General features: G+C 39.5%; 2 protein-coding genes across 2 annotated transcripts; both read right to left on the reverse strand.

Moving 5' to 3' along the window:
* Positions 1 to 31,744: 31,744 nt before the first annotated feature.
* Positions 31,745 to 32,513, reverse strand: LOC147617769 (18.1 kDa class I heat shock protein-like; the record flags this gene model as incomplete). Its single annotated transcript, XM_086775501.1, has 2 exons — positions 31,745 to 32,160; positions 32,279 to 32,513. Coding segments are annotated over 2 exons (510 nt in total), but the record flags the coding sequence as incomplete, so codon positions are not given.
* Positions 32,514 to 37,176: 4,663 nt separating this feature from the next.
* On the reverse strand, positions 37,177 to 38,046 carry LOC147617770 (18.1 kDa class I heat shock protein-like). The gene is made up of 2 exons (XM_086775577.1): positions 37,703 to 38,046; positions 37,177 to 37,585 (listed from the first exon to the last, which is right to left on the reverse strand). Exons 1-2 carry the CDS (start codon positions 37,914 to 37,916, stop codon positions 37,311 to 37,313), a joined length of 489 nt encoding a protein of 162 aa, XP_086631703.1. The 5' UTR covers positions 37,917 to 38,046; the 3' UTR covers positions 37,177 to 37,310.
* Positions 38,047 to 62,655: the final 24,609 nt, after the last annotated feature.

Consider the following 62,655-nt stretch of genomic DNA (forward strand, 5'->3'; position numbering starts at 1 on the left):
TTAAAATAATATAAGGCCAGCCAATGAGAGTGCTTGGATTCTAGATCCATGTAGCATGGATCTTTTTTTGTCATAGTGGTCCCCACAATTTCGAGCTCAAAAAAGATGAATAAAATATATTGGCATAAAACTCAAAAATAGAAGAATATTAGGCCTGAATACCACCTACCAAAACGTATGTCAAAAGGAATATCAAGAAAACAGGCCATACTGATTGAAAGCTAGTCTAATTGAAGACTTTCTCCATAGTTTGAACTTAGTTCTCTTCGTTTTCGAACTCTCTTACAACGTCACTTATTTCTGTCATATCTGCTTCATATCTGCTTCATCTTTCCTCCTTTCCTCTCACAACGTCACTTATTTCTGTCATATCTGCTTCATCTTTCCTCCTTTTCTCTCACAACGTCACTTATTTCAGTCATATCTGCTTCATCTTTCCTCCTTTTCTCTCAGCCTCTTTTTTTTCCATCTTAATAGTCTCATAAACTTTGTTAAGCTATGTTTTCTAATCATGATTTCTTCGTGATTTTATTTTGTTTGTTATGTTCGTTAATCTTCCTAACCATGATGTCATTTGTGAAAACTTACAGGATTATTTTTCAACTTGACTACAAGTGCAAGATTCACAACATTTCTTTAAAGTGTTGTTTTCATTATTTAGATTGTTGAGCTAAACGAAATGATAATAATGTTCTTTTTTCCCTTTGTAGATGAGCTTTTTGTAGATGAGCTGTAGGAGAAAACACATTTGTAACATTGAAAGTGTGGAGCTTTTCAACAGGAAGGATGTTGATGGGGCAGCTACATCCCTCAGCGGTTTAGGAAGTCAGATTAGATCACGATGAGACCCAAGACTCAAGGAGCATTCAAAGTAAAATCAAAAGACAATGGTGATCCTAACAAGCATTGGAAAGGTAGGATCGTGGAGTTCTGTAGGCAGACACATGGTGCAATGGAGGTCGTTGTACATCATGTTTATATGCACATGGACATAATGCTACATCACCATGATGAAAGTATAATATCTAAGACAAGTAGTAAGATTCAATAAGTTGTCTTTGTGTCGCTCAATTTTTTCCATCCACTCACATCCATTCACATCATTCCTACATCCATTCATGTCATCCTACATTCATTCACATCATTCCTACATCCATTCACATATTTCCTATATCCATTCACATCCATCCACATCATTCCTACATCCATTCACATCATTCCTACATTTATTCACATCGATTCACATCATTTCTATTTCTGATTACGAATTATCCATGTTTTCTCGATGCATTCATATGAATGTTTTCACATTCCTTCTAAAATTTCTCAAAATAAAATATGCTCAATATTCTTATTTTTGAATAAAAGATTCATGGAATTTACAAAATCAATTATACCCATATTTACTCTTTTAGTATAAATACTAATCCATTTATCTAAATGGAAAATTTTCATAATTCTCATAAATTGATTGATTCTATATAATTTGTGCATAATCTTCTTTATTTTTTTGAATATTGAATAATGCTCAAAACTTCACTTTTAGAATAAAATTTATTTATGCATGTACATATATATAGATAAATATAACAAAAATTCCTCCTTTCTCTATTTAAACAATTATGCAAAATACTATAAAATGATTTTTCATAAATATAACAAAAATCATTCTTTTAGCATAAAAATGTCTATGCCTAGAATATGATTTTGCTTTATTAAATTTATGCATAAAAATAAGATTTATCTTCTTTCTGGAAAATTTTGCCATAACTTTGCTGCAACTTCTGAGAAAGTTTAATTTTAGAACTTTAAATGAATATTCATAATTGAAATATGATAAGAACTCCTCTTTTAAACTAAAATTTATTTATGTATACATAACTTATAATTATAATCATAATTACAAGCATAATTATAATTAAATCTCTTGATTATTCTTAAATATCCATTTCTCATTTCCAAAAATGTTAGCATAACCCTCTTTCAACTTAAAATAAATTAATATGATTTTTCTTAATCATAAACAAGCTTAAAGAAATTATTTATCATTATTAACTATATTAAAATCATAAAAATATCTAATCTTTTTCTCTAGCTTGTCAAGCCTAGAGTTTCGTTTAAGATAATGGGTTTATCATTAAGAGCCATCCTTCTAACAAGGATCTAACCATAAAGATGATTAATCTTTACAAAAAGAGAGATTTAAATATAAAAATACTAATTAAGCATAAAGATTAAAATTAAACCATTTAAACATTATGAATCATTGGAAAGCTTGATTTTAAGAAAAAACCATTTAATTGAAAGCTTCCCAAGCATTAGAGGGGTTGGGAAGGAGATAACCATTGAGAAGATAGAGAAACCATTGGATTAAGGCTTACCTTTGATTTTGGCTTGATTATTTAAAGAAAGAAGTGAAGCCCACAAAGAAAGCTTTGGCCACCAAGTTGGGGAGGGTAATCTCTAAGAGAGGATGGAGAATTGTGAAGCTCCAAAGCTTCCAAAAGTAGAGGCAAAATAGAGGGATAATAAAATTATACTAAAATGAAGATAATATTGGCAACTCAAAGATGAAAATACAAAGGAATGAGGGTCTATTCATAGGTGAGGGAGGCCACTAACCAAGTCCAACTGGGATCTAGAGGCTTGCAGCTTCAGTTTGATCCATTTTGGATAATTTCTGCGATTTGGCTCACTTTTTGATCCAGTTTGCAGGAGGAGAGATATAAATATCTCATTTTTTGAATTAAAAATGCAAGGCAATGATGAAAAAAAGACACCTCCTTCATGAGCCCTTTCCTTCCTTACTGAGGTGTCGAAAATTGATTTTTTTACTAATAAACCCAGTACTTGGTCAACTCTTCATCTTATGTGAGCATTTACTCATTTTTGGGATATTTTCTTTTATTCTTTGTATTTTTGTCATCCCAACACTTGGATTAATCCTATTGGCCCTTTAGAACCTTATTTGGACCTTAATGAAAAATTTCTGAAAATGTGGACCCTTAGGCTAAGGTCTCCAATACATATAGTCAGTTAATTTCTAATGCACATTGGAAAATTCTTTTTGAACTTCTGTTTGAGGGGAATTCATCTTAGATTTTAGGAGAAACTTTGTATCCAAAAACATCTCAAATTTGTATTATCTCTCTTTATAACATTTTCATTCTCTAGACCAAGACAAGGGAAAACAATGTTTTCTTGTATTCTGAATTGGGGGATGATTATAGAAACTGAAGGGGAGGTTCTTACACCTTTATATCTCCAAAGCTAGAGGGAGGATTCTTACAGGAAGCATCCAAGAAGCTAGCAAACATTCTTTCATGATCAATTCTCCACCATAACAAACCTAAAGTAAAAAAATTCATTTTCCTATAATGGGATCACAATGGTGTGGACTAGTAATCCAATTAATATCATAGCTTGCGGGCTATCCTAACACATAGTTTGGGAATACATTGGGTGGATGCAAGGTGAGGGTACTCACTTTCGTCCACTCTCTCTAAAATTGGGACATCCACGCATCTTGGGTGGAGTACCTCTATCATGATATCATTGGGTGGATGCAAGGTGAGGGTACTCACTTTCGTCCACTCTCTCTAAAATTGGGACATCCACGCATCTTGGGTGGAGTACCTCTATCATGATATCACCATATCAATTAAAACACGACACGTGCCTCCCCAACCTAAAGCGACATATCTCAAACGAGATACCAACTAATGCCACGCTAGCAGGTCGGGGTTCCAGTCATCATCCATGTCACCAATACAGGTCACTGCCACCACACTATCTCGATCGAGATATTCATGCCACTCGGATCCACATCAATGCCATGGTGTATCCCCCTAGGCACATCGCTCAAATGTACATTCACCATATTTGACCAGCCCATCTCCACCATCCACATATCTCAAAGGAGATATTTAAATAAAATCTCGACCATTGAAATACATCGTTCGAGGTATAGAGATGCAATCTCATCCGTCCACATATCTCGTTCGAGGTACAGAGATGAAATCGAGACCGTTTAAAAACCTCGAATGAGGTTTATCTACAAAATCTGATCCGTCCATTCGCGCACATTTGAAGATGTGATCCCAACCATTTATTAAATGAATCTCGACCGTCAAACATATCTCAAATCGTGGTAATGACTTAAAATCTAAGCCGTCTATGTACCTCAAACGAGAAACTGAATTCAAATCTCAACCGTTGCCAACTCTAAAATTAAGTGCGTATCTTCGCTGTTTGTCTCACTAACCCTTAAATCCAGAGCATACATCTTGCAAACCCTAAAGTGCATTGATAAAAAACAGGAGTAGGATGTAACACACACAAGGGAAGCAAACCCTAATCCATAATCATCAACCATAAAGAAGGAGAGAAGCCATAGTCACCATCTCTCTCACCCACACAAAGGAGAACACAACATAGTGTTATGTCCACACTACAAAGTAAACCTAATGTAATGTCCACACACACTATGACCAGCTGGACACGCGGTCATTTATGTCTCACACATGTTCCTACCTAATCTGCCAGCACATAGCATAGCTGGCTCACACTGACATCGAGCTTGAATCTCAACAGCCCCTCTCAAGCTCATGATGTACTGCCGATGAAGATGTAGATGAGCTTGGGATATCAACACTCTCAACACTCCCCCTCAAGCTCATCCCATGTACTCCCAACATAGTCCGGAAGTACTCAAACTTCTCCCTGCTAAGTGGCTTCGTGAAGATATCAGCCACCTGCTCATCAGTCTTCACATAGTGAAGATCAACTGTACCATCCAGCACCTTTTCTCTGACAAAGTGATAATGGACCTCTATGTGTTTGGTCCTCGCATGAAATACTGGATTCTTTGCCAACTGCATACTGCTCATGTTGTCACAATGTATGACAACTTTGCCATCAAGAGGCTCACATAAATCTGCCAAGAGACTCTTTAACCATATAGCCTCACAAGTAGCAATGGCTGCACCTCTGTACTCAGCCTCTGTACTGGATAAAGCAACTGTAGGTTGCTTTTTGCTACTCCAACTCACCACAGCACTGCCAAGTGTAAAAGCATATCCACTAGTAGACCTCCTGTCATATGCGCTACCTGCCCAATCAGCATCTGTGTAGCCATGTATGTCCAAGCTTTTACCACTCTCATAGAATAAACCATAATGTGCTGTGGTTTTCACATATCTCATGATGCGTCTCACTGCATCCAAATGTGGTTTCCTGGGGCTCTGCATAAACTGGCTCACTAGCCCCACTGCATAACTCAAATCTGGGCGTGTGATAGTCATGTATATGAGACTACCAACCATCTTCCTGTACATAGAAGGATCATCCAATTCCTCGCCATAATCAGACCGCAATTTCACATTTTGCTCCAATGGTGTACTCATAGGCTTACACCCTGTCATGCCATACTTTGCCAACATATCCAAGGCATATTGGCGCTGTACTAACCAAGTACCTCCATGATCTTTCACCACTTCAATGCCAAGGAAGTATCTCAATTCACCAAGATCTTTCATGTCAAATTGCCCACTCAAAGCTTTCTTGACATGCATCACATCTGCACTATGATCACCTGTGATAATCAAGTCATCCACATAGATGACTAGTAAAACAATCCCATGCTGTGTCTTCTTCACATACAGTGAAGAATCTGCTGTAGAAGTCTGAAAACCAAGTGAGATAAGATATCTGCTCATCTTATCACTCCAAGCACGAGGTGCTTGCTTTAGACCATACAATGCCTTTTTCAACCTGCATACGTGAGTGGGATATCTAGGGTGTACATACCCTTCTGGCTGTGCCATGTATACTTCCTCTTGTAAATCTCCATTCAGAAATGCATTCTTAACATCCATCTGATGCATTTCCCAGCCATTAGCTGCAGCCATAGCAATGACTGCTCTCACTGTGCCCATCTTAGCCACTGGGCTAAACGTCTCATCATAATCCAATCCATGGGTCTGTGCATAACCCTTTGCTACCAATCTTGCCTTATGTCTTTCAATAGAACCATCAGATTTGCACTTCACTTTGTAAACCCATTTACATCCAATAACATTCTTATCCTTTGGTAGTGCAACCAAGTCCCATGTATCATTATGGACCAATGCGTCCATTTCCACATCCATTGCTTTTTCCCATACATGCTCTCCAACAGCCTCTGTATAGCATGTAGGTTCCACATGCTTCACCATAGATGTCATGTATGCATAGTGCATAGCAAAATCTCTGTATGTCAACCTGTCAACAGGATATCTGACCCTCTGGGATCTCCGCAATGCATGCGGGTCACTCTGTACACCTGTAACTCGAGCATGTGGTGGCACATATCTGTCCTGCCTAACACCAGGTGTGCGTACAACAGGTATCCCTAGCTCCTCATCCAAACTCTCTGAGCTAGAGGACTCATAACCTGTGATCCCAATTCCCTCGACTTTCTTCTTGCCTTTATCCATAGCACTACTCCCAGTGCTCACACTCTCATGTCTCAGACGTCCTGACCATGGACGTACACTGCTACTACTCTCAGCTTCTGCTGCTGGCCCAGACATAGTAGTAGAACTAGAACTTGCTTGTGATGGCAAGTTCACAGGCACATTCGCCTCAAGTGTGTCAATGACTCCCTCATCTTTGGCTTTATACCAACTAGCAAGCTCATCGAATACAACATCTCGTGAGATGACTACTTGTCTAGTTTGAGGGTTATAGCATTTGTAAGCTTTGCGATCCTGTGCATATCCAACAAATACACATTTCTCTGCCTTAGGATCCAATTTCCGTCTTCTTTCATCAGGCACATGAACATAAACTACACATCCAAAGACTTTAAGATGTCCAATGTCTGGCCTATAACCTGTGAGCCGCATCTCTGGCGTGCTTCCATGAATGGCTGCTGTAGGTGTTTTGTTCAATATATAAATTGCAGTAGCACATGCTTCTGCCCAATAGTAATCTGGCATGCTCTTTTCATTAAGCATCGCCCTTGCCACTTCACATATAACTCTATTCTTCCTCTCAGCCACACCATTCTGCTGAGGTGTATACCTGCATGTCAATTGTCTCCTTATTCCATGCTTCCTCAAGAAATGCTCAAAGGCCTTTGAGGTGTATTCACCACCTCCATCTGTCCTCAGACATTTAATCCAACAGCCATACTGCTTTTCTGCAAAAGCTTTGAAATCCATGAATTTTTCCAATACTTCACTCTTCTCCCTGAGAAAGTATATCCATGTCATCCTGCTAAAGTCATCAATGAATGTAACATAGTATAAACTGCCTTTGATAGATGGATTTTGTGCAGGACCCCATACATCACTATGTACGATCTCAAGTGGCCTGTTACTCATATTTCCTTCTCTAGGAAATCTCAATCTTGCCTGCTTCCCAAACTGACAGGCTTCACAAACATGCATATGTCCATCATATTTGAACCTAGGCAATCCATTGACTATGCCTCTTGTTTGCATGTTCTTTAATCTCTGTATATTAACATGGCCAATCCTCTTGTGCCACATATCAATATCCTGTACCACATTCCTGCTCTTTGAGAACATGGCTGATTTTAGCTCAGGAATTCCAGCATCCAGCTTAAACAGTCTTCCTTCTTTCTTGCCTTTAGCAATCACTCTACATCCATGTTTAAAGTCTTCAACGAAGCATCCATGCTCATTGAATCTAACCTGTAATCCCTGTTCTACCATTTGACCAACTGAGGCCAAGCTTTTAGTGATCGAAGGCACATACAGCACATCTGACATAGACTTTGTCTGACCATTATGCATGACCAATGGTACACTTCCAACATGTGTAATGACATGCTGGGTATCATCACCTGTTTCCACATAGCCCTTCACATCCATTGGCTTCATGTGCTCAAACCATTCTCCATGACATGTCATATGGTTTGATGCTCCTGAGTCCATGTACCATGTATCATCATTCTCAGCATTTGTTGTCATAGAACCCACAACATGCTTCATGGCAAACAAATGATTTGCAGTTCCATCATTGCTACTTGATGCATAGTTGCCACCATGTTGTGCATAGTTTCCACCATAATGACCACCACGTTGTGCTCTTCCCCCTCTCAAATCATTCTGTTTGCGAAAGCAATCTCTCGCCATATGACCATATTTGCCACAATAATGGCATTCCACATCTTGCATAGAATTTTGTTGGCCTTGCCAACGTCCTCGTCCACGGGGGTTACCTCTGCCTCGCTGAGGTGCATAACCACGACCACCTCGAGCACCATATGAAGGCTGAAAATTCTGCTGTGGAGGCCTATCCTGCCATCCACGACCATTACCACCACGTCCACGTGATGCGAATCTCCCCCTGCCTCGAAAGCCTCTAGATGAGTAAAAAGCTTGATTTCTTGCATGTTCATCATTGCTTGACAAGGATGCACCACCTGTAACACTCATACCACCAAGGCCAAGCTTCAATTCTTCCACAATGAGCAATGACACAAGCTCATTAAAGTCTGGCATTCCTCCCAACCTTACTGAGATGGAAGTGTCAAAAGATTTGTATTCTTTGCCTAAACCACGCAACGTGAGTGCAACCAAATCATCATCATCCATTGGGGCATGGATTGATGACAAGGAATCAGCATAACCCTTGATTTCCTGAACATACTCATGTATACTCCGATTCCTTCGTGTTACACTGTGAATCTGTTGCTTTAGTTGTATCTTCCTGGCACCAGTGTCTGTCTCATACATTCTGCACAAGATACCCCATGCTTCTTTCGGTGTATCTGCATCTTGGATGTGAATAAGCAAGGCATCTGTTACACATATTGAAAAATAATGCAACACCTTCGAGGACCGCTCTACCCATTGCTTGTGAGCCAGTAACTGAGCATTATTTGGTTGAGGAGGTAGGTATGGCTCCGGGTCTTCCTCCGAGACAAGACTCCACAACCCTTTGCCTTTCAAAAAACTCTTCATTCGAAACTTCCATACTTGAAAGTTAGTGCGATCAAGCTTCTCTCCAACAATCTGTATCGGACCATCTCCCATTGTTGCAAAAAAATAGAGTAGATGTACCCTTTCGATCACAATGTACGAAGTACCTGTAATGCTCCAAATCTCTTCAAATCACATCAAATGCTTGCAAATTGTGTGCATTAACATCCCACAATGGTTCACCAACAATGTACACTCGATTAAAGTTGAAATCAAATGAAACTCCTTCACAAAAAATTTTCTGGTTTTTTCTCGCCAGTAAATTCTCGCCAGTAACCAGTCAAGATTATGCTCTAAATCCTTCAAATCTTGTCCAAATGCAATGATTCAACTTGCATTAGCTTCCCAACACATTGCTCCAACATATCCTAGAAGGGTTTGATCCAATTCTTCAAGGGGAATGAGAACCACCAAGTTTTGTAACCTCTGGTTTGAATTTTTCTGCACCTGTCAGGTACCACCTCTCACTAAAATTGCTCTATCTCCTTCAAATCTTCTCCAAATCCAAAACTTTTTGATTCAAAAGTTTAGCAACTCATAGGAATCTACTTGTACCAGAGGAATTTGGCCAATTTGATATAGGCAAAGATTAATGCCTTGATTAAAAATGCTCTATTTCTGGACAGAATTTCTGCAAACCTGCACACCTCTGATAAATCACTTCAATGAGCTCCAAATACATGAAATGAGCTGCAACCAAGCATCACAAGGCCTTAGCAATGTATTTGCTAAACTCTCCAAGCTTTAAAGCATTCAATTTGATGTCCAAATGAGTGAATTAGGATGTAATCTTATCAAACTCTTCAGAAATCTGCATAGAAAAGCGCCGCCTGCTGTTGTGGGCTGTAGAGAGAGGGGAAATCAAAATTTAATAGATAGGCCTCTTAGCAATGACCTAATCTACCTTGGGTATGAAGGGTTTAGCTCAATTTTGCCTCTAGCTCCTGCAATTGATCCTCCACGGGGGGTATGTCCACTGGTTTTGTGAAAAACCAGAAACTTTTACATAAATCCACTTTCTCTTGATTTTAATCAAATCTGTATGCATCAATCTGATTCAAGATTCTGTATGTTGCTTGTGCCCACTTTGCTAATACATTTGCAAGCCCAAATACATGTGCCTTTGTGTATACATTTGCCAAGAGTATACATTCACTTCAAGCTTTCCATGAAAGCTTAGAGAAAAAACCAGAATTTTTCCTTTGCTTTATGCCCTTCAATCTTCACTTAACTTGCTCTTTGGTACCTGCAATCCGCAGAGGGGGTCTTGCTACACTCACCAATGGTCCTTAGCTCTCAGATCTGATGCCGGTGTGTGCTCCACAGCTTTTCCTTTGCTCCAAGCTCCAATGGCTTCCTTCACAGCTTTTTCTTCTTCTTCTCTCTTCTCTCACTCACTCACACAACTCAGCTAATGAGCTCTTGGCTCTGATACCATGATAAAAAACAAGAGCAGGATGTAACACACACAAGGGAAGCAAACCCTAATCCATAATCATCAACCATAAAGAAGGAGAGAAGCCATAGTCACCATCTCTCTCACCCACACAAAGGAGAACACAACATAGTGTTATGTCCACACTACAAAGTAAACCTAATGTAATGTCCACACACACTATGACCAGCTGGACACGCGGTCATTTATGTCTCACACATGTTCCTACCTAATCTGCCAGCACATAGCATAGCTGGATCACACTGACATCAAGGATGTAACACACACAAGAGAAGCAAACCCTAATCCATAAACCATAAAGAAGGAGAGAAGCCATAGTCACCATCTCTCTCACCCACACAAAGGAGAACACAACATAGTGTTATGTCCACACTACAAAGTAAACCTAATGTAATGTCCACACACACTATGACCAGCTGGACACGTGGTCATTTATGTCTCACACATGTTCCTACCTAATCTGCCAGCACATAGCATAGCTGGCTCACACTGACATCGAGCTTGAATCTCAACATGCATGATGTCACCGAACCTCGTTCGAGGTTATAAAACCGAAAAACTTTTTTTTTGGCCTCATTGTCAGAAGTCGTTTTCACTCTCTCTACTCTCTTGATTTGGATTAGCATTAGTGGACCCATTAGCATTGTTTTATAGCTTCATTAGTGCTACTTAGCACTAAGCATTGGACCTTTGTGTTAGGCTTAGGTTTTAGCATGGAGTCACGCGAGGAGGGCCACGAGGAGGGCCGCAAGTGTATTGTGGACCTCATCACAGAGATAGACCGCGAGTTAGCGGCTATCCGTAGGAGTGTTAGAGACACACCGTCTACATTACATATCATGGCAGACTTGGAGGCGATGCTTTCGTCCCTTCGTAGCCTTCACAATATTGTTTATGTAGATGAGTGGATAGCCCACCATCGCATTGCTCCTGTGTCACATGGCTTGACATATCGTCAGGTCTGTGATCTTGGTCCGGGATGGAGCCTACTTAGATCTTTTCCTCGATAGTCGTGGGATGAGGCATGGGGTGGGCAAGCCCCTTACTATTACGCAGTGTTCACATCCTCGTATCGGCACATATCTATAGTCGATATGTTGCCGCATATGGGAGGATGCGAAACAACTACCAGATTCCCATATACTTTGCAATGCAATTATATGCAGAGTTGTTATAGGGGAGGAGGTGGATTATACTAGCCATCAGCCTGGTGGTGGTGCTAGCCGAGGCCGTCTCTAGGACCAGGGTAGGTGGCCTCCACCAACCCTTCGTGTAGCTCCAACAGATCCGATGGTTGTGCCTATGTCGACTCTCGAGCCTCTTGGCACCCAGGTTGGCATCGACATACGGAGTACCACGGAGAGCATCCAGCACGTGGTGCGCTTGTTTTCACGATCGATACCAATGACAGATGTCGAGGTTTACATACTTATTACTTCTTAAGTTTTTTTAGTCATTTATTTACATGTTTATATGTACTTTTCTATATTTTTACATGAGCGGCATGGTTGATTGTGTCATGTAGGGTCCCACACCTACCACACTGAGAGACTCACTCAGGAGTTGGTAGAGGCGAGAGCAGAGATTGACCGCCTTAGAGCTGCATTAAAGACGACAGAGACAGCTACTATAGAGGCACGGCATGTGAGAGACTATGACATCCAGCAGGTAGGTTTCTCTTGCACGTAAAAGCGATAATTAAGGTCCTAAGTTATAAATTTCTTTAAGTAATACCTAATGAGAGAGACTAATCAATTATTTTTATGCTTTACTTTTTGTGTAGGCTCGGACTGAGGTAGAGAGTTCTGGAGCTGAGGCGCAGCAACACATGATTATGGAGCAGATTGCACAGCATAGGGCAGAGCAAATGATGCTGCATGTTCGACAGCTCCGACGATTTTCATTGGGTTGCTGTTGATAGTGACTAAAGGCAGACTAGCTGGGCTAGCTCACTTACATTGTACTTAGATTTATGGGCAGTGACTAACCTCAGACTAGCTGGGGTAGCTCATTTTCATTATGCCTTTATCTTTTGAGTTAGTGGCTAAACCCAGAGTAGTTGGGTTAGCTCATTTGATGCTTATATCATTATGAGTTTTTTCATTATTGAGTATCATTACATTTTAGTTGATGTTCTTGGTTTTTTAATTTTTTATTAGCGCCCACTGCGGATTTTTTATTAGCGCCGCCTAGTGCGGATTTTTCAAGTCTCTTGGTGCTTAAGAGGCCATGGAAAATCTGGACCTTCCCCATACCATCATACCCAAACATGCTTCGATGGGGACTAAACTTTGCAAGCATGTGGGGGGGACCCACCCCCATATGCTTGCAAAGTTTGGTCACAATCGGAGCATGTTCTTGGTTTTTTTATTTTTTATTAGCGCCCAGTGCGGATTTTTCAAGTCTCTTGGTGCTTAAGAGGCCATGGAAAATCCGGGCCTCTTGGTGGTTATGGGTCACGGAAAATCCTGGCCTTCCCCATACCATTATACCTAAACATGCGCCGATGGGGACCAAACTTTGCAAGCATGTGGGGGGTCCACCCCCACATGCTTGCAAACTTTGGTCACAATCGGAGCATGTTTGGATTAGAAATTAGCGCCTAGTGTGGATTTTTCAAGTCTTGGTGTGCTTAAGAGGCCATGGAAAATCCGGGACTTCCCCATACCATCATATCCAAACATGCTCTAAAGGGGACCAAACTTTTCAAGCATGTGGGGGGGAGGGGGGGCACCCCCACATGCTTGCAAAGTTTGGTCACAATCGGAGCATGTTTCGATTGGTAATTAACGCCCAGTGCAGATTTTTCAAGTCTCTTGGTGCTTAATAGGCCATGGAAAATCTAGGCCTTCCCCATACCATCGTACCCAAATATGCTCCGATGGGGACCAAACTTTGCAAACATGTGGGGGTGGTCCCCTCCAACATGCTTGCAAAGTTTGGTCATGATTAGAGCATGTTCGGGTTAGTAATTAGCGCCCAGTGCAGATTTTTCAAGTCTCTTGGTGCTTAAGTGGCCATGGAAAATCCGGGCCTTTCCTATACCATCATACCAAAACATGCTCCGATGGGGACCAAACTTTGCAAGCATGTGGGGGGGGACACACTCCACATGCTTGCAAAGTTTGGTCACCAATCAGAGCATGTTTGGAATACCCAGTGTGGATTTTTGAAGTCTCTTGGTTTTAAGAGGCCATGGAAAATCCGGGCCTTCCCCATACCATCGTACCCAGACACATGCTTCGATGGGGACCAAACTTTTCAAGCATGTGGGGGGGGGCCTACCCCCACATGCTTGTTGCAAAGTTTGGTGATGTGGGGACCAAACTTTTCAAGCATGTGGGGGCCTACCCTCACATGCTTGAAAAGTTTGGTCATGATCGGAGCATGTTCGGGTTAGTAATTAGCGCCTAGTGCTTGCAAAGTTTGGTGATTTTCAACAAACAATATGGTGATGGTGATTTTCAATAAACGATATGATAGCCAAAGTGTTAAAAAATCAAAAAACCATGAACATCAACTAAAATGAAATGATCCTCAATAATGAGAAAACTCATAGTGATATAAATATCAACTAAGTACATTAGAATGTGAGCTAACATAGCCACTCTGGGTTTTAGCCACTAACTCAAAAGATCAAGGTATTTTGAAAATTAGCTACCCCGGCTATTCTGAGATTAGTCACTCCCAAAAAATCTAAATACAATCTAAGTGAGCTAACCCAGCTAGTCTAAGTTTAGTCACTACTATCAAGATAGAGATCTAGTCAGCAGCACTATCTCTAGCTCTCAACTTCTCTAGAATGCTCTCATGGTCATCCACTCGAAGCCGAAAACAAGGACAAGAACTGTGTTTTTGGCTCTGTACCTCGATCAAGAGTGAGCCTGGTAGCAACCACTAGATGAGAGAACTGAAATGCCTCTAGCTCCCACTTCCACTACTGGAACTCAAGACTCCCCCGATGAAGTCGAATCTGCTGGTAGAACCGGTCTGCCACAATCATGCTATGGGCGTCAAAAGAAAACCCATGATCATCCACTGTATCCTGGTCAAGGATGCACTTTGGCTTAGTGCAACTCATCAGATAGTAGTCTACTCCCTCGCTATTTCCCTCACCAAGCAATAATAGCAAATACATCACCCTCCTGTAGTAAATCTGTCAGGTCATCATAGCTGACCATGAACGCAGGACGTGTGTGTTCATCGGACAACACTGGATGTGAAGGATGCTCGGGGGAGAGGAATTTCTATATCCATGCATTTGCCCATCCTCTCGAGGCACAATGTGAGGCCATCCATACATGCTCCACAGACGCATGCAAACCGTCGTGTGTAAATCGTGGGGACCACCATGCATGTGCTCCTGATGGAATGTAAGCCCAAGGTGCCAGGTACTGTGTCACAATCATGGGAGGCTCTACGGTTAATCATGCTACCATCCACATGCCAAAAAAATCTCTTGACAATCCGAGCATCACATTTGGGATACGATGATGCTGCACTCCCACACAAATGTTGGGAGCACCACTCGACTACATGGCCCGCATCTCTGAACTGCTCAGCATCCTGCCCGCCGCAGCTCATGACGCCTCAAGGCACGTTTCACACACGTGCCCGCACCATAATGCTCTCCCTTCCTGTGACCAGTCTCAAAGAATGACCAAATCACTGGGATACTAGATTGCACATGCCACCTATAAATCCATGAAACAAAGTCTTAGTTATTGTTTTCTTTAAGATGTTCTAGTGAATTTAGTTTAATTGCGAATATAAGAGAACCATAAGTACTACCCGTAGAGCCAATAGAATTGTCGACGACTTGAACTGTGCGCCATAACCGACCAAACCCATCGCTGGCCACGTATGATCCCACAATCTCGTAAAAAAATGTCATGGAGACGAAAACAGTGTTGCACAAAATGTGCATCATGTGAACGATCATCATCCACTGCACCATAATAGCAGCCTGGTGAGGTAAGCAATAGAGACGATTAGGACAAAAAAAAAATCAAATAAGTAATATAGCTCAAACAAAAAAAAATGAAATATAACCATTACCTGCTCTGAGAAGTAATACTCAGATTGTATCTCTTGAAAAGGTGTGAAGGTGTAGTTCTCTACAAATTCAATCACAGAGACGACCACACCAATAGGAAACTCTACCAGGCATGCTCGAAACTGATGATCCTGCCACTTGGCACAATGACTGTGCCATATATAGGGATAGATCTGCTCGCTAAATGTGGCTATGAAGTGACAACGTGATGTATGTTTGTCCACGAGCTGCAACCTCCTGGACTGTGTCACATACTCATAACGTTGCCATGGCACTATCTCTTGGTCACTTGCATCATTGCATCAAGATCTACCATCTGTAGATGTGCAAGTGAACCACATGATGTGCAATTTCTCTCCACACAAGGGATCCTATGGAACTGGGCATCCTCCGTGCATGCACACAAGAGAGTGGATGAAATCACGAGGACTACGAGGCAACTCTCTATGTCCACTAAGAGAACGGAACACATCATAAAAAAGTTTGAACTCAACATGGTAGCGACAACATGTGTCACGCTGACGTGAGTACCTCACAAACCAAGGCTTACACCCCTCAAATGACCTTTGCCCAATTTTAAGCTCTCGATACGATGCCACAAACTGAGAATACAACTTTGTTTGGGTCATTTCAAGAAAGCAAGCACCGTGCTCAATGAACACTCCTCTTGTCACTCTCTTACGCAAAGCTTTCTTGAAAATCGTGAGGCACGACAATTCTCCTCCCAAAAACTTTCTATCAAGGCTCTAGTGGTTTCATCTAGTAGGTGATCATGCCTAGCTACACGACCACTACTCGCCCACAAAGCACCAACCTCATTGGCATCTAAACTTTGTCATCCAATAGACCCAACTCTAAGTGCATGTGGTGCTATGGAAAGGATGCAAGATGTGGCACTCACCTTACCCTTCATTTGGACAAAGCATTGGAAAGGTAGGATCGTGGAGTTCTATAGGTAGCCACATGGTGCAATCGAGGTCGTTGTACATCATGTTTATATGCACATGGACATAATGCTACATCACCACGATGAAAGTACAAGATCTAAGACAAATAGTAAGATTCAATAATAAGTAGTCTTTGTGTCGCTCAATTTTTTCCTTGCTCAAAAAGTTTTGCTCGGGGATATCTTTGACAATTATTGGCCTATCATGAGGAATTACAATTATTACTTTATAGATCATCTCTGAGATGTCTTAGATGAGATGCTTTCCCTCCTAGAGTAAGACCTTGAAGATTATGTTTCCACATTCATGTAGCAAGTATGGACTTCCATGAGCGGAAGTGGCATGTTGATACCCCCCTCTCCTCATTTAAGGTGTTGCGTTCTATCGCCTCTTACTTCAAGAGGGCATAAATTTAGCCCTCTTTTTGTGAGATTCAAGAGAGTGGCATTGGTTGAACCCTAAAATTCCATATGCCGGCCATGTTGTACCCTTTATTACTTATTCTATTAAACTAGGTAGATAGATCCTTATACAGAAAAATTTGTTGTAGCACACTCAAGAACCTTAACAGTTGAAGTTAGATAGATACTTATGCAGATGCATTTGTTGTAGCACACTTAAGCACCTTAGCAGTTAGTTTTTAGTAATACAGTGAATTTATAAGAGGTAATGGCATCAGGTCAACAAACCATAATCCCTTTGCCATATATACACTCTAAGGTTGCTAAATTAGCAAAATCATAGAGCATTGATTTGAGTCTTGATTATCTCACTTATCCTATTTTTTCCTCTTTTCACCCATTCTGACAAATGAGCTCAAACCAAGTGGTTTGAAGACTTCGACAGGAAGTTTCAGCTTTACACAAGCCCATAACAGCAAGAAAACCATTATCTACAACTCACATCAGGCAATCAAAGAAAATTAAATCAACTTAGGAGTGGTTTTTTTCTAGCATGAAATGGAAATGAGCTCAACTTCCAGATCCAATTTCTAACTTTTCCACTTTCCAACCATAGAATCCAATTTCAGTCCATTGCTTCCTCAGCGTACCTATGGCATTATCGGCAAGCAACCAAAACGCTCACCACCTGCTCACTCAAGGGCCTTTTCAATAGTTCTTCCTAGCCCATAGTACCTAGGAGTTTAATCACATAAAAACCATATGGACTCTCAGTTGGAGATCAGCAAGATCAACCAACAAGATCCATGTAAAAAGAGCTGTGAACTCATCCATTGAAGACCAGTAAGGCCAATCAACCAGATCCATGCCCGTGTTCAGAAAACAGCTCTAACTAATTTTTCTTCCTTGTCGCACGCGTGGGTATCATGGGAGCCAACCTAGAGCCCAAGCACCATATGGTCAGCACCCTCTAGGTTCCTTGTTTGCAGGTCACCTAACGCTTCACTCATAGGCCGCTTCCTTTGTCCCTCATCCACCATATCGAAGCTCACCATCATTTTAATCAAACTGAGGCTAGTCAAGACCTCGACCGATCTTGCCATGCGAGACGTCCTTCATTGACTCTCCATCATCTTTTCACTTAGGTCCTCACGACCTTATTTGACAAGATAGTCAAAATGCCTTCCCAACATTTTTGACATAAAACAATCTTTAAAAACATGTCTCATATACAAGCTTCCATCCGATCCACATCATTCCATGTCATTTCTCATCATTACACATTCTTCTACTTCAATTCCATTTACATTGTCCTACATCCATTCACATCGCATTATTCCAATTCCATTTACATTGTTCTACATCCATTCACATCATTCCTATATCCACTCACATCCATTCACATCATTCCTACATCCATTCACATCATCCTACATTCATTCACATCATTCCTACATCCATTCACATATTTCCTATATCCATTCACATCCATCAAAATCATCCTACATCCATTCACATCATTCCTACATCCATTCACATCATTCCTACATTTATTCACATCCATTCACATCATTTCTATTTCTGATTAAGAATTATCCATGTTTTCTCGATGCATTCATATGAATGTTTTCACATTCCTTCTCAAATTTCTCAAAATAAAATATGCTTAATATTTTTATTTTTTAACAAAAGATTCATGGAATTTACAAAATCAATTATACCCATATTTACTCTTTTAGTATAAACACTAATCCATTTATCTAAATGAAAAATTTCCATAATTCTCTTAAATTGAATGATTCTATAAAATTTGTGCATAATCTTCTTTATTTTTTTGAATATTGAATAATGCTCAAAACTCCACTTTTAGCATAAAATTTATTTATGCATGTACATATATATAGATAAATATAACAAAATTTCCTCCTTTCTCTATTTAAACAATTATGCATAAATACTATAAAATGATTTTTCATAAATATAACAAAAATTATTCTTTTAGCATAAAAATGTCTATGCCTAGAATATGATGGGAATTCCTCTTTTTGCTTTATTAAATTTATGCATAAAAATAAGATTTATCTTTTTTCTGGAAAATTTTGCCATAGCTTTGCTGTAACTTCTGAGAAAGTTTAATTTTAGAACTTCAAATGAATACTCATAATTGACATATGATAAGAACTCCTCTTTTAAACTAAAATTTATTTATGTATACATAACTTATAATTATAATCATAATTACAAGCATAATTACAATTAAATCTCTTGATTATTCTTAAATATCCATTCCTCATTTCCAAAAATGTAAGCATAACCCTCTTTCAACTTAAAATAAATTAATATGATTTTTCTTAATCATAAACAAGCTTAAAGAAATTAATCATCATTTTTAACTATATTAAAATCATAAAAATATCTAATCTTTTTCTCTAGCTTGTCCAGCCTAGAGTTTTGTTTAAGATAATGGGTTTATCATTAAGAACCATCCTTCTAACAAGGATCTAACCATAAAGATGATTAATCTTTACAAAAAGAGAGATTTAAATATAAAAATACTAATCAAGCATAAAGATTAGAACTAAACCATTTAAACATTATGAATCATTGGAAAGCTTGATTTTAAGAAAAAACCATTTAATTGAAAGCTTCCCAAGCATTAGAGGGGTTGGGAAGGAGATAACCATTGAGAAGATAGAGAAACCATTGGATTAAGGCTTACCTTTGATTTTGGCTTGATTATTTAAAGAAAGAAGTGAAGCCCACAAAGAAAGCTTTGGCCACTAAGTTGGGGAGGGTAATCTCTAAGAGAGGATGGAGAATTGTGAAGCTCCAAAAGTAGAGGCAAAATAGAGGGATAATAGGATTACACTAAAATGAAGATAATACTAGCATGTAATTACTCAAAGATGAAATTATAAAGGAATGAGGGTCTATTCATAGGTGAGGGAGGCCACTAACCAAGTCCAACTGGGATCTAGAGGCTTGCAGCTTCAGTTTGATCCATTTTGGATAATTTTTGGACCGATTTGGCTCACTTTTTGATCCAGTTTGCAGGAGGAGAGAGGAGAGATATAAATATCTCATTTTTTGAATTAAAAATGCAAGGCAATGATGAAAAAAAGGCACTTACTTCATGAGCCCTTTCCTTCCTTACTGAGGTGTCGAAAATTGATTTTTTTACTAATAAACCCAGTACTTGGTCAACTCTTCATCTTATGTGAGCATTTACTCATTTTTGGGATATTTGCTTTTATTCTTTGTATTTTTGTCATTCCAACACTTGGATTAATCCTATTGGCCCTTTAGAACCTTATTTGGACCTTAATAAATTTTTTTTGAAAATGTGGACCCTTAGGCTAAGGTCTCCAATACATATAGTCAGTTAATTTCTAATGCACATTGGAAAATTCTTTTTGAACTTCTGTTTGAGGGGAATTCATCTTAGATTTTAGGAGAAACTTTGAATCCAAAAACATCTCAAATTTGTATTATCTCTCTTTATAACATTTTCATTCTCTAGACCAAGACAAGGGAAAACAATGTTTTCTTGTATTCTGAATTAGGGGATGATTATAGAAACTGAAGGGGAGGTTCTTACACCTTTATATCTCCAAAGCTGGAGGGAGGATTCTTACAGGAAGCATCCAAGAAGCTAGCCAACATTCATTCATGATCAATTCTCCACCATAACAAACCTAAAATAAAAAAATTCATTTTCCTATAATGGGATCACAATGGTGTGGACTAGTATCCAATTAATATCATAGCTTGCGGGCTATCCTAACACATAGTTTGGAAATACATTGGGTGGATGCAAGGTGAGGGTACTCACTTTCGTCCACTCTCTCTAAAATTGGGACATCCATGCATCTTGGGTGGAGTACCTCTATCATGATATCAACATATCAATTAAAACACGACACGTGCCTCCCCAACCTAAAGCAACATATGTCAAACGAGATACCAACTAATGCCATGCTAGCAGGTCGGAGTGGACGAAGGTGAGGGTACTCACTTTCGTCCACTCTCTTTAAAATTGGGACATCCATGCATCTTGGGTGGAGTACCTCTATCATGATATCAACATATCAATTAAAACACGACACGTGCCTCCCCAACCTAAAGCGACATATGTCAAATGAGATACCAACTAATGCCATGCTAGCAGGTCGGGGTTCCAGTCATCATCCATGTCACCAATATAGGTCACTGCCACCACACTATCTCAATCGAGATATTCATGCCACTCGGATCCACATCAATGTCATGGTGTATCCCCCTAGGCACATCGCTCAAATGTACATTCAGCATATTTGACCAGCCCATCTCCACCATCCACATATCTCAAACGAGATATTTAAATAAAATCTCAACCATTGAAATACATCGTTCGAGGTATAGAGATGCAATCTCATCCGTCCACATATCTCGTTCGAGGTATAGAGATGAAATCGAGACTGTTTAAAAACCTCGAATGAGGTTTATCTACAAAATCTGATCCGTCCGTTTACGCACATTTCAAGATGTGATCCCAACCATTTATTAAATGAATCTCGACCGTTAAACATATCTCAATCGTGGTAATGACTTAAAATCTAAGCCGTCCATGTACCTCGAACGAGAAACTGAATTCAAATCTCAGCCGTCGCCAACCCTAAAATTAAGTGCGTATCTTCGCTGTTTGTCTCACTAACCCTTAAATCCAGAGCATACATCTTGCAAACCCTAAAGTGCATGATGTCACCGAACCTCGTTCGAGGTTATAAAACCGAAAAACTTTTTTTTTGCCTCATTGTCAGAAGTTGTTTTCACTCTCCTTACTCTCTTGATTTGGATTAGCATTAGTGGGCCCATTAGCATTGTTTTATAGCTTCATTAGTGCTACTTAGCACTAAGCATTGGACCTTTGTGTTAGGCTTAGGTTTTAGCATGGAGTCATGCGAGGAGGGCCACGAGGAGGGCCGCAAGTGTATTGTGGACCTCATCACAGAGATAGACCGTGAGTTAGCGGCTATCCGTAGAGTAGGAGTGTTACACACCGTCTACATTATGTATCATGGCAGACTTGGAGGCGATGCTTTCGTCCCTTCGTAGCCTTCACAATATTGTTTATGTAGATGATTGGATAGCCCACCATCGCATTGCTCCTGTGTCACATGGCTTGACATATCGTCAGGTCTGTGATCTTGGTCCGGGATGGAGCCTACTTAGATCTTTTCCTCGATAGTTATGGGATGAGGCATGGGGTGGGCAAGCCCCTTACTATTACGCAGTGTTCGCATCCTCGTATCGGCACATATCTATAGTCGATATGCTGCCGCATATGGGAGGATGCCGAACAACTGCCAGATTCCCATATAGTTCGCAATGCAATTATATGCGGAGTTGTTATAGGGGAGGAGGTGGATTATACTAGCCATCGGCCTGGTGGTGGTGCTAGCCAAGGCCGTCTCTAGGACCAGGGTAGGTGCCTCCACAACCCTTCGTGTAGCTCCTACAGTTCTGACGTTTGTGCCTATGTCGACAGTCGAGCCTCTTGGCACCCAGGTTGGCATCGACATACGGAGTACCCCACGGAGAACATCCCGCACGTGGTGCGCTTGTTTTCAGGATCGATACCAATGACAGATGTCGAGGTTTACATACTTATTACTTCTTAAGTTTTTTTAGTCATTTATTTACATGTTTATATGTACTTTTCTATATTTTTACATGAGCGACATGGTTGATTGTGTCATGTAGGGTCCCACACCTACCACATTGAGAGATTTACTCAGGAGTTGGTAGAGGTGAGAGCAAAGATTGACCACCTTAGAGCTGCATTAAAGATGACAGAGACAGCTACTATAGAGGCACGGCATGTGAGAGACTATGACATCCAGCAGGTAGGTTTCTCTTGCACGTAAAAGCGATAATTAAGGTCCTAAGTTATAAATTTCTTTAAGTAATACCTAATGAGAGAGACTAATTAATTATTTTTATGCTTTACTTTTTGCGTAGGCTCGGACTGAGGTAGAGATTTCTAGAGCTGAGGTGCAGCAGCACATGATTATGGAGCAGATTGCACAGCATAGGGCAGAGCAAATGATGCTCCATGTTCGAGAGCTCCGACGATTTTTATTGGGTTGCTGTTGATAGTGACTAAAAGCAGACTAGCTGGGCTAGCTCACTTACATTGTACTTAGATTTATGGGCAGTGACTAACCTCAGACTAGCTGGGGTAGCTCATTTTCATTATGCATTGATCTTTTGAGTTAGTGGCTAAACCCACAGTAGTTGGATTAGCTCACATTCTGATGTACTTATTTGATGCTTATATCATTATGAGTTTTTTCATTATTGAGTATCATTACATTTTAGTTGATGTTCTTGGTTTTTTTATTTTTTATTAGCGCCCACTGTGCGGATTTTTTATTAGCGCCTAGTGCGGATTTTTCAAGTCTCTTGGTGCTTAAGAGGCCATAGAAAATCTGGACCTTCCCCATATACCATCAAACCCAAACATGCTTCGATGGGGACTAAACTTTGCAAGCATGTGGGGGGGACCCACCCCCACATGCTTGCAAAGTTTGGTCACAATCGGAGCATGTTCTTGGTTTTTTTATTTTTTATTAGCTCCCAGTGCAGATTTTTCAAGTCTCTTGGTGCTTAAGAGGCCATGGAAAATCCGGGCCTCTTGGTGGTTAAGAGGTCATGGAAAATCCTGGCCTTCCCCATACCATTATACCTAAACATGCGCCGATAGGGACCAAACTTTGCAAGCATGTGGGGCAAACTTTGGTCACAATCGGAGCATGTTTGGATTAGAAATTAGCGCCTAGTGTGGATTTTTCAAGTCTTGGTGTGCTTAAGAGGCCATGGAAAATCCGGGACTTCCCCATACCGCCATATCCAAACATGCTCTGATGGGGACCAAACTTTTCAAGCATGTGGGGGGGGGGCACCCCACATGCTTGCAAAGTTTGGTCACAATCGAAGCATGTTTTGATTGGTAATTAACGCCCATTGCAGATTTTTCAAGTCTCTTGGTGCTTAATAGGCCATGGAAAATCCAGGCCTTCCCCATACCATCGTACCCAAACATGCTCCGATGGGGACCAAACTTTGCAAGCATGTAGGGGTGGTCCCCTCCAACAGGCTACCAAAACATGCTCCGATGGGGACCAAACTTTGCAAGCATGTGGGGGGGACACACCCCACATGCTTGCAAAGTTTGGTCACCAATCAGAGCAAGTTTGGATTAGTAATTAGCGCCCAGTGTGGATTAGTAATTAGCGCCCTGTGTGGATTTTTGAAGTCTCTTGGTGTTAAGAGGCCATGGAAAATCTGGGCCTTCCCCATACTATCGTACCCAGACATGCTTCGATGGGGACCAAACTTTTCAAGCATGTGGGGGGGGCCTACCCCCCCCACATGCTTGTTGCAAAGTTTGGTGATGTGGGGGCCTACCCCCACATGCTTGTTGCAAAGTTTGGTGATGTGGGGACCAAACTTTTCAAGCATGTGGGGGCCTACCCCCACATGCTGGCAAAGTTTGGTCATGATCGGAGCATGTTCGGGTTAGTAATTAGCACCTAGTGCTTGCAAAGTTTGGTGATTTTCAACAAACAATATGGTGATGGTGATTTTCAATAAACGATATGATAGCCAAAGTGTTAAAAAATAAAAAAACCATGAACAACATAATGAAATGATCCTCAATAATGAGAAAACTCATAGTGATATAAATATCAACTAAGTACATTAGAATGTGAGCTAGCATAGCCACTCTGGGTTTTAGCCACTAACTCAAAAGATCAAGGTATTTTGAAAATGAGCTACCCCAGCTATTCTGAGATAAGTCACTCCCAAAAAATCTAAATACAATGTAAGTGAGTTAACCCAGCTAGTCTAAGTTTAGTCACTACTATCAAGATAGAGATCTAGTCAGCAGCACCATCTCTAGCTCTCAACTTCTCTAGAATGCTCTCATGGTCATCTACTCGAAGCCGAAAACAAGGACGAGAACTGTGTTTTTGGCTTTGTACCTCGATCAAGAATGAGCCTGGTAGCAACCACTAGATGAGAGAACTGAAATGCCTCTAGCTCCCACTTCCACTACTGGAACTCAAGACTTCCCGATGAAGTCGAATCTGCTGGTAGAACCGGCCTACCACAATCATGCTATGGGCGTCAAAAGAAAACCCATGATCATCCACTTTATCCTGGTCAAGGATGCACTTTGGCTTAGTGCAACTCATCAGATAGTAGTCTACTCCCTCGCTATTTCCCTCACCAAGCAATAATAGCAAATACATCACCCTCTTGTAGTAAATCTGTCAGGTCATCATAACTGACCATGAACGCAGGACGTGTGTGTTCATCGGACAACACTGGATGTGAAGGATTCTTGGGAGAGAGGAATTTCTATATCCATGCATCTGCCCATCCTCTCGAGGCACAATGTGACCAATCGCCATCCATACATGCTCCACAGAAGCATGCAAACCGTTGTGTGTAAATCGTGGGGACCGCCATGCACGTGCTCCTGATGGAATGTAAGCCCAAGGTGCCAGGTACTGTGTCACAATCATGGGAGGCTCTACGGTCAATCATGCTACCATCCACATGCCAAAAAAATCTCTTGACAATCCGAGCATCACGTTTGGGATACGATGATGCTTCACTCCCACACAAATGTTGGGAGCACCACTCGACTACGTGGCCCGCATCTCTGAACTGCTCAGCATCGTGCCGCCGCCGTAGCTCATGACTCCTCAAGGCACGTTTCACACACGCACCCGCACCATAATGCTCTCCCTTCCTGTGACCAGTCTCAAAGAATGACCAAATCACTGGGATACTAGACTGCACATGCCACCTATAAATCCATGAAACAAAGTCTTAGTTATTGTTTTCTTTAAGATGTTCTAGTGAATTTAGTTTAATTGCGAATATAAGAGAACCATAAGTCTGGGATACTAGACTGCACATGCCACCTATAAATCACTGAAACAAAGTCTTAGTTATTGTTTTCTTTAAGATGTTCTAGTGAATTTAGTTTAATTGCGAATATAAGAGAACCATAAGTACTACCCGTAGAGCCAATAGAATTGTCGACGACTTGAACTGTGCGCCATAACCATCCGACCAAACCCATCGTTGGCCACGTATGATCCCACAATCTCGTAAAAAAATGTCATGGAGACGAAAACACTGTTGCACAAAATGTGCATCATGTGAACGATCATCATCCACTGAAATGTGGACCATAATAGCAACCTGGTGAGGTAAGCAATAGAGACGATTTGGACAAGAAAAATTAATTAAGTAATATAGCGCAAACAAAAAAAAAATATAAAATATAACCATTACCTGCTTTGAGAAATAATACTCAGATTGTATCTCTTGAAAAGGTGTGAAGGTGTAGTTCTCTACAAAATCAATCATAGAGATGACCACACCAATAGGAAACTCTACCAGGCATGCTCGGAACTGACGATCCTCCTTGGCACAATGACTGTGCCGTATATAGGGATAGATCTGCTCGCTAAATGTGGCTATGAAGTGACAACGTGGTGTATGTTTGTCCACGAGCTGCAACTTCCTGGACTGTCCACCACTCTGGAGCTGGTGTGTCACATACTCATAACGTTGCCATGGCACTATCTCTTGGTCACTTGCATCAAGATCTACCATCTGTAGATGTGCAAGTGAACCACATGATGTGCAATTTCTCTCCACACAAGGGATCCTATGGAACTGGGCATCCTCCGTGCGTGCACACAAGAGAGTGGATGAAATCACGAGAACTACGAGGCAACTCTCTATGTCCACTAAGAGAACGGAACACATCATAAAAAAGTTTGAACTCAACATGGTAGCGACAACATGTGTCGCTGACGTGAGTACCTCACAAACCAAGGCTTACACCCCTCAAATGACCTTTGCCCAATTTTAAGCTCTAGATACAATGCCACAAACTGAGAATACAACTCTGTTTGGGTCATTTCAAGAAAGCAAGCACCGTGCTCAATTAACACTCCTCTTGTCACTCTCTTACGCAAAGCTTTCTTGAAAATCGTGAGGCACGACAATTCTCCTCCCAAAAACTTTCTATCAAGGCTCTAGTGGTTTCATCTAGTAGGCGATCATGCCTAGCTACACGACGACTACTCGCCCACAAAGCACCAACCTCATTGGCATCTAAACTTTGTCATCTAATAGACCCAACTCTAAGTGCATGTGGTGCTATGGAAAGGATGCAAGATGTGGCACTCACCTTACCCTTCATTTGGGAGCTACTTATGGCTGTCACAATTGCCCGTCGAGCAGCCAAAGCGTCCGCAGAGTTCCTCTTCTTGTTAACTATATAGGAATGACGAACACTTTGTAGCACCGCCATGCTAGCTCTCCTCTCTCTTCGTCCAATGTTGGAAAGCGCCCTGTAGTTGGCCATGTTGGGCAGATCGATCAAAGCATCAAGCACGCATGCCTATGATGAAGGCGTGAGGTCTTTGAAATAGGAATGGAAGATTGCATGGGCACGATGATGTGCCGCTGACTTTGATAGTTCTTTCCTATCCACACGATGGGCGCCCACCAAAGGAGGGGGTGGGTTCATGTTGTGGAAGAGAAGGGGGCTCAGGAAGGGCGGGTTCATGTGGATTATCTAAACTAAGGGGTAGTGGGGGGAAAAAGGGCGGAGGGAGAGGAAGTGGAAGAGGAGGAGCAAGGCTTGGATCATTGCCAAGGGAAGGTGCTGGTCGTTGACGTGCTCTCTACTCTCTCTTTCTCTCAAGAGCTACCCTTTTCCTCTCCTCCTCTTGAACTTGGTGGACGGGGGGGAGTCTAGTCCTATCACGTTTCTGACTCCTACGACTTTGAGAACCCATTCTCAAGGAGAGTCAAAATTACGAAGGCTCAATGACGGGATATTACTAGAGATAAGTGTGGGATAGTACTAGAGATGTGTGATTATATAGGAAAAATAGGTTATCCACTTCAAATCTCATTGGATTTCCTATCTAAGATTGATTGGAATATTCATAATTGAAATACGATAAGAACTCCTCTTTTAAACTAAAATTTATTTATGTATACATAACATAATTATAATCATAATTACAAGTATAATTATAATTACATCTCTTGATTATTCTTAAATATCCATTCCTCATTTCCAAAAAATTTAGCATAATCATCTTCAACCTAAAATAAATTATTTTGATTTTATAAATCATAAACAAGCTTAAATAAATTAATCAAGTATAAAAACACTAATTAAGCATAAAGATTAGAAATAAACCATTTAAACATTATGAATCATTAGAAAACTTGATTTCAAGAAAAAACCATTTAATTGAAAGCCTCCCAAGCATTAGAGGGGTTGGGAAGGAGATAACCATTGAGAAGATAAAAAAACCATTGGATTAAGGCTAATCTTTGATTCTTTAAAGAAAGAAGTGAAGCCCACAAAGAAAGCTTTGGCCACCAAGTTGGGGAGGGTAATCTCCAAGAGAGGATGGAGAATTGTGAAACTCCAAAGCTTCCAAAAGTAGAGGCAAAATAGAGGGATAATAGAATTAACCTAAAATGAAGATAATACTGGCATGTAATTACACTAAAATGAAGATAATACTGGCATGTAATTACTCAAAGATGAAAATACAAAGGAATGAGAGTCTATTTATAGGTAAGGAAGGCTTCAGTTTGACCTATTTTGGATAATTTGTGGACCAGTTTGGCTCACTTTTTGATCCAGTTTGCGGAGGGAGGAGAGATATAAATATCTCATTTTTTGAATTAAAAATACAAGGCAATGATGAAAAAAAGGCGCCTCCTTCATGAGCCCTTTCCTTCCTTACTGAGGTGTCAAAAATTGATTTATTTTACTAATAAACCTTAATTTTTAAGTAATAGACCAGTACTTGGTCAACTCTTCATCTTATGTGAGAATTTACTCATTTTTGGGGTATTTTATTTTATTCTTTGTATTTTTGTTATCCCAACACTTGGATTAATCCTATTGGCCCTTTAGAACCTTATTTGGCCCTTAATCGAAAGTTTCTGAAAATGTGGACCCTTAGGCTAAGATCTCCAATACATATATTCAGTTACTTTCTAATACACATTAGAAAATTATTTTTTGAACTTCTGTTTCAGGGAAATTCATCTTAGATTTTAGGAGAAATTTTGCATCCAAAAATATCTCAAATTTGTATTATCTCTCTTTATAACATTTTCTCTCTCTAGGCCAAAACAAGGGAAAACAATGTTTTCTTGTACTCTGAATTGGGGGATGATTACAGAAACTAAAGGGAAGGTACTTACACCTTTATATCTCCAAAGCTCGAGGGAGGAACCTTACAGGAAGCATCCAAGAAGCTAGCCAACATTCATTCATAATTAATTCTCCACCATAACAAACCTAAAATAAAAAATTTCATTTTCCTATAATGGGATCACAATGGTGTGGACTAGTAATCCAATTAATATCATAGCTTGCGGCCTATCCTAACACATAGTTTGTAAATACATCCTTCAATTATCTATACCCCTCCTTCAATTTCCATTATCACTTGAACAAAGGCGGAAAGTGAAGGCTAGAGATTGGCCTCTATCTTTTGTCAACTTTTATGCCAATACTAGAAAACACATAACAATTAACTTGTTTGTGAAAGGAGTGTTTTTACAAGGTTGTAAATTTTTTTTCCCCATTTCCAAGCTCTTAAAGTTTTTAGAATCACCTTGGAATTGATAAAGATGAATTGTGTTGTCACTCCAACTGTTGGCATCCCACATTTAGAAGCTCAAAGGGAAAGCTTGAATGAAAGGAGGAAATTAGATCCACACTTCAACATGACCATCTTTGTCGAGAGAACCATCTTTCTAATGAATTCAAATCCTAATTTATGCCATTTTGCTTGATTTATCTTATAGTATTTGTATAAAAATAAGAAGATATGCAACTCTGACTTGCATGAGATAGAAACGTTAATCACACTCACTTTTTCTTTGTAGGATGATGAAATGCTATAGGGAATGGCTTTTTTTTTCTTTTGCTTCACTTTTATACAGTAAACAACTAGATTTTCCTCCCCATGCTAGATACCCACCACAACAACATGCTAAAGTTCTTCTTTTATTATTTTATTGATATATCTTCTTTTATTCTTTCATGGATAGAGTAGCCCTCGCCTTTGAGGAGTCTTATGACAAGATGGTCACCTATAGCTTTTGCATAATAAGTGAAGGGGTTTCTTTTGGTGCATACAATTGGTTTATACACAAGCTTCCTTTAAAGGTCAGTCGAATGGTGCATACAATTGGTTTAAATACAAGCTTCCTTTAAAGGGTATTCCAATGGGGTTTAGGTAAAATGGAGAGTTAAACCTTAGGATGTTCATCATACCTATTCATATCCCTTATTAAGTATACGAATCATTCTTATAATCCTTGATCACAACGATACAATGTTCAAGCATCACAAATGACTGATGAGAATGTCCTAAGACCTCTCAAGAAATAATTAATAGCTACCACATAGGTAAGAATATGCCAAGGAATCCCAAACAACCACCTTTAGCCACCAACAATGCCAAATGAGACTAGTACTAAAGGATACTATCAGCTCAAAGGAATACATGCACCACAAAGCTTAGATTGCCAAAGAAACGCACCTGTTAAGAGAAGATCAACAAATCTTATACTTGTGTTAATAGAGAGGAAGAACCTTTGATGCACCTTGTGTTATAGACAATGAAATATTGAGAGTTATTTTAACAAATGACTAAAACACCACCTCTCCATCAAAGATATCTACTTCCAAATCATTATTATACGCATGGGAGTTACATCCAGGGGATAGCTATCACAATTTGGAGATGATGATAACTCAAATTTTCGTGGCACGGCTAAGAGGCAAGTACAAAAATAACCTATAGAGTACCATCTCATCCATATACAAGCTTTGTGTACACTTAAAGTGTACTAATTAGTACGCGACAAATAAAAGAGTCATCATATTGTGCTACACAAAACTAAACTAAGACAAATGTGTATGGTGGTATACAAAACTAAACTAAGACAAATGTGTACTAAAGGGAAACATGTTGACTCGCAGGTGGTATATCCTTGGGCTTACATTTTTTGTGGTTGCTATACCAAGAGATACATTGTGCAAATAAAAAGAGAGGGAGGAGTCACAACAAGGAGAATCATGTGTATACTACCATGAAGACCAAGGGGATTCATGTGTACCATGCCTACACAATTGGGTACCCAAGGAAACTTTTGAGCTTTCAGGATATAATACATATCTACTACCACATAGGTAAGAAGATGCAAAAAAAAAAAGCCCAAACAAAACAACCTCTAGCGAAGATGGACTGCTGACACTCGTACCAAACAATGGTATGAGGTCATTAAGGAGTGTACATTGAATGGATTGGCAAGGAAAAACACCCACTAAGAGAAGATCAACTACGCTCACTTTGGGAACAATCCAAGTGCACCTTCTAAGTTTTGCTATGACATAAGAAGAGTTACTTAAATTTGACGTCGTCTACATCAAAGATAGATCGCTACTTCCAAGATCATCATCATATTATTGATGGAAGTTAGATCCATTGCATATTTATGACAACTTTGGAGATAGCGACGACGACAACTCCTCAAAATTTTGTGGCATGGCTAAGAGGCAAGTATAATAGCTTTTAATGTACCACTTCATCCATATAGCCGATCCTCTCACTATCTCTCTCTCCTCATTCATATATGCTAAACATCAACAAAACAAATGATCATACATGTCCGTGATGTTGAACAAGCTAAGCTAGATAGACATTATCGACAAAGGCTTCCAATCCTTTAAAAAGAGAAGTTGTCATACATTCCGTTTTTTTTAAAAAAAAAACTTTTACAAGAACACCCAAAACTGGTCCCTCTACTACACATCCCCTGTAATATAAACACACATGACGACCATCACTCGACCACATACATAGCCATACACAGAGAGAGAGAGAGAGAGAGTCTTTGAACGATTTCTCTCAGCCCGAGATCTGGACACTTCTGACGGCAGACTTGGGCTCCGGCGGGGGCACTTTGGGGACGGTGACGGTGAGCACGCCGTTCTCCATGGCCGCCTTCACCTCCTCCACCTTGGCGTTGTCGTGGAGGCGGAACCGTCGAAGGAAGCTGCCCTGCGCCCGCTCTACGCGGTGCCACCTGTCCGAGGAGGCCGTCTCCTCCTTCTTGCGCTCGTCGCTGATCTGCAGCACGCGCCCGTCTTCCACCTGCACCTTCACGTCCTCCTTGGCCAGACCTGCAGAGCACACACACGGGGGCACACTACTTTGCTCATGCGAATATTCGAGCAGTCAATTCCGATAAAAGCGACGGAGGAGGAAGGGGGAAAGGGGCGGGGGGGGCGATATCCTTACCAGGCAGGTTGGCCTTGAAGATGTGGGAATCCGAGGTCTCCTTCCAGTCCACCTGCGTATTAGCCACCGCAGCCACGTCCCGGGCGAAGCTGGGGTGCTCCGGGAAGCTGGCGCGCAGAGAGGAAGAGAAAGACGGGAAGGCGAGCGAATCGAAGAGCAGGGAGTCGAAGGGATCTTCGCCTGATCTGCTGCGGCCGAACAAAGAGGGGGCCTCTACTGTACTGTAGGCAGCAGAGAGAGAGAGAGAGAGAGAGAGAGAGAGAGAGAGAGAGAGAGAGAGAGAGAGAGAGAGAGAGAGAGAGAGAGAGAGAGAAAGTTTTCGAAAATGTGGACCCTTAGGCTAAGATCTCCAATACATATATTCAGTTAATTTCTAATACACATTAGAAAAAAAAATTTTGAACTTTTGTTTCAGGGAAATTCATCTTAGATTTTAGGAGAAATTTTGTATCCAAAAATATCTCAAATTTGTATTATCTCTCTCTATAACATTTTCTCTCTCTAGGCCAAAACAAGGGAAAACAATGTTTTCTTGTACTCTGAATTGGGGGATGATTACAGAAACTAAAGGGAAGGTACTTACACCTTTATATCTTTAAAGCTCGAGGGAGGAACCTTACAGGAAGCATCCAAGAAGCTAGCCAACATTCATTCATGATCAATTCTCCACCATAACAAACCTAAAATAAAAAAATTCATTTTCCTATAATGGGATCACAATGGTGTGGACTAGTAATCCAATTAATATCGTAGCTTGCGGGCTATCCTAACACATAGTTTAGAAATACATCCTTCAATTATCTATACCCCTCCTTCAATTTCCATTATCACTTGAACAAAGGCGAAAAGTGAAGGCTAGAGATTGCCCTCTATCTTTCGTCAACTTTTATGCCAATACGAGAAAACACATAACAATTCACTTGTTTGTGAAAGGAGTGTTTTTACAAGGTTGTAAATTTTTTTTTCCCATTTCCAAGCTCTTAAAGTTTTTAGAATCAGCTTGGAATTGATAAAGATGAATTGTGTTGTCACTCCAACTGTTGGCATCCCACATTTAGAAGCTCAAAGGGAAAGCTTGAATGAAAGGAGGAAACTAGATCCACACTTCAACATGACCATCTTTGTCGAGAGAACCATCTTTCTAATGAATTCAAATCCTAATTTATGCCATTTTGCGTGATTTATCTTATAGTATTTGTATAAAAATAAGAAGATATGCAACTTTGACTTGCATGAGATAGAAACGTTAATCAAACTCACTTTTTCTTTGTAGGATGATGAAATGCTATAGTGAATGGCTTTTTTTTAATTTTGCTTCACTTTTATATAGTAAACAACTAGATTTTCCTCCCCATGATGGATACCCACCACAACAACATGCTAAAGTTCTTCTTTTATTATTTTATTGATATATCTTCTTTTATTCTTTCATGGATAGAGTAGCACTCGCCTTTGAGGAGTCTTATGACAAGATGGTCACCTATAGCTTTTGCATAATAAGGGGGTTTCTTTTGGTGCATACAATTGGTTTAACACAAGCTTCCTTTAAAGGGCAGTCGAATGGTGCATACAATTGGTTTAAACACAAGCTTCCTTTAAAGGGTAGTCGAATGGGGTTTAGGTAAAATGGAGTGTTAAACCTTAGAATGTTCATCATACCTATTCATATCACGAATCATTATTATAATCCTTGATCACAAATGACTGATGAGAATGTCCTAAGACCTCTCAAGAAATAATTAATAGCTACCACATAGGTAAGAAAATGCCAAGGAATCCCAAACAACCACCTTTAGCCACCAACAATGCCTAATGAAACTAATACTAAATGATACTATCAGCTCAAAGGAATACATGCACCACAAAGCTTAGATTGCCAAAGAAACACACCTGTTAAGAGAAGATCAACAAATCTTATACTTGTGTTAATAGAGAGGAAGAACCTTTGATGCACCTTGTGTTATAGACAATGAAATATTGAGAGTTATTTCAACAAATGACTAAAACACCACCTCTCCATCAAAGATATCTACTTCCAAATCATTATTATACGCATGGGATTTACATCCAAGGGATAGCTATCACAACTTGGAGATGATGATAACTCAAATTTTCGTGGCACGGCTAAGAGGCAAGTACAAAAATAACCTATAAAGTACCATCTCATCCATATACAAGCCTTGTGTACACTTAAAATGTACTAATTAGTACGCGACAAATAAAAGAGCCATCATATTGTGCTACACAAAACTAAACTAAGACAAATGTGTATGGTGGTATACAAAACTAAACTAAGAAAAATGTGTACTAAAGGGAAACATGTTGACTCGCAGGTGGTATATCCTTGGGCTTACATTTTTTGTGGTTGCTATACCAAGAGATACATTGTGCAAATAAAAAGAGAGGGAGGAGTCACAACAAGGAGAATCATGTGTATACTACCATGAAGACCAAGGAGATCCATGTGTACCATGCCTACACAATTGGGTACCCAAGGAAACTTTGAGCTTTCAGGAAATAATAAATATCTACTACCACATAGGTAAGAAGATGCAAAAAAAAAGCCCAAACAAAACAACCTCTAGCGAAGATGGACTACTGAGACTCGTACTACCAAACAATGGTATGAGGTTATTAAGGAGTGTACATTGAATGGATTGGCAAGGAAAAGCACCCACTAAGAGAAGATCAACCATGCTCACTTTGGGAACAATCCAAGTGCACCTTCTAGGTTTTGCTATGACATAAGAAGAGTTACTTAAATTTGACGTCGTCTACATCAAAGATAGATCGCTACTTCCAAGATCACCATCATATTATTGATGGAAGTTAGATCCATTGCATATTCATGACAACTTTGGAGAGAACCATCTTTCTAATGAATTCAAATCCTAATTTATGCCATTTTGCTTGATTTATCTTATAGTATTTGTATAAAAATAAGAAGATATGCAACTCTGACTTGCATGAGATAGAAACGTTAATCACACTCACTTTTTCTTTGTAGGATGATGAAATGCTATAGGGAATGGCTTTTCTTTTCTTTTGCTTCACTTTTATACAGTAAACAACTAGATTTTCCTCCCCATGCTGGATACCCACCACAACAACATGCTAAAGTTCTTCTTTTATTATTTTATTGATATATCTTCTTTTATTCTTTCATGGATAGAGTAGCCCTCGCCTTTGAGGAGTCTTATGACAAGATGGTCACCTATAGCTTTTGCACAATAAGTGAAGGGTTTTCTTTTGGTGCATACAATTAGTTTATACACAAGCTTCCTTTAAAGGGCAGTCGAATGGTGCATACAATTGGTTTAAATACAAGCTTCCTTTAAAGGGTAGTCCAATGGGGTTTAGGTAAAATGGAGTGTTGAACCTTAGGATGTTCATCATACCTATTCATATCCCTTATTAAGTATACGAATCATTATTATAATCCTTGATCACAACGATACAATGTTCGAGCATCACAAATGACTGATGAGAATGTCCTAAGAGCTCTCAAGAAATAATTAATAGCTACCACATAGGTAAGAAAATGCCAAGGAATCCCAAACAACCACCTTTAGCCACCAACAATGCCTAATGAGACTAGTACTAAATGATACTTTCAGCTCAAAGGAATACATGCACCACAAAGCTTAGATTGCCAAAGAAATGCACATGTTAAGAGAAGATCAACAAATCTTATACTTGTGTTAATAGAGAGGAAGAACCTTTGATGCACCTTGTGTTTTAGACAATGAAATATTGAGAGTTATTTCAACAAATGACTAAAACACCACCTCTCCATCAAAGATATCTACTTCCAAATCATGATTATACGCATGGGAGTTAGATCCAGGGGATAGCTATCACAACTTGGAGATGATGATAACTCAAATTTTCGTGGCACGGCTAAGAGGCAAGTACAAAAATAACCTATAGAGTACCATCTCATCCATATACAAGCCTTGTGTACACTTAAAATGTACTAATTAGTACGCGACAAATAAAAGAGCCATCATATTGTGCTACACAAAACTAAACTAAGACAAATGTGTATGGTGGTATACAAAACTAAACTAAGAAAAATGTGTACTAAAGGGAAACATGTTGACTCGCAGGTGGTATATCCTTGGGCTTACATTTTTTGTGGTTGCTATACCAAGAGATACATTGTGCAAATAAAAAGAGAGGGAGGAGTCACAACAAGGAGAATCATGTGTATACTACCATGAAGACCAAGGAGATCCATGTGTACCATGCCTACACAATTGGGTACCCAAGGAAACTTTGAGCTTTCAGGAAATAATACATATCTACTACCACATAGGTAAGAAGATGCAAAAAAAAAAAGCCCAAACAAAACAACCTCTAGCGAAGATGGACTGCTAAGACTCGTACCAAACAATGGTATGAGGTCATTAAGGAGTGTACATTGAATGGATTGGCAAGGAAAAACACCCACTAAGAGAAGATCAACTACGCTCACTTTGGGAACAATCCAAGTGCACCTTCTAGGTTTTGCTATGACATAAGAAGAGTTACTTAAATTTGACGTCGTCTACATCAAAGATAGATCGCTACTTCCAAGATCAGCATCATATTATTGATGGAAGTTAGATCCATTACATATTTATGACAACTTTGGAGATAGCGACGACGACAACTCCTCAAAATTTTGTGGCATGGCTAAGAGGCAAGTATAATAGCTTTTAATGTACCACTTCATCCATATAGCCGATCCTCTCACTATCTCTCTCTCCTCATTCATATATGCTAAACATCAACAAAACAAATGATCATACATGTCCGTGATGTTGAACAAGCTAAGCTAGATAGACATTATCGACAAAGGCTTCCAATCCTTTAAAAAGAGAAGTTGTCATACATTCCTTTTTTTTTAAAAAAAAAACTTTTACAAGAACACCCAAAACTGGTCCCTCTACTACACATCCCCTGTAATATAAACACACATGACGACCATCACTCGACCACATACATAGCCAGAGAGAGAGAGAGAGAGAGAGTCTTTGAACGATTTCTCTCAGCCCGAGATCTGGACACTTCTGACGGCAGACTTGGGCTCCGGCGGGGGCACTTTGGGGACGGTGACGGTGAGCACGCCGTTCTCCATGGCCGCCTTCACCTCCTCCACCTTGGCGTTGTCGGGGAGGCGGAACCGTCGAAGGAAGCTGCCCTGCGCCCGCTCTACGCGGTGCCACCTGTCCGAGGAGGCCGTCTCCTCCTTCTTGCGCTCGCCGCTGATCTGCAGCACGCGCCCGTCTTCCACCTGCACCTTCACGTCCTCCTTGGCCAGACCTGCAGAGCACACACACGGGGGCACACTACTTTGCTCATGCGAATATTCGAGCAGTCAATTCCGATAAAAGCGACGGAGGAGGAAGGGGGAAAGGGGCGGGGGGGCGATATCCTTACCAGGCAGGTTGGCCTTGAAGATGTGGGAATCCGAGGTCTCCTTCCAGTCCACCTGCGTATTAGCCACCGCAGCCACGTCCCGGGCGAAGCTGGGGTGCTCCGGGAAGCTGGCGCGCAGAGAGGAAGAGAAAGACGGGAAGGCGAGCGAATCGAAGAGCAGGGAGTCGAAGGGATCTTCGCCTGATCTGCTGCGGCCGAACAAAGAGAGGGCCATTTCTTCCTTCTACTGTACTGTACTGCTGTACTGCTAACTGCTGTGAGGGCAGAGGAAGGCAGCAGAGAGAGAGAGAGAGAGAGAGAGAGAGTATATATATTATGTAGCCGCTGTGAGGGCGCGCGAATTGAGATGCGATGAGATGAGGAGAGTCGCTCTGTGGAGGTTTATTATAAACGTAGTAGTAGCGGAGGAGGGCCTTCTTGGAGCTACTACCTGCTTCCCGAACATTCCTTTCCGAGGGTTCTAGAAGCCTCTACGTCCTACCTCTAATTTTCGCAAGGGTTCCTCCTAAGTGCTCCAAAAAAGCTGGGGTTTAGTGTAAATCCAACTTCAGATTTTTGAAAATTACATTTTGAAATTTGAGTTGAAGGTAGGCGAATTTTTAAGGGTTGTGGTAGTAAAACCTTTTAATTTTCAGAATTTTCTCTTGCCCCAACTTGATGAGTGAGCAGGTCACTTTTATTCTCATTTTTTCTTGTCAAGATTATGGTCTCAAATGAGTATATAATCATTAGGAACTCAATGGAGTCTTTTTGGGCCCTTTAATTTGCCATGAGGTTATGGAAACGTTTAACTTTTTGACAAATAGGAGCCCGCCATGTAAGCAAAAACCAATGGTTTGTAAGAGAGGTGTAAGAGTGGTCAAAGGGTGCACTTTTTTCCCCAAAAAGGGGAGGGGGCAATTTTACAATTTTCGGACCTCCATAACTTCTACATACAAGCTCCGATTTGAGCGGAGATTACAGATCCGTGATCTACGCATCAAGAGCTTTCCATAGATATGTTACATGATATGGTTTTATCCGCTAGATTTTAAATTCCATTTTCCCCCCAAAATTCAAATTCGAATAAAGTAGCCGTTTTGAAGCTTCTAATTAGAAAACGTTTCTTCTTAAGAGAAAAGGTTTGACTCCCTTAAACTGCCAAATAAAAGGGCCCAAGAAGACTCCATTGAGTTCCTAATGATTACATCCATAAATATTATTAAAAAACGTACAGTGTTGTGTCATCTTGGGCTTGGCAAGGTAAACAACCCCTTGAGATGTACTTGAGGTTTGATATAAGTTTGGCCCCACGTATGCCAACACAATCCTCCAGGGCTTTGGTTAGCATGCATCATAAATGTAAAAAAGAGGGAGGATGTACATGAAATGAGACTTTTTGACAAAATCACAGGATATGACCCTACTAAACATTTCCACGGTGGCATGAGAAAATAATTCTACGAATTATCTTAGAGGGCCCTTTTGACGGCCCTCAAATGTTCTTGTGGACTAGACTCTCTCACAACTCATAATGGAAGTAGAGGCCTGATGCTACAAGGAAATCTTGGGAGACTTTGTCCCTTACTTGGGAGCAAAAGGAAACTCTTACATGGTATTTGTACTCCACCCTTTACTGCTCTAATGCCTCAAGAGCAATGCAAGTGGCGTCCACATTAGACGCAACCTCACCTCTCTTCAGTGCCTTCAAGACTAGTCTCGATCTAGGCATTGTGTTGGCATAAAGATGTAAAACTCTTGAAAGGCCCCTTTTCACTCTCAGGAAGCTGACCGGAGAAAGAGACCAATCTCTTGATGGGCTTGGTTGAGAGCAACTTGGATTGTCCTTTTTGTGAAGAACGAGAAGGATGCTAAGATGTCCTAAATCTTCTAGGTAATACATGGGACTTGTAGGACGTAATCCGGGATATTTGTTGGTGATCTTACTACAAAGGGTCAGCTGGATTGAGATGTGTCTTTGCTGCGTAATCCAAGAGGACAGCTCCCACAAAGATCCTAACCATGCCATCCCTCTTATAGCTCCACTTGTCCACATAGAGAGAACCACTCTAGTCTAGAGAAGATGCGGCTAAGATGATCTTGCTCTGCTAAGGGTTAGCTGGATTGAGATATGTCTATGCCTAATCCAAGAGGATAGCTCCCACAAAGATGCTAACCATGCCATCCCTATTATAGCTCCACACGTCCACTTAGAGAGAACCACTCTAGTCTAGAGAAGATGAGGCTAAGATCAAAGCAAGAGAAAATAAAGCCATGGAAAAGGCATGAAACTTTGGAAGGTGCCAATTGTCTTAGCCTCTAATAAGCTCCTTCAAGACATGCAATCAGGGATGAAAAAGATTGGAGGAGGAGAGAGAGCTTGAGCTCTTGCAAGCACACACATGCTCACACAACAATGGATGGAAGGCTGAAATCTTCTTCTTCTTCTTCTTGTTTTCAAAAGAGTTCTATAAAAGATAAGTGAAAACCAACATAAGTACGAGAGTACTATATACAAGCGGTCCATAATGTGAACATGCTAAATAGGTGAGCTCGCAGGATAAGTATGCTATAACTCGATTAGACTAGGTAGGTGGAGTCCAGCTATAGAATTAATGCCAAAGATCCCATCATCTCAACTACCAAATGCGCTAGTAGTATAAAGGTGAAACGGTCTACTAGGTACATTACGGGTGACAACTCGTGTTGAGCTTGCCATCCCCCAAGATGGCGATGCTCTATCGTGTCAGGATAAAAGCGTGATACAGTGTACATAATATTTGACCAAAATAGTACAAACGTTCAAGAGTACTAATATCCTATGTGAGAATCTTTCTTTAATAATTTTCTTTCATAAAACATTACATTCAACGTAGCCAAATCTAAAAGGTACTCTAGCCTGACATGCAGAAAAAGCAAAGTACTCACAAGTACATAAATAGTACCATTTTTTTTCTTTATGAAAAGAAGTAAAGAACATATTAGGGAGTTTTGAAAAAACCCAATTCCCATTTTGCAAGATCAAAAAATGGGTAGCACCGTGAAGCCTTTTAAGATTTTGTCAAAACCCCCTCATGTGACATATCATTGGAAAGCTCTGGAAGAGTAGGTTCGAAATCCACCTTCTCTGACAACTTTTGAATTTGTATGATCAAGATACACCAAAATGTAGATTGAAAAGAAAATTCCCAAAGTACTTTTTTTTTTAGACACCCTTTCATGCTTTCACCCACCATCAGCTAATAAATGCTCTAGTCGTGTATAGGTGGAGCAATCACCTAGGCACGTCATGAGTGTCAGCAGCTCGTGTTGATCTTGACATCTCAAAACTCCCCCTTGAGCTAAACTACACATTAGGGGAAAATCGAGCTCCAAATGGGCCCTTTTAGAGCCCATTAAAATAATATAAGACCAGCCAATGAGAGTGCCTGGATTCTAGATCCATGTAGCATGGATCTTTTTTGTCATAGTGGTCCCCACAATTTAGAGCTCAAAAAAGATGAATAAAATATATTGGCATAAAACTCAAAAATAGAAGAATATTAGGCCTGAATACCACCTACCAAAATATATGTCAAAAGGAATATCAAGAAAACAGGCCATACTGATTGAAAGCTAGTCTAATTAAAGACTTTCTCCATAGTTTGAACTTAGTTCTCTTCGTTTTCGAACTCTCTTACAACGTCACTTATTTCTGTCATATCTGCTTCATCTTTCCACCTTTTCTCTCACAACGTCACTTATTTCTGTCATATCTGCTTCATCTTTCCTCCTTTTCTCTCACAACGTCACTTATTTCAGTCATATCTGCTTCATCTTTCCTCCTTTTCTCTCAGCCTCTTTTTTTCCATCTTAATAGTCTCATAAACTTTGTTAAGCTATGTTTTCTAATCATGATTTCTTCGTGATTTTATTTTGTTTGTTATGTTCGTTAATCTTCCTAACCATGATGTCATTTGTGAAAACTTACAGGATTATTTTTCAACTTGACTACAAGTGCAAGATTCACAACATTTCTTTAAAGTGTTGTTTTCATTATTTAGATTGTTGAGCTAAACTAAATGATAATAATGTTCTCTTTTCCCTCTGTATATGAGCTTTTTGTAGATGAGCTCTAGGAGAAAACACATTTGTAACATTGAAAGTGTGGAGCTTTTCAATAGGAAGGATGTTGATGGGGCAGCTACATCCCTCAGCGGTTTAGGAAGTCAGATTAGATCACGATGAGACCCAAGACTCAAAGAGCATTCAAAGTAAAATCAAAAGACAATGGTGATCCTAACAAGCATTGGAAAGGTAGGATCGTGGAGTTTTGTAGGCAGCCACATGGTGCAATCGAGGTCGTTGTACATCATGTTTATATGCACATGGACATAATGCTACATCACCACGATGAAAGTACAAGATCTAAGACAAATAGTAAGATTCAATAAGTAGTCTTTGTGTCGCTCAATTTTTTCCTTGCTCAAAAAGTTTTGCTTGGGGATATCTTTGACAATTATTGGCCTATCATGAGGAATTACAATTATTACTTTATAAATCATATTTTAGATGTCTTAGATGAGATGCTTTCCCTCCTAGAGCAAGACCTTGGAGATTATGTTTCCACATCCATGTAGCAAGTATGGACTTCCATGAGTGGAAGTGGCATGTTGATACCCCCTCTCCTCATTTAAGGTGTTGCGTTCTATCGCCTCTTACTTCAAGAGGGCATAAATTTAGCCCTCTTTTTGTGAGATTCAAGAGAGTGGCATTGGTTGAACCCTAAAATTCCATATGCCGGCCATGTTGTACCCTTTATTACTTATTCTATTAAACTAGGTAGATAGATCCTTATACAGAAAAATTTGTTGTAGCACACTCAAGAACCTTAACAGTTGAAGTTAGATAGATACTTATGCAGATGCATTTGTTGTAGCACACTTAAGCACCTTAGCAGTTGAAGTTAGTTTTTAGTGAATTTATGAGAGGTAATGGCTATGGTAACCTCATGAATTATGGTGTACATGATAGAAAATGGCATTCTTGTTCTATATGCCTAAAACTTCATTTCACAATAACTCATGTTGGCTAGGGAGTGATGATATGGCACACATGGGCTTAAATTTTATAGATCTACAAGAGAGTGCTAGCTCTCTTCCTATAAGATTTCTAGCATTACATTTAGGTCAAATTCCTTCCTTGGAGAGTAAGTTATTGCCTCTTATTAATAGAGCATTGAGCTTAGAGCCTATCTAGCATGGCAATGGAGGACAACCTAGCTCTTACCAATATGGTCAATGTTGCCCTTTGAAAAAATCCCCATGACACAAACTAAGGCAATCTAAGAAATAAATTTTGACGTTGATGGATTTATTTGATGTTACAAATGTGTACATGTAAATAAATCACCCTCTAGGCTTTTTGTAGAGTTGTGTGTAGAGTCATTTACTTGTTTTGGGACCTATCCAAAAAATAGTAATGAGTATCCTATGGCGGCACAATCACAAATTGAGAAGCCCTAAAATAAAAGCACCTAATAAAATGTCATTTTTCATTCAGATATTCAAAATATAAAGTCATTCTTGATATAACATCTCTCAATCACATCATTAAATTAGATATATTATATAAGCAGGTTGCTTAGAAATAAACTCACTTGATCTTGGACCTTTTCTTGATATCATTATGAAACTAGCTCTTGGGATTGGTGTCAATCTCAAGAGAAAAGCCTTTTATTTCCACCAATACACCATGAGGATTGCTTGTGGGTCTCTTCGAACTCCTTATATCTTGAGATTTTACTTGACCTCAAGGGACAAGGTTCATTATATCATGAGGAACATTGTGTGTCTAACCTACCAACCATGAGGAACATTGTGTGTCTAACCTACCAACCATGAGCATCTAGGTAGCCAAATTTGTTTTAAAATAGAGTGATGGGTACATTCTAAGGAGAGGGGGAGCATGGACCTTAGAACAAAATGTTTGCTAAGGTTATAAAGATATCACTATGGTGATATTATGAAGTATATAATGAAGCGATGTAAATGAATAGAAGCCATTGACTAGAAGCTAGATTCCCTAGAACTAGGCACCTACTACAATTGGGACTGGAGATTCCATAAAGTCTTCAATTAGCATTAAATGGGACTCAAATTAAGGGGGTCAATGCTATATGATTTAGGGTTATATTAGGCAAGTTATTAAGCTAGTCCATGGGCTTATGATGATGTACTTGATCCCATTTAAAGGCTACCCATGTGAAGGAAATGTGTGTGTCAGATAAAATATCTTGCCTTTTTATTATCTTCTTATTTGTGTTACCAAAATGCTGAGTCTAATCTTTTCTATCAACCGTAATCAACTCCCAACCTAGATTTCAAATTGGTATCAGGTCAAACCATAATCCCTTTGCCATGTATACGCTCTAAGGTTGCTAAATTAGCAAAATCATAGAGTATTGATTTGAGTCTTGACTCTTGATTATCTCACTTATCCTATTTTTTCCTCTTTTCACCCATTCTGACAAATGAGCTCAAACCAAGTGGTTTGAAGACTTCGATAGGAAGTTTCAGCTTTACACAAGCCCATAACAGCAAGAAAACCATTATCTACAACTCACATCAGGGATTCAAAGAAAATTAAATCAACTTGGGAGTGGTTTTTTTCTAGCATAAAAATGGAAATGAGCTCAACTTCCAGATCCAATTTCTAACTTTTCCACTTTCCAACCATAGAATCCAATAAAAGTCATTGCTTCCTCAGCGTACCTATGGCATTATCGGCAAACAACCAGAACGCTCACCACCTGCTCACTCAGGGGCCTTTTCAATAGTTCTTCCTAGCCCATAGTACCTAGGAGTTTAATCACATAAAAACCATATGGACTCTCAGTTGGAGATCAGCAAGATCAACCAACAAGATCCATGTAAAAAGAGCTGTGAACTCATCCGTAGCAAGGCCAATCAACCAGATCCATGCTCGTGTTCAGAAAATAGCTCTAACTCATTTTTCTTCCTCGTCGCACGCGTGGGTATCATGGGAGCCAACCCAGAGCCCAAGCACCGTATGGTCAGCACCCTCTAGGTTCCTTCTTCGCAGGTCATCTAACGCTTCACTCATAGGCCGTTTCCTTTGTCCCTCATCCACCGTATCGGAAGCTCACCATCATTTTAATCAAACTGAGGCTAGTCAAGACCTCGATCGATTTTGCCACGCGAGACGTCCTTCATTGACTCTCCATCATCTTTTCACTTAGGTCCTCACGACCTTATTTGACAAGATAGTCAAAATGCTTCCCCAACATTTTTGACATAAAACAATCTTTAAAAACATGTCTCATATACAAGCTTCCATCTTTCCACATCATTCCATGTCATTTCTCATCATTCCACATTCTTCTACTTCAATTCACATCGCATCATTCCAATTCCATTTACATTGTCCTACATCCATTCACATCATTCTTACATCCACTTACATCCATTCACATCATTCCACATTCTTCTACTTCAATTCACATCGCATCATTCCAATTCCATTTACATTGTCCTACATCCATTCACATCATTCTTACATCCACTTACATCCATTCACATCATTCTTACATCCATTCACATCATTCCTATATCCACTCACATCCATTCACATCATTCCTACATCCATTCACATCATCCTACATTCATTCACATCATTCCTACATCCATTCACATATTTTCTATATCCATTTACATCCATCCACATCATCCTACATCCATTCACATTATTCCTACATCCATTCACATCATTCCTACATTTATTCACATCCATTCACATCATTTCTATTTTTGATTAAGAATTATCCATGTTTTCTCGATGCTTAAGAATTATCCATGTTTTCTCGATGCATTTATATGAATGTTTTCACATTCCTTCTCAAATTTCTCAAAATAAAATATTCTCAATATTCTTATTTTTGAATAAAAGATTCATGGAATTTACAAAATCAATTATACCCATATTTACTCTTTTAGTGTAAACACTAATCCATTTATCTAAATGAAAAATTTTCATAATTCTCATAAATTGAATGATTCTATAAAATTTGTGCATAATCTTCTTTATTTTTTTGAATATTGAATAATGCTCAAAACTCCACTTTTAGCATAAAATTTATTTATGCATGTACATATATATAGATAAATATAACAAAAATTTCTTCTTTCTCTATTTAAACAATTATGCATAAATACTATAAAATGATTTTTCATAAATATAACAAAAATCATTCTTTTAGCATAAAAATGTCTATGCCTAGAATATGATGGGAATTCCTCTTTTTGCTTTATTAAATTTATGCATAAAAATAAGATTTATCTTTTTTCTGGAGAATTTTGCCATAGCTTTGCTGCAACTTCTGAGAAAGTTTAATTTTAGAACTTTAAATGAATATTCATAATTGACATATGATAAGAACTCCTCTTTTAAACTAAAATTTATTTATGTATACATAACTTATAATTATAATCATAATTACAAGCATAATTACAATTAAATCTCTTGATTATTCTTAAATATCCATTCCTCATTTCCAAAAATGTAAGCATAACCCTCTTTCAACTTAAAATAAATTAATATGATTTTTCTTAAACATAAACAAGCTTAAAGAAATTAATCATCATTTTTAACTATATTAAAAATGATTTTTCTTAATATGATTTTTCTTAATCATAAACAAGCTTAAAGAAATTAATCATCATTTTTAACTATATTAAAATCATAAAAATATCTAATCTTTTTCTCTAGCTTGTGAAGCCTAGAGTTTTGTTTAAGATAATGGGTTTATCATTAAGAACCATCCTTCTAACAAGGATCTAACCATAAAGATGATTAATCTTTACAAAAAGAGAGATTTAAATATAAAAATACTAATTAAGCATAAAGATTAGAATTAAACCATTTAAACATTATGAATCATTGGAAAGCTTGATTTTAAGAAAAAACCATTTAATTGAAAGCTTCCCAAGCATTAGAGGGGTTGGGAAGGAGATAACCATTGAGAAGATAGAGAAACCATTGGATTAAGGCTTACCTTTGATTTTGGCTTGATTATTTAAAGATAGAAGTGAAGCCCACAAAGAAAGCTTTGGCCACCAAGTTGGGGAGGGTAATCTCTAAGAGAGGATGGAGAATTGTGAAGCTCCAAAAGTAAAGGCAAAATAGAGGGATAATAGGATTACACTAAAATGAAGATAATACTGGCATGTAATTACTCAAAGATAAAAATACAAAGGAATGAGGGTCTATTCATACGTGAGGGAGGCCACTAACCAAGTCCAACTGGGATCTAGAGGCTTGCAGCTTCAATTTGATCCATTTTGGATAATTTTTGGACCGATTTGGCTCACTTTTTGATCCAGTTTGTAGGAGGAGAGAGGAGAGATATAAATATCTCTTTTTTTGAATTAAAAATGCAAGACAATGATGAAAAAAAGGCACCTCCTTCATGAGCCCTTTCCTTCCTTACTGAGGTGTCGAAAAATGATTTTTTTACTAATAAACCCAGTACTTTCATCTTATGTGAGCATTTACTCATTTTTGGGATATTTTATTTTATTCTTTGTATTTTTGTCATTCCAACACTTGGATTAATCCTATTGGCCCTTTAGAACCTTATTTGGACCTTAATAAAAAATTTCTGAAAATGTGGACCCTTAGGCTAAGGTCTCCAATACATATAGTAAGTTAATTTCTAATGCACATTGGAAAATTCTTTTTGAACTTTTGTTAGAGGGAAATTCATCTTAGATTTTAGGAGAAACTTTGTATCCAAAAACATCTCAAATTTGTATTATCTCTCTTTATAACATTTTCATTCTCTAGACCAAGACAAGGGAAAACAATGTTTTCTTGTATTCTGAATTGGGGGATGATTATAGAAACTGAAGGGGAGGTTCTTACACCTTTATATCTCCAAAGCTGGAGGGAGGATTCTTATAGGAAGCATCCAAGACGCTAGCCAACATTCATTCATGATCAATTCTCCACCATAACAAACCTAAAATAAAAAAATTCATTTTTCTATAATGGGATCACAATGGTGTGGACTAGTAATCCAATTAATATCATAGCTTGCGGGCTATCCTAACACATAGTTTGGAAATACATTGGGTGGATGCAAGGTGAGGGTACTCACTTTCGTCCACTCTCTCTAAAATTGGGACATCCACGCATCTTGGGTGGAGTACCTCTATCATGATATCACCATATCAATTAAAACACGACACGTGCCTCCCCAACCTAAAGCGACATATCTCAAACGAGATACCAACTAATGCCACGCTAGCAGGTCGGGGTTCCAGTCATCATCCATGTCACCAATACAGGTCACTGCCACCACACTATCTCGATCGAGATATTCATGCCACTCGGATCCACATCAATGCCATGGTGTATCCCCCTAGGCACATCGCTCAAATGTACATTCAGCATATTTGACCAGCCCATCTCCACCATCCACATATCTCAAACGAGATATTTAAATAAAATCTCGACCATTGAAATACATCGTTTGAGGTATAGAGATGCAATCTCATCCGTCCACATATCTCGTTCGAGGTATAGAGATGAAATCGAGACTGTTTAAAAACCTCGAATGAGGTTTATCTACAAAATCTGATCCGTCCATTCACACACATTTGAAGATGTGATCCCAACCATTTATTAAATGAATCTCGACCGTCAAACATATCTCAATCGTGGTAATGACTTAAAATCTAAGCCGTCCATGTACCTCGAACGAGAAACTGAATTCAAATCTCAGCCGTCGCCTTTACTAAAATTAAGTGCGTATCTTCGTTGTTTGTCTCACTAACCCTTAAATCCATAGCATACATCTTGCAAACCCTAAAGTGCATGATGTCACGGAACCTCGTTCGAGGTTATAAAATCGAAAAACTTTTTTTTTGCCTCATTGTCAGGAGTCGTTTTCACTCTCCTTACTCTCTTGATTTGGATTAGCATTAGTGGGCCCATTAGCATTGTTTTATAGCTTCATTAGTGCTACTTAGTACTAAGCATTGGACCTTTGTGTTAGGCTTAGGTTTTAGCATGGAGTCACGCGAGGAGGGCCACGAGGAGGGCCACGAGGAGGGCCTCGAGGAGGGCCGCAAGTGTATTGTGGACCTCATCACACAGAGATAGACCGCGAGTTAGCGGCTATCCGTAGGAGTGTTAGAGACACACCGTCTACATTACATATCATGGCAGACTTGGAGGCGATGCTTTCGTCCCTTCGTAGCCTTCACAATATTGTTTATATAGATGAGTGGATAGCCCACCATCGCATTGCTCCTGTGTCACATGGCTTGACATATCGTCAGGTCTGTGATCTTGGTCCGGGATGGAGCCTACTTAGATCTTTTCCTCGATAGTCATGGGATGAGGCATGGGGTGGGCAAGCCCCTTACTATTACGCAGTGTTCGCATCCTCGTATCGGCACATATCTATAGTCGATATGTTGCCGCATATGGGAGGATGCCGAACAACTGCCAGATTCCCATATAGTTCGCAATGCAATTATATGCGGAGTTGTTATAGGGGAGGAGGTGGATTATACTAGCCATCGGCCTGGTGGTGGTGCTAGCCGAGGCCGTCTCTAGGACCAGGGTAGGCGGCCTCCAACAACCCTTCGTGTAGCTCCTATAGATCCGACGTTTGTGCCTATGTCGACAGTCAAGCCTCTTGGCACCCAGGTTGGCATCGACGTACGGAGTACCACGGAGAGCATTCAGCACGTGGTGCGCTTGTTTTCACGATCGATACCAACAATGACAGATGTCGAGGTTTACATACTTATTACTTCTTAAGTTTTTTTAGTCATTTATTTACATGTTTATATGTACTTTTCTATATTTTTACATGAGCGGCATGGTTGATTGTGTCATGTAGGGTCCCACACCTACCACACTGAGAGACTCACTCAGGAGTTGGTAGAGGCGAGAGCAGAGATTGACCGCCTTAGAGCTGCATTAAAGACAACAGAGACAGCTACTATAGAGGCATGGCATGTGAGAGACTATGACATCCAGCAGGTAGGTTTCTCTTGCACGTAAAAGCGATAATTAAGGTCCTAAGTTATAAATTTCTTTAAGTAATACCTAATGAGAGAGACTAATCAATTATTTTTATGCTTTACTTTTTGCGTAGGCTCAGACTGAGGTAGAGAGTTCTAGAGCTGAGGCGCAGCAGCACATGATTATGGAGCAGATTGCACAGCATAGGGCAAAGCAAATGATGCTGCATGTTCGAGAGCTCCGACGATTTTCATTGGGTTGCTGTTGATAGTGACTAAAAGCAGACTAGCTGGGTTAGCTCACTTACATTGTACTTAGATTTTTGGGCAGTGAACCTCAGACTAGCTGGGGTAGCTCACTTACATTGTACTTAGATTTATGGGCAGTGAACCTCAGACTAGCTGGGGTAGCTCATTTTCATTATGCCTTGATCTTTTGAGTTAGTGGCTAAACCCAGAGTAGTTGGGTTAGCTCACATTCTGATGTACTTATTTGATGCTTATATCATTATGAGTTTTTTCATTATTGAGTATCATTACATTTTAGTTGATGTTCTTGGTTTTTTTTATTTTTTATTAGCACCCACTGCGGATTTTTTATTAGCGCCTAGTGCGGATTTTTCAAGTCTCTTGGTGCTTAAGAGGCCATGGAAAATCTGGACCATCCTCATACCATCATACCCAAACATGCTTCGATGGGGACTAAACTTTGCAAGCATGTGGGGGGGGACCCACCCCCACATGCTTGCAAAGTTTGGTCACAATCGGAGCATGTTCTTGGTTTTTTTATTTTTTATTAGTGCCCAGTGCGGATTTCTTAAGTCTCTTGGTGCTTAAGAGGCCATGGAAAATCCAGGCCTCTTGGTGGTTAAGAGGTCACAAAAATCCTGGCCTTCCCCATACCATTATACCTAAACATGCGCCGATGGGGACCAAACTTTGCAAGCATGTGGGGACCAAACTTTGCAAGCATGTGGGGGGTCCACCCCCACATGCTTGCAAACTTTGGTCATAATCGGAGCATGTTTGGATTAGAAATTAGCGCCTAGTGTGGATTTTTCAAGTCTTGGTGTGCTTAAGAGGCCATGGAAAATCCGGGACTTCCCCATACCATTATATCCAAACATGCTCTGATGGGGACCAAACTTTTCAGCATGTGGGAGGGGGCACCCCCACATGCTTGCAAAGTTTGGTCACAATCAGAGCATGTTTGGATTGGTAATTAACGCCCAGTGCAGATTTTTCAAGTCTCTTGGTTCTTAATAGGCCATGGAAAATCCAGGCCTTCCCTATACCATCGCTCCCAAACATGCTCCGATGGGGACCAAACTTTGCAAGCATGTGGGGGTGGTCCCCTCCAACATGCTTGCAAAGTTTGGTCATGATTGGAGCATGTTCGGGTTAGTAATTAGCACCCAGTGCAGATTTTTCAAGTCTCTTGGTGCTTAAGAGGCCATGGAAAATCCGGGCCTTCCCTATACCATCATACCAAAACATGCTCCGATGGGGACCAAACTTTGCAAGCATGTGGGGGGGACACACCTCACATGCTTGCAAAGTTTGGTCACCAATCAGAGCATGTTTGGATTAGTAATTAGCACCCAGTGTGGATTTTTGAAGTCTCTTGGTTTTAAGAGGCCATGGAAAATCTGGGCCTTCCCCATACCATCGTACCTAGACATGCTTCGATGGGGACCAAACTTTTCAAGCATGCTATTCTCAGATTAGTCACTCCCAAAAAATCTAAATACAATGTAAGTGAGGCCATGGAAAATCTGGACCTTCCCCATACCATCATACCCAAACATGCTTCGATGGGGACTAAACTTTGCAAGCATGTGGGGGGACCCACCCCCACATGCTTGCAAAGTTTGGTCATAATCGGAGCATGTTCTTGGTTTTTTTATTTTTTATTAGCGCCCAGTGCGGATTTTTCAAGTCTCTTGGTGCTTAAGAGGCCATGGAAAATCCGGGCCTCTTGGTGGTTAAGAGGTCACGGAAAATCCTGGCCTTCCCCATACCATTATACCTAAACATGCACCGATGGGGACCAAACTTTGCAAGCATGTGGGGGGTCCAACCCCACATGCTTGCAAACTTTGGTCACAATCGGAGCATGTTTGGATTAGAAATTAGCGCCTAGTGTGGATTTTTCAAGTCTTGGTGTGCTTAAGAGGCCATGGAAAATCCGGGACTTCCCCATACCGTCATATCCAAACATGCTCTGATGGGGACCAAACTTTTCAAGCATGTGGGGGGGGGGCACCCCCACATGCTTGCAAAGTTTGGTCATAATCGGAGCATGTTTGGATTGGTAATTAACGCCCAGTGCAGATTTTTCAAGTCTCTTGGTGCTTAATAGGCCATGGAAAATCCAGCCCTTCCGTATGTGGGGGTGGTCCCCTCCAACATGCTACCAAAACATGCTCCGATGGGGACCAAACTTTGCAAGCATGTGGGGGGGACACACCCCACATGCTTGCAAAGTTTGGTCACCAATCAGAGCATGTTTGGATTAGTAATTAGCGCCTAGTGTGGATTTTTGAAGTCTCTTGGTGTTAAGAGGCCATGGAAAATCTGGGCCTTCCCCATACCATCGTACCCAGACATGCTTCGATGGGGACCAAACTTTTCAAGCATGTGGGGGGGGGCCTACCCCCACATGCTTGTTGCAAAGTTTGGTGATGTGGGGACCAAACTTTTCAAGCATGTGGGGGCCTACCCCCACATGCTTGCAAAGTTTGGTCATGATCGGAGCATGTTCGGGTTAGTAATTAGCGCCTAGTGCTTGCAAAGTTTGGTGATTTTCAACAAACAATATGGTGATGGTGATTTTCAATAAACGATATGATAGCCAAAGTGTTAAAAAATCAAAAAACCATGAACATCAACTAAAATGAAATGATCCTCAATAATGAGAAAACTCATAGTGATATAAATATCAACTAAGTACATTAGAATGTGAGCTAACATAGCCACTCTGGGTTTTAGCCACTAACTCAAAAGATCAAGGTACTTTGAAAATGAGCTATCCCAGCTATTCTGAGATTAGTCACTCCCAAAAAGACTAAATACAATGTAAGTGAGCTAACCCAGCTAGTCTAAGTTTAGTCACTACTATCAAGATAGAGATCTAGTCTGCAGCAGCATCTCTAGCTCTCAACTTCTCTAGAATGCTCTCATGGTCATCTACTCGAAGCCAAAAACAAGGACGAGAACTGTGTTTTTGGCTCTGTACCTCGATCAAGAGTGAGCCTGTTTAGCAACCACTAGATGAGAGAACTGAAATGCCTCTAGCTCCCACTTCCACTACTGGAACTCAAGACTCCCCCGATGAAGTCGAATCTCCTGGTAGAACCGGCCTGCCACAATCATGCTATGGGCGTCAAAAGAAAACCCATGATCATCCACTGTATCCTGGTCAAGGATGCACTTTGGCTTAGTGCAACTCATCAGATAGTAGGACGAGAACTGTGTTTTTGGCTCTGTACCTCGATCAAGAGTGAGCCTGTTTAGCAACCACTAGATGAGAGAACTGAAATGCCTCTAGCTCCCACTTCCACTACTGGAACTCAAGACTCCCCCGATGAAGTCGAATCTCCTGGTAGAACCGGCCTGCCACAATCATGCTATGGGCGTCAAAAGAAAACCCATGATCATCCACTGTATCCTGGTCAAGGATGCACTTTGGCTTAGTGCAACTCATCAGATAGTAGTCTACTCCCTCGCTATTTCCCTCACCAAGCAATAATAGCAAATACATCACCCTCCTGTAGAAAATCTGTCAGGTCATCATAGCTGACCCATGAACGCAGGACGTGTGTGTTCATTGGACAACACTGGATGTGAAGGTTGCTCGGGATAGAGGAATTTCTATATCCATGCATCTGCCCATCCTCTCGAGGCACAGTGTGACCAATCGCCATCCATACATGCTCCACAGACGCATGCAAACCGTCGTGTGTAAATTGTGGGGACCGCCATGCACGTGCTCGTGATGGAATGTATGCCCAAGGTGCCAGGTACTGTGTCACAATCATGGGAGGCTCTACGGTCAATCATGCTACCATCCACATGCCAAAAAAATCTCTTGATAATCCGAGCATCACGTTTGGGATACGATGATGCTGCACTCCCACACAAATGTTGGGAGCACCACTCGACTACGTGGCCCGCATCCCTGCCGCCGCAGCTCATGATGCCTCAAGGCACGTTTCACACATGTGCCCGCACCATAATGCTCTCCCTTCCTGTGACCAGTCTCAAAGGATGACCAAATCACTGGGATACTAGACTGCACATGCCACCTATAAATCCATGAAACAAAGTCTTAGTTATTGTTTTCTTTAAGATGTTCTAGTGAATTTAGTTTAATTGCGAATATAAGAGAACCATAAGTACTGCCCGTAGAGCCAATAGAATTGTCAACGACTTGAACTGTGCGCCATAACCATCCGACCAAACCCATCGCTGGCCACGTATGATCCCACAATCTCGTAAAAAAATGTCATGGAAACAAAAACAGTAATGCACAAAATGTGCATCATGTGAACGATCATCATCCACTGAAATATGGACCATAATAGCAACCTGGTGAGGTAAGCAATAAAGACGATTAGGACAAAAAAAATCAAATAAGTAATATAGCGCAAACAAAAAAAAATATGAAATATAACCATTACCTGCTTTGAGAAGTAATACTCAGATTGTATCTCTTGAAAAGTCGTGAAGGTGTAGTTCTCTACAAAATCAATCACAGAGACGACCACACCAATAGGAAACTCTACCAGGCATGCTCGGAACTGACGATCCTGCCACTTGGCACAATGACTGTGCCGTATATAGGGATAGATCTGCTCGCTAAATGTGGCTATGAAGTGACAACGTGGTGTATGTTTGTCCACGAGCTGCAACTTCCTGGACTGTCCACCACTCTGGAGCTGGTGTGTCACATACTCATAACGTTGCCATGGCACTATCTCTTGGTCACTTGCATCAAGATCTACCATCTGTAGATGTGCAAGTGAACCACATGATGTGCAATTTCTCTCCACACAAGGGATCCTATGGAACTGGGCATCCTCCGTGCATGCACACAAGAGAGTGGATGAAATCACGAGGACTACGAGGCAACTCTCTATGTAAGAGAATGGAACACATCATAAAAAAGTTTGAACTCAACATGGTAGCGACAACATGTGTCACGCTAACGTGAGTACCTCACAGATCAAGGCTTACACCCCTCAAATGACCTTTGCCCAATTTTAAGCTCTCGATACGATGCCACAAACTGAGAATACAACTCTGTTTGGGTCATTTCAAGAAAGCAAGCACCGTGCTCAATGAACACTCCTCTTGTCACTCTCTTACGCAAAGCTTTCTTGAAAATCGTGAGGCACGACAATTCTCCTCCCAAAAACTTTCTATCAAGGCTCTAGTGGTTTCATCTAGTAGGCGATCATGCCTAGCTACACGACCACTACTCGCCCACAAAGCACCAACCTCATTGGCATCTAAACTTTGTCATCTAATAGACCCAACTCTAAGTGCATGTGGTGCTATGGAAAGGATGCAAGATGGGGAACTCACCTTACCCTTCATTTGGGAGCTACTTATGGCTGTCACAATCGCCCGTCGAGCATTCCAAAGCGTCCGCAGAGTTCCTCTTCTTGTTAACTTTATAGGAATGACGAACACTTTGTAGCACCGCCATGCTAGCTCTCCTCTCTCTTCGTCCAATGTTGGAAAGCGCCCTGTAGTTGGCCATGTTGGGTAGATCGATCAAAGCATCAAGCACGCATGCCTGTGATGAAGGCGTGAGGTCTTTGAAATAGGAATGGAAGATTGCATGGGCACGATGATGTGCCGCTGACTTTGATAGTTCTTTCCTATCCACACGATGGGCGCCCACCAAAGGAGGGGGGTGGGTTCATGTTGTGGAAGAGAAGGGGGCTCAGGAAGGGCGGGTTCATGTGGATTATCTAAACTAAGGGGTAGTGGGGGGGAAAAGGGCGGAGGGAGAGGAAGTGGAAGAGGAGGAGCAAGGCTTGGATCATTGCCAAGGGAAGGTGCTGCTCGTTGACGTGCTCTCTACTCTCTCTTTCTCTCAAGAGCTACCCTTTTCCTCTCCTTCTCTTGAACTTGGTGGACGGGGGGGAGTCTAGTCCTATCACGTTTCTGACTCCTACGACTTTGAGAACCCATTCTCAAGGAAGCTAAGAGAGTAAAAATCATGAAGGCTCAATGACGGGATAGTACTAGAGATAAGTGTGGGATAGTACTAGAGATGTGTGATTATATAGGAAAAATAGGTTATCCACTTCAAATCTTATTGGATTTCCTATCTAAGATTGATTGGATAATTAAGATAAACATAAAGATAATTAAAGATAAACTATTTTTCACTTAAAAATCAATATTATTAATAATATTTATTAACAAGTCTAAATATTTATCATTACTAGATATATAAATATATCTTTTATTTTATAATTATAAAATTATATTTTTTATAATGTATTTTTTTTAAAATTTAATTCAAAAGTGTATTCTACACAAAATATTTTCAAGAAATATTAAATTTAAAAATTTATTTTTTTAAACTGAATAACATAAACTTTAAAAATAATATTATTGATCTAATTCCAAAATATAATCCTTTAAAATTAGTGTTTTTAAATTCTTTTATTTAATAAGTTATATATATTTTATTATTTAAAATTTTATATTCTATTTCTCTAAATCACTAAATTAACTTTTTCAAAAATATGCTTTTGAAAAAAATGGGGAGGTGGGAAGGAGGTGCCACGTGTCACATGCATGCATAACACGTGGCATTCTCTTGACATGTGGCACTATTATGGCTTATGTGACAATTCCATGATGTGGCATGCCATGTCACCAAGTGTGAGGTGGCATGCAAAGGTGGCAAGAAGATGTCACATCCATTCACATCATTCTTACATCCATTCAAATCATTCTTACATCCACTCACATCATTCCTACATCCACTCACATCCACTCACATCATTCCTACATCCATTCACATCCATTCACATCATTCCTACATCCACTCACATCCATTCACATCATTCCTACATCTACTCACATCCATTCACATTCTTCCTACATCCATTCACATCATCCTATATCCATTAATCATTCCTATATCCATTCACATCCATCCACATCATCCTACATCCATTCACATCATTCCTACATCTATTCACATCCATTTACGTCATCCTACATCCATTCATATCATTCCTACATCTATTCCCATCTATTCACATCATTTCACATTCCTTCTCAAATTTCTCAAAATAAAATATGCTCAATATTCTTCTTTTTGAATAAAAGATTCATGGAATTTACAAAATCAATTATACCCATATTTACTCTTTTAGTATAAACACTAATCCATTCATCTAAATGAATCATTTTCATAATTCTCATAAATTGAATGATTCTATAAAATTTATGCATAATCTTCTTTATTTTTCTGACTATTGAATAATGCTCAAAACTCCACTTTTAGCATAAAATTTATTTATGCATGTACATATATATAGATAAATATAACCAAAACTCCTCTTTTCTCTATTAGAATATTTATTGATAAATACTATAAAAGTATTTTTCATTAATATAACAAAAATCATTCTTTTAGCATAAAAATGTCTATGCCTAGAATATGATGGGAATTCCTCTTTTTGCTTATTAAATTTATGCATAAAAATAAGATTTATCTTTTTTCTAGAAAATTTTACCATAGCTTCACTGTAACGTCTGAGAATGTTTAATTTTCTAAATTTAAAAGAATATTCATAATTGAAATACGATAAGAACTCCTCTTTTAAAAGATGATTATGCTAAATTTTTTGGAAATGAGGAATGGATATTTAAGAATAATCAAGAGATGTAATTATAATTATGCTTGTAATTATGATTATAATTATTTTATGTGTACATAAATAAATTATTAATCATAAATAAGCTTAAAGAAATTAATCATCATTTTTAACTATATTAAAATCATAAAAATATCTAATCTTTTTCTCTAACTTGTCAAGCCTAGAGTTTTGTTTAAGATAATGGGTTTACCATTAAGAACCATCCTTCTAACAAGGATCTAACCATAAAGATGATTAATCTTTCCAAAAAGAGAGATTTAAATATAAAAACACTAATTAAGCATAAAGATTAGAAATAAACCATTTAAACATTATGAATCATTAGAAAGCTTGATTTCAAGAAAAAACCATTTAATTAAGAGCCTCCCAAGCATTAGAGGGGTTGGGAAGGAGAAAACCATTGAGAAGATAGAAAAACCATTGGATTAAGGCTTACCTTTGATTTTGGCTTGATTCTTTAAAGAAAGAAGTGAAGCCCACAAAGAAAGCTTTGGCCACCAAGTTGGGGAGGGTAATCTCCAAGAGAGGATGGAGAATTGTGAAACTCCAAAGCTTCCAAAAGTAGAGGCAAAATAGAGGGATAATAGAATTACACTAAAATGAAGATAATACTGGCATGTAATTACTCAAAGATGAAAATACAAAGGAATGAGGGTCTATTTATAGGTGAGGAAGGCTTCAGTTTGACCTATTTTGGATAATTTGTGGACCAGTTTGGCTCACTTTTTGATCCAGTTTGCAGAGGGAGGAGAGATATAAATATCTCATTTTTTGAATTAAAAATGCAAGGCAATGATGAAAAAAAGGCGCCTCCTTCATGAGCCCTTTCCTTCCTTATTGAGGTGTCAAAAATTGATTTATTTTACTAATAAACCTTAATTTTTAAGTAATAAACCAGTACTTGGTCAACTCTTCATCTTATGTGAGCATTTGCTCATTTTTGGGGTATTTTATTTTATTCTTTGTATTTTTGTTATCCCAACATTTGGATTAATCCTATTGGCCCTTTAGAACCTTATTTGGACCTTGATCGAAAGTTTCTGAAAATGTGGACCCTTAGGCTAAGATCTCCAATACATATATTTAGTTACTTTCTAATACACATTAAAAAATTATTTCTTGAACTTCTATTTCAGGGAAATTCATCTTAGATTTTAGGAGAAATTTTGTATCCAAAAATATCTCAAATTTGTATTATCTCTCTTTATAACATTTTCTCGCTCTAGGCCAAAACAAGGGAAAACAATGTTTTCTTGTACTCTCAATTGGGGGATGATTACAGAAACTAAAGGGAAGGTACTTACACCTTTATATCTCCAAAGCTCGAGGGAGGAACCTTACAGGAAGCATCCAAGAAGCTAGCCAACATTCATTCATAATTAATTCTCCACCATAACAAACCTAAAATAAAAAATTTCATTTTCCTATAATGGGATCACAATGGTGTGGACTAGTAATCCAATTAATATCATAGCTTGCGGCCTATCCTAACACATAGTTTGTAAATACATCCTTCAATTATCTATACCCCTCCTTCAATTTCCATTATCACTTGAACAAAGGCGGAAAGTGAAGGCTAGAGATTGGCCTCTATCTTTTGTCAACTTTTATGCCAATACTAGAAAACACATAACAATTCACTTGTTTGTGAAAGGAGTGTTTTTACAAGGTTGTAAATTTTTTTTCCCCATTTCCAAGCTCTTAAAGTTTTTAGAATCACCTTGGAATTGATAAAGATGAATTGTGTTGTCACTCCAACTGTTGGCATCCCACATTTAGAAGCTCAAAGGGAAAGCTTGAATGAAAGGAGGAAATTAGATCCACACTTCAACATGACCATCTTTGTCGAGAGAACCATCTTTCTAATGAATTCAAATCCTAATTTATGCCATTTTGCTTGATTTATCTTATAGTATTTGTATAAAAATAAGAAGATATGCAACTTTGACTTGCATGAGATAGAAACGTTAATCAAACTCACTTTTTCTTTGTAGGATAATGAAATGCTATAGGGAATGGCTTTTTTTTTCTTTTGCTTCACTTTTATACAGTAAACAACTAGATTTTCCTCCCCATGCTAGATACCCACCACAACAACATGCTAAAGTTCTTCTTTTATTATTTTATTGATAGAGTAGCCCTTATCTTCTTTTATTCTTTCATGGATAGAGTAGCCCTCGCCTTTGAGGAGTCTTATGACAAGATGGTCACCTATAGCTTTTGCACAACAAGTGAAGGGGTTTCTTTTGGTGCATACAATTGGTTTATACACAAGCTTCCTTTAAAGGTCAGTCGAATGGTGCATACAATTGGTTTATATACAAGCTTCCTTTAAAGGGCAGTCGAATGGGGTTTAGGTAAAATGGAGTGTTGAACCTTAGGATGTTCATCATACCTCTTCATATCCCTTATTAAGTATACGAATCATTATTATAATCCTTGATCACAACAATACAATGTTCGAGCATCACAAATAACTGATGAAGATGTCCTAAGACCTCTCAAGAAATAATTAATAGCTACCACATACGTAAGAAAATGCCAAGGAATCCCAAACAACCACCTTTAGCCACCAACAATGCCTAATGAGACTAGTACTAAATAATACTATCAGCTCAAAGGAATACATGCACCACAAAGCTTAGATTGCCAAAGAAACACACCTGTTAAGAGAAGATCAACAAATCTTATACTTGTGTTAATAGAGAGGAAGAACCTTTGATGCACCTTGTGTTATAGACAATGAGATATTGAGAGTTATTTCAACAAATGACTAAAACACCACCTCTCCATCAAAGATATCTACTTCCAAATCATGATTATACGAATGGGAGTTAGATCCAGGGGATAGCTATCACAACTTGGAGATGATGATAACTCAAATTTTCGTGGCACGGTTAAGAGGCAAGTACAAAAATAACCTATAAAGTACCATCTCATTCATATACAAGCCTTGTGTACACTTAAAATGTACTAATTAGTATGCGACAAATAAAAGAGCCATCATATTGTGCTACACAAAACTAAACTAAGACAAATGTGTATGGTGCTACACAAAACTAAGACAAATGTGTACTAAAGGAAAACATGTTAACTCGCAGGTGGTATATCCTTGGGCTTACATTTTTTGTGGTTGCTACACCAAGAGATACATTGTGCAAATAAAAAGAGAGGGAGGAGTCACAACAAGGAGAATCATGTGTATACTACCATGAAGACCAAGGAGATCCATGTGTACCATGCCTGCACAATTAGGAAATAATAAATATCTACTACCACATAGGTAAGAAGATGCAAAAAAAAAAGCCCAAACAAAACAACCTCTAGCGAAGATGGACTGCTACGACTCGTACCAAACAATGGTATGAGGTCATTAAGGAGTGTACATTGAATGGATTGGAAAGGAAAAACACCCACTAAGGGGTGGTTGCAAGATCAGGGTGCTTTGTTTTGTCCACTCAGGCACCCTGTAAAGAGTAAAAAAACAGGCATTTGTTCACCTTTAGTAGCTAATCTCTCCTAGTAAATGAAGGAATTTCGTTTCAAGTTCTTTTGCTGGAACATCATATTCAAAGTTGGTAATATAGTTGCATAATTTGATTAAGCATTAGATATTCAAAAGTCCTCATTTTCTTAGGTACAAAGTCAATGTATACACCCTATCCCAAATTTGAACTGATTCCATAAAATGCTAATATCTTTTACATATAAACTCATATGAGATTCCCACTTTGTACCTTAGATCTTCACATAATATGGAGCTTAACTTGATTTTTTGAGAAAATTTTAAGATATCTATCTATTTTCTTTAAATATTTCAAGGTCTTTAAAGTGTTATAATATACGCCACTTTTTGTACCCACAATAGCTACCACTTAAAATCCTCAATCTTGTAGATCAAAAGAGTGGGTAGCTACTGAGACATTAGTAGAATGTGGTGGTTAGTAAAAATTGCAAATCCAATGGTTGGATTTTTAATGATCTCTTTTTCAAAATTCTTCCAAACTATTAGAAGGCCTGCAAATATCAATAGTCTAATTAGTAAAATTATATTTTTGATGTGAACCATCTAAAACCTATAGGGACTATTGTACTTATAATGGTGCATCTATGGAAAAATAAATTGGATCACTCTAAGTATGGAAAGATCATTTGTTTATCATTTCATCATATTTTTGATTAATTTTGATTAATTAGACTAATTTATATTAATTTAAGTTATATTGGGTTAATTTAAGGACAAGCGTATTTTCTATTATTTGCTTGATCTTATTTTAAGTACCTTGCCCCCCAAAATTTTCTCTCCAAGCATTGTCCCAGTCCAGCATAAACTGGATAAAACTGGATACCCTGATCTTGCAACAACCCTAAGAGAAGATCAACTACGCTCACTTTGGGAACAATCCAAGTGCACCTTCTAGGTTTTGCTATGACATAAGAAGAGTTACTTAAATTTGACGTCGTCTACATCAAAGATAGATCGCTACTTCCAAGATCAGCATCATATTATTGATGGAAGTTAGATCCATTGCATATTTATGACAACTTTGGAGATAGCGACGACGACAACTCCTCAAAATTTTGTGGCATGGCTAAGAGGCAAGTATAATAGCTTTTAATGTACCACTTCATCCATATAGCCGATCCTCTCACTATCTTTCTCTCCTCATTCATATATGCTAAACATCAACAAAACAAATGATCATACATGTCCGTGATGTTGAACAAGCTAAGCTAGATAGACATTATCGACAAAGGCTTCCAATCCTTTAAAAAGAGAAGTTGTCATACATTCTTGAGGTTTGATATAAACCACATGCTTGAAAAGTTTGGTCCCCATCCAAACCCCTTGAGATGTACTTGAGGTTTGATATAAGTTTGGCCCCACGTATGCCAACACAATCCTCCAGGGCTTTGGTTAGCATGCATCATAAATGTAAAAAAGAGGGAGGATGTACATGAAATGAGACTTTTTGACAAAATCACAGGATATGACCCTACTAAACATTTCCACGGTGGCATGAGA

The sequence above is a fragment of the Cibotium barometz genome, chromosome 36 (genome assembly GCF_041138505.1).
Source record: "Cibotium barometz isolate CiBa-2024 chromosome 36, ASM4113850v1, whole genome shotgun sequence".
Taxonomy (NCBI): Eukaryota; Viridiplantae; Streptophyta; class Polypodiopsida; order Cyatheales; family Cibotiaceae; genus Cibotium; species Cibotium barometz.

Coding starts and splice junctions, on each gene's coding strand:
- LOC147617770 (XM_086775577.1), bottom strand. CDS start 37,916: ATGGCCCTCTCTTTGTTCGGCCGCAGCAGATCAGGCGAAGATCCCTTC. Junction 37,586..37,702: donor CTTCAAGGCCAACCTGCCTG/GTAAGGATATCG, acceptor TGTGCTCTGCAG/GTCTGGCCAAGGAGGACGTG.